This window comes from Dipteris shenzhenensis, chromosome 11 (genome assembly GCF_047967505.1).
Source record: "Dipteris shenzhenensis isolate YYH24624 ecotype China chromosome 11, Dip_SZ_1.0, whole genome shotgun sequence".
Classification (NCBI taxonomy): domain Eukaryota; kingdom Viridiplantae; phylum Streptophyta; class Polypodiopsida; order Gleicheniales; family Dipteridaceae; genus Dipteris; species Dipteris shenzhenensis.
In genome coordinates, this window is record NC_141606.1 from 15,647,144 (window position 1) to 15,719,232 (window position 72,089).

Sequence of the window (72,089 nt, forward strand, 5' to 3'; positions counted from 1 at the left end):
GATAGTTATATATCAAAGGGAAAGCAGGGATGACAAAATATGAAGAGGGGAGAGGAGAAGAGTGGAGATGAGGAGAGAGGGCACAGCTAGAGAGCACACCACAAATGACTAACTGTACACTAGAATTAGTTGAAAAAATAGAATATATATCATTTTCAGCCTTGTAAAGCCTCTTGGCTATTCCCGGCATCATTGCCACAAGCCTTGTAACACAGATCAGATTTTGTATACTGCAGTTCTATCTTCATCGACGGTACAGAGACTTCACTTGGCATCTTCAGTGTATTTGCAGTTGATTCATACAGAGTTTTTCAGGACACTTTTGAGTACATTGTTTGCACCATGTCGACTAGCAACCTCAATCTGGAGGCATCTGCTAAGTTAGACAACTCCAATTACGGTACATGGAAATACCGAATGGAGACCATTCTTGTGCTTCAGGACAAATGGGAGTATGTTGATGGATCCATACCTAGACCATTGGCCAATCCAGCCACCAGTAGCTCTACTCCATCTGTTGTCACAGCACCAGCAACGGGATCTACATCAGGATCTACATCTACACAAACAGTTTCCGCACCAGTAGCAGATCCTGCCATTGCCCGAGCTCAAGCAGAATGGGATAAGAAAGACAAGTATGCCTATCACCTGATCAAGCAGAATGTGCAAGATGTCATGCTAGGACAGCTCAACACAGTCAAGACATCAAAAGAAGCATGGGATATGTTCGCAGCTCTCTACGAGTCCAAGAACACATCCAGGATTCTCACCCTGAGAAACCAGATCAACCAGAGTTTCCGCAATAGCAATGAAACCGGTCATGCTTATGTACTCCGCATCAAAGACTACAACAATCAACTTGCAGCAGCAGGAGAGACTATGAATCCCGCAGAAATGGTTCAAGTAATCCTGAATGGACTAGGAGAAGGATATGAGAATCTAGTCCAGAGTATTGCCATCCAACGGCAAATTCCAACACTTGAAGAACTTCAGTCAGTTCTACTTGGTGAAGAACTCAGGACTCAGGCCATTCAAGCACGTAAAGGTCATTCTAATGATCAGGCATTCACAGCTTCAGACAGAAGCAGAGGCAAAGGCAGAAACAGAGGTAGATCATATCAGAAAAGTGGTCAAAATCAAAGTCAGAATCAGCATCAGCATCAGCAGCATCCTCAGCAACATCAAAATCAGCAAAGAGGAAATCATTCCAACAGAGGAAGATTCCAAGGACGAGGGAATGCATCCACCAATGTGTCAAACATTCAATGCAACTATTGTCACAAGTTTGGACACTATGAAAGAGATTGCCGCAAGAAGCAGTATGACCAAGGTGGTCAATCCAGCAGTAATCGAGGGAATTCCCGAGGAAGAGGAAATCATCGTGGTGGACATTCTAGTCACAGTCATTTTGCAAATGAACATGGCAATATGTTTCTTGCAAGTGAGGAATTGCATCAGACTGCTACAATGCACCTAGACACTGATTTCAATTCCAAAGAAGATTTCAGTTATCAAGTCGACCAAGTGGAACAGGATCCTTGGTACATCGACAGCGGTGCATCATCTCATATGACAAATCATCAGGAATGGTTCACAGAAATGAAGCCATTAGAAGGTCAAAAGAATGTCATCTATACAGCAGACAATACACCGAATCCGGTTCAAGGGACAGGTGTTATCCCTATGAACAATTTCACTAGTACAAAAGGATTAGTCAAAGATGTGCTCTATGTTCCGAAGCTCAGTAAGAACCTTTTGTCAGTAAGAACCTTTTGGCAACTTGGGGAATTCAAAGCGTCCCCTCTATGGCAATCTAGTCTACTCTGATCTAGATCTAAACCAACCGTCGATCGATGAAAGAGCAGCAAATAATTCCTTTTCCTTTGTTCTTTTTAAGTGCTGGGTCAGATGCGTCGATGTAGAGGCAAATGTGCGTGAAGGAAGTGGTTTTGTCGGCGAGGCTCAAATGTGAGTGTAACTTGCGCCGAAATGTGCGCGTGATGTAACGAGCGCGTAGAGCACGAAAAATCGAGCGACTTTCCTTTTTGGAGCACCCTCAAATTCTTCCTGGATCAAGAGATATGACTTGATCTAGGTGGAGGGGCAAAAGGAGTGCAAATGGTGCTCAATGATGATGTGTCACTGTGAGTCACATGCAGTGATGATGTGGCACTGTGCTTAGCAAGAGGTGTGCCAGTGAAGCTCTGTGCTGAGGTGGCAGTGCTAAGGTGTCACTGATGACGTGGCACTGATGACGTGGCACTGATGATGTGGACTGCTTACGTGGCGCTGATGACGTGGCTCCGATGGTGACGTGGCAGATAAGGTCTGCCACGTGTCAACCTGCAGATCACTTCTGGGGTGAGTGGTGACCCTGAGGATAAGGTTGGGTTGAGTGTGGGATACCACGTGTCGCCTCGTGGGCCGCCGGAATCTTGGAGATACCGACGGAATCTCGAAGATTCCGTCGTCGTTTTCGTTAGAGAGGCTGATTGGAGCTCTGTTGAAGAGCGCGGGCATGCGGAGGAGCCGGAGCGCGTCGCTGGCAATGGAGCTCGTCGTGGAGCTGGAGCTCGTTGGAGTCGGCTCGTTGTTGCTGCAGGTCTATGTAGCCGGTTCTCCTGCGGTTCAGCGCCTTGTTCGCAGAGCTAACCGATAAGATCGTGCCTGTGGCGGTGTGGTAGAAGCTTTAACTCTTTTTCGGCAAATGCTGAAGGATGGAGTGGAGCCTAACAACGTTACCTTTACTTGTGCGATGAAAGCATGCACGGGCCTTAAATCGCTTGACCAGGCCAAGGAGTTTCATACCGGCATTATTGATCGTGGGCTTGAGTCGGATGTATTTGTAAGCAGCAGCTGACCGATCAAAGAAAATCTTCTTCGGAGCACCTTCCTGCTGAGAGAGAGAGGACAGAGAGGCAGCCCCGCTTCGGAAAAGACCAAGACGGAGGGCTCACCTCTGTCTTCGTGTTGTTTTGACGGGCAAGGCTTGAAGCGAGAATGCGTGGAGGCAGAGTTCGTTTGGAGCCTTCAAGGCTTTGTTGGAGAAGGACGCCTTCTGATCTAAAACCTGTGAGGTAGCTCGTATGGAGAGGCTTTGCTGCAGGACATGCAGCCTGTGGCTGCTGGAGCGATGGCTCTTGCTACGTGCAGTCGCTTGGAGGAAGCGTTGAAGCTGGCTGCAACTCTTGGCTGTCGATGGCCAAGAGCTTTTCGTTGTAGTGCGCTTTAGTTGCTTCCTTGCTTGTTGCGAAGCATGCTAGAGAGGTCGCGGGCATTCGTTGGAGGCTCGTAGGAGGCTTTGAGTCGTGGCTATCCCATCGAGGCTGGAGCTACTGTAGCTAAAGGAGCCAAGTCATCTATGAAATGGAGTCAATGGCCTTGTGAAGAAGGAGGCGGGGTCTTTCGACCTCTCAAAGGTACAAACCCTCAAGCCAAAACTCTATGTATCTTTCTCTCTCTCAGACAAGAGAACTCTCTTTCTCAAGAATGAAATCACTCAAGAACTCAAAGAAAGAATAATGGACGGAAATTTCCTCTCAATGACGGAAATTTCTCTCAACGGAAGTGAAGGGAAAGATCTCACAATCACTCAAGAGAACTCTCAATCTCACAATCTCTCTCACACTCTCAAGAAACTCAATGTCTCAACGGAAGACAAGGGAGCTCTGATACCATGACAAAATATGAAGAGGGGAGAGGAGAAGAGTGGAGATGAGGAGAGAGGGCACAGCTAGAGAGCACACCACAAATGACTAACTGTACACTAGAATTAGTTGAAAAAATAGAATATATACAAACCCTTTTAGGGTTAGGGTTAGGGAAGCTAACCCTTTCCTTTATAGCACTCTATAAGGTTAGTGATATGCACATATGATCACGTGATGGTGCTATGCACACATGATCACATGATGTTGAGCGTGAACTCTCAACAAGGGATATGTGTCAGTTGGAGGGTGTGAGGAGGAGGAGGCTGTGCTTGAGGTACATGGGCAAAAGGTGGATGGAGGAACGGATTGAAGGCAGGGAAGCTGCAAAAGGTGGACGGAGGAACAGGTTGTTGAAGGCAGGGAAGGTGCAAGGTGCGTGAAGGATGATCAAGGGTCCCAAACAATGAACCGCCTTCAGAGCTACCTCCAAAAATATTCATATTGTGTTGGTGGTAAAATAAGAAGGAAACCAAAAAGAACATGAAGCACTATTTGGTGGAAGCAAAAGTAAGCATACCCAAAAAAAGGTATTGTGCATATACAACAGTTTTTAAGGATGCTTGGTAAGGAGGAAGTAGAAGGAGACAATGCCAATGAAGAATTGCTGTGATGGGGGACCGTTATGGTCAAATGAGAGTCATAATTTCACATGCCAACGAAGCAGTGGTCAACTATTGTCTCTTGTACAATAACTCATTAAGTGTAAATGCTCATACAATGGTAATATAAAAGTACAAGCACAGCTATTTCTATTCTTTGAAAATATTTTTGTATTGCTTCTATATTTAAAGGTTTCTTATTTGTTGATATCTTCAGTATCATTGTTTGTTGCAACAACAAAGTTTAAGCTCAAAGAAGCTATTCTTTGTGGAAAAGAAATTGGAGGAGAAACAAAAGGACAACAAAGAATAATAGAAGGAGGACCAAAAAAACCCTGACAATGGAAGATTATGGATACAATCGTTACTACTTTGTTATTTAGTTTAAATGAGGGATCGTTACTACTTTGTTATTTATTTTAAATGGAGTGATTGTTCTTTCATGGATGTTGATGATTATAACTTATTAGGTTTATTATTACATTTAGGTAAAACCAAGATATGATTTAAATCTCCTTTTTTTTCAATTATTAGTGCAAAATTATGGTGTAAGTAAAACAACTTTATGTGTGGAATGGACCATGCCAGAAAGTAAACTTTTGATTTGGGACTGATTGTTTTAGGAAGTAAACTTTTCATTTGGGAAGAATTTTTAAGCAAACAAAAAAATAGTCCAAAATTAATGAAATGTGTGTTTGCTACTATTGTTCCTTCACCTGTTGTTTGTTCCATGCTTACTACTTTAGTTGGAAGAATGATGATCAAAGCACCAATGCTCTACTACTTAATACTTACTACTATTGATCACCCTCACAAAGTTGTGCCAATAGCTATCTTCCTAGAAGCATCAACTTGCCCGCTGTTGTAGCTCTCGCAGCTCTCTAATTTGTACTTTTCCATGCTTTGCACAATAAGATTTTGTGTGGTTGTTACCATGGTTATGCGCCTTTTGCCCTTCTGAGAGGCTTACTAGAGTGAAAGGCACACAGTGCAAGGGTGAAAACTAGAAAGATTTGAGGGAAGTGGGCTGGAAGAAGAAGGAGAATATAGCCATAGCACATAGTTCTAGATTGGGATGAATCAATAATTCAAGGTTGCAACCCACAAGGACTACCAAAATGTTGGGGGCTAATGGCTACCCCCAACAATAGAGTGCTAATTTTGATCTATAAAAGAAAAAAAAGGGAGAGAGAGAAGACAAATGGGAGACTCTGACAAAAGAAAGAAGCTGAAAATGCATAAACCAATCCCCCAAAATTAGGTGTGGACTCTCTATCATGAACGTGATAAGGCAAAATATATGTGGGGAAAGTTGGTGATGTTTCCAACTTGCAACATACACTTTCTACCAATGTTCACTTCTATGAATGGGCTACTAGCCCTCCATAACTCCCAATATTCCCCTATCCAATGTGCTTGACTCCACACCTAACAATGGTTGCAACCATGGGGCTAAATCCATCATGCAAAAGAATATTGGATCTCTCTCTCTCTCTCTCTCTCTCCCCCCCCCCCCCAAACCAAATTCTTAAGATGTAAATTATAATTCATCAACATAATGCTTTGGGGAAGTAGCAGTGTGGTTGTTATTTCAACCTACATGACATGATTTAGTAATAGAAATAGCTAGTATGTTGGTTGTAACTTCAACCACTAGTCTTACACAGGAATATTACCTCCTTCTCTCTCTCTCTCTCTCTCTCTCTCTCTCTCTCTCTCTCTCTCTCTCTCTCTCTCTCTCTCTCTCTCCCCCCCTCCCCCCCCCCCCAAATTTCATAAGATGCAAATGAAAATAAACTAGTATATGATTTGGGAAGGGAAAAATACATCAAAAGTAAAACTATTGACTTGCATTATTGCAAACATCTGTACAATGTGCTCATCATATTGCTTGTGTCCCCTCCACATCCTACAGATGTCCTTATTCCTTGGAGAAACTCTCACATTATTGTGACATAACAATCTCACTATAGATATGGTTTTCTCATTTAGGCTATCTATTCTTTTCTTATAGATATGGTTTTCTCATTTAGGCTATCTATTCTTTTCTTACATTGAGTTGATTCCCACAAACTCCTTGTCCTTCAACTTAATGTCCATTCACTAGAATCATGTTGGTCATTCTAATGGATAATATATTTGATGTGATACACCCAAGCCATGAGTTTTTTTATTTTGTTGAAAAAGAATATAGCAAAATTTTCCATCTTTGTAGCAAGCTTATATAAGCTAGTGCAACCCTTTCACATTGTTGAGGCCATCTCTCAAGTTAAAGAGTATGGTCTCTTGGGCATAAACATTTTGGGGCATTGGAAGCATGGACACCCAATGTGCAGGTAAAGTGTACAAGGATACAAGCCTAGTAGCTCCTCAAATAACATGATGCTACTAGTTGGAATACTCCCATCAATGTCAAGACCCCAGCTCATGTTCTTCATTTTGATAGCATTGCTCGAATGGGTGCATCTTTTGCTTCTGAGAGTAGTTGTTTAAGGCAAGTTTTTTGGCATTCTCACTGTCTGTATTGATTACAAAATTTTTTCCATTTCCATTTGAATATTGTATTATCGTATTTATAGCCCTTATCCTCCTCCTTGTACCCAGCCCAAGTATATCAACTTTCCTACCTCATATCCTCTTTCTAGTCCTCTTGCAACGCATGTGACAATTCGCATCACACCGTGTTATTAATAAAACCAAGAAATAAAAAATAATCTATATTAGAACAACTAGCTTGTGAAGAGAAATAAGGACTCGTCACCTAAAGCTTTGCAATGGGAATTGAAACTTGGGCATGTCCTAAGAGTGCCTGAGGAGCATGGAGAGCATGGCAGGGAATGTTCCTAAAAGGGATAGGCGCATGGTTGAGAAGGAGAGAAGACAATATGATGAGGAAAAAAAAATCAAAAATAAGTGAAAATCGTAAAGGATCACAGATGGGAAGAAGTCAAGAGAATTAGAGCACGGAGAAGAATGTTCTACGTAGGTCACGTCATATAACGGTGGCCTTTCATAGAGATAATGCTACGTATAATGGTGGTCTGTAAGTATGCTGAGGAGCAGTGCTACAAGACCATGAAATGTTGTGACCTCTTGTGTCTCAACACTAGAAATGGATTGAATGAGTGGATCCCTTATACCTATAGCTTGAATGATTGGATAGTCATGAAAGGATTAACCCAAGGTCCACATAAGCTTCCCAAGACCAAGAGAGGTGATATCTTGCATGAGTGGAAGGGTTGCATCTTGAAGTTCAAGTTTGGCAAGAAGGATGGCTTGCAAAGGTGCAACACGTCTACATGGGAAAAGATACGGCTGTACAGGTTAAAGGCTACTTTGTCTTAACCTCGGTTATGTACAATACTCAAAAACATATATATATGGATGACATAGAAGATTAGGGTGTTTTGCACCCACCAAAACTTGTGTGGCTCTCTTCTGGCTCTCCCTCTCTCTCACCCTCTTCCGTTCCACTTTCGTTGAGAGCTCTGTCAACTTGTATCAGAGCCCGGGTGTTCTATCTGATGCTTGTGGGACGTCTAGCTGAGCTCGTATGTGAGCTTGGAGCCCAAAGTCTACTGTTGTAGGTCTATGGGAGGAAGGAGTAGCTCTATGGGTGGCTTTACCAGCCTCTTGGTGTGCAAAACCTTGATTAGAACCTTGTAGAAATCTTTGGGTGGTTTGGTAAAACCTCTAAGTGGTTTTCAAGAGCCTAGAGTGGGTTTTTGGAAGCAAAGGTCATTTTTGAAGCAGGGAGACGTTTTTCTCTATGTGGGTGATGATTTTTGCTCAGGATCATCTTGTAGGTACTGTGGGTGCTGCCATTCCCTATTCTTGGACTCTCTAGCTCATCTTGTGAGCTCAAAATCCAATTTCATTTTCTTCTTGAGCCTCTAGCATCCCCTACTACGAAATATCTCGTGAGTTTTATGGCCTTCCAAAGCTCTTCCAAGCTTATGCCCATGGACGGTGTTTATGCTTGAGGCATTTGGCTCTGATTGGCATTGGGTTTGCCATTGTCTTGTCATTGCAGGTTGATATTTTCCTTTGGGCTAAATTTGCTCATATGGATGCATAGTATATGCACATGAGTCAGTTGCTTTGAGCCTTTGAAGTTTGGTGATATTACCTTCCATTGTGGCAGACATATTTGGGTGCACCTAGTATTTGGTGTGATTCTTTCTTACAAGCACTAGCATTTGGGACTTTGCTTTATTTGCATCATGGCATCCTCTTCCATGTCTGAAATTAAATAAGTTTTTCAATGTTAAAAAGTTTGATGAGACAAACTTTCCTCTGCAGAAAGAACAGATAAGGGATGTGCTTATTCATAAAAAGCAGATTAAACCCTTGGAAGGAATTGCAGCTAAGCATGTAGTAATGTCTAAGGATGATTGGAATCAATTGGATGCATTAGCAAAGTCTACTGTTAGACTCCATCTTGCAGAGTCCGTTTATTTCACAACAGTAGTAAATGAGCAGACTATGGAAGGTTTGTGGAAGAAATTATATGCCACTTATGAGAAGGAAACTGTCTCTAATAAAGTTTATCTCATGAAGAGATTGTTTGAGCTGTAGATGAAGGAAGAGGTCTTCATTGTTTCTCACTTGAATGAATTTTATATTATTTTCAGCCATGTCCAAGCTCAGAAGCTGAATTTTGATGCGGAGATTAAGGCAATATTCATCTTGTGTTCATTGCCATCCTCATGGGATATCTTCCATGCAACTGCTATTAGTAACTCTGCACTTGGCAGAGTACGTGCAAATGCTATTAGTAACTCTGCACTTCACAGAGCACTGAAGTTTAATGATGTGGGTAGCTTGTTGGCCGAGGAGGTTAGACAGAAGTCTATGGAAGGCAACAAGTAGGATGTAGCCTTAAATGTCCAAAGCGATAGATCACAGTTCAAGGGGAAGTCTCAAGAAAGAGGAAAGTCTCCTAGGAAATCCAGGGCACAGAACATTGAGTGTTACCATTGTGACAAGAAGAGCCACATGAAAAAGGATCGCTACAAGCTGAAAAGAGAGCAAAAGGATAAGAAAAAGAATACAAATTGCGGTGCAAATAAGAAAGAATACTATCCAAGAAAGGAAATAGGAAAAGTCAAGATCAAGGAGATCAATGCAATCACTGATGATAGTGACAATGGCATTCTCTTCATGTCTAGTCTACCTGCAGAGTTGCTTACCACTTCAAATGATGCATATTCCTAGGATTGGATATTGGATTTTGAATCCTGGTGCTTCATTTTACGTTACTTCCCATAGGGGATGGTTCTCCACTTGTGATAGTGGAAAGATAGGTTGCGTGCATCTTGGAAATAACTATGCATGTGACACAGTGAGAGCATGTTGTCAATGTTTCTCCCAAGTGCAGGTTCCGAGGGTGTTAGTAACCTACAGTTTTGTTGTTGCTCGTTGTAGCATAGGTGTTCACAAGTGTAGCATAGGTCCTCGAGTCATATTCCGGTGAGAGGTGTAGGCTAAAGCGTGGAAAGCAGATCTCATGCGCACACGAATGAGAAAGAGAGCTTGATCACAACGATGGATGGAGGCTCGCACCTCCAAGGAAGTTCAAGGGTTCAAAAGAAGGCTGCAGGGTTCGAAAAGGGGACAAGGTTGAGAGAGCTATCTAGGAGTTCCAGGGCTCAAAGGAGGTTGCAGGGTTTAGGAGAAGTCTAAGGTTGAGAAGTGGAGAGCTAGTCTCCTTTGTGAATTCGAGGGGTAAGGGTTGAGGAACAGGGACAAGGGAGACGAGAGGAGGAGGAGGAGGAATAAGGAAGGAGAGAGGAGGAGGAGGAGGGGGAAGGGGGGAAGGGGGGAAAGAGAAGGAGGAAGGAGAAAGAAGGAAGGAGGAGGGAGTACAAGGTTAGGGAGTGCAAGGGTAAGGGCATGCTAGAACACGATAGTGTAAGAGAGCATGGACGCAATGGAGATTAATCACATGAACACAATAGTGAGCTTAAACACTGAACCCCAAAGAGTGGGAGCTTCATTCCATTGAGAGATGTTTATACATGTTGGTCTCTACACAATCCGTAGGTACCTCCGTGATGGGACCTCTTTTGTAGAATACCTTTTTCACAAAAACCCTCCACTTTTGAACGGGACCGTTTGGGTCTCTACACAAGTGTTTCCATATCTCCACATTTGTGCCTTAGCTTAACATGGAACTAAGAACCCTCAATACAATAACAACTACCTTATCATCGCCAAGTCTTCTAAAATGACATAAAATTTAGATTAAATAGTTGCAAATGCAACTATTTCTTTTTTGTAACATGAAATCACCTCCAACCCAAAATCAAACTTTGTCACCATGCCCAAGCTGCCTCAACAATTTTAAGAAACATTACTCTTCTTTGAATAAACTATTAACTTTGCTTCGTTTTAGATTTTCTTTTACTTTCAATTTCATTATGATATTGGAATAAAGAAAAACATACATACACACACACACACACGTGTGCATGTATGTGTGTTTTGTATATACAGACATACATATACTTGTATGTATACATACATGTATGTATTTTTTAATATATGAGACCCACGACACTCCAGATTGGATAAAGTCAATGGGTATCCATGGCACAGTGACAACTATGATGTGGAAGTTGATTGGCACTGAAGGTGTCATAACCACTATGATGTGAAAGTTGTGAATGGGTATCCACGTTGGAGTGAGAACAATGACATGAAAGCTGAGGTTGAATGAGGATTACAACATGGAAGCCCATGGGTAGGGAGGGTGACATGGTCACTATGATGTGAAAGCATATAGGATAGGGAAGACGGCGTGACTACCATGAAGTAGAGGCAAATGGGACAATGAAGTTCCGGACCTCTGTCACACCCCTGCCCCCACGCCGCTCTCAAATCCCAACATGCCCCGACAACACCTACCCCCCGAACCATGTGCTTGAACAAAACTAGTATGACTACCACACACTTTGCAATGGCAAATCTCAAGGAGATGAAACAACAATGTGCCAATGAGGGACCTTAACTCACACCCCTGCCCCCACGCCGCTCTCAAATCCCAACATGCCCCGACAACACCTACCCCCCGAACCATGTGCTTGAACAAAACTAGTATGACTACCACACACTTTGCAATGGCAAATCTCAAGGAGATGAAACAACAATGTGCCAATGAGAAGCAAAATTATAAGTTACTAATCAAGTATGCCACAAGATTTGCGAACCTCATAGAGCCACGAAAGACGTTAGTAAAGGAGCACAACCACCACTATTGAGCCTAAGATGCACTTCCAAAAAGACCTCACGATGTTCTATACGATAACGAAGACCACAACAGTGCATGAGGTGTGCAAACTAGCAAGCTTTAATTTTTATACTTTTCCAATGTCTTGGATTATTCATTTGCAAGAGGAAACCCTCTCAACATTTGCCTTGCAAGAATGTACTATTGTCAAAAACTTCATCTAGACTCAAATATATATCACTACTTTATGATTAGGATTATATAAAAAGGTGAAGAACTTGTCTTTCCATTGGATTTATAACTCTACCTTATGAAATTTGGATTATGCATGCAAGTATCACAACTATTAAAGGTATCCATGTTTATACAAAGGGAAAATCAAGCAACTTCAGCTCAAGCTACAACCTTAACACTTGCACTTCAAACCATATTAAACCTCTAGTGCATGCATCTTAACCGTATCCACTTACACTTTTTGAAATTTCTCTTAATGTGGTACAAGGGACGATCTCAAACAAATAGATAGAAGGTTCAACCTCCTCCCTACAAATGTGAATGTAGTAAGGAAAATCCAATTAATATCTCCCCAAAATCTCCTAGTCTATGGTGTATAAAGAATCTGGGCATTCTTCATCTTACTATCCCCAAGTCTTTGCGGAGTATTGCCAAAAGAAAGGTTATAACTCTTGAGACTATTTTTCTACAATCTATGTTGATAAATGGAAACCATGAAGGCTCATCATGTCCTATTTTAACTTGCTCTATGCATCAAATGAAATTGCATCCATCCCTTATCAACTCCTGTCCTAATACATTCAACAATTGTACAATGCTAGCTTGACCAAAATATAAAACAAAGCTCAGCCAACTCCCACAATCTCAGCAGTTTGATATTATTCAATACCCTAGATACTTTTGTGTGCAACTAGAAAAATATAGAACCTACATCTTAAATTTGGGCCTATGCCCCCAAACTTTCTTTACCAATTCTTGTTTGATGAGCACCCATAGTACAAGTTGTCTAAAGAATCTTCAAAAAAGCATTCTCCCTTTTTATTCTAAATTACTAGAGTACATATTTATATTACATCTCGTTACTAGTGCCCATTAGCTGCAAAATCTATCCTTTTGACCTCAATTTTGGACGCACGCAGTACAAGTTGGCCAAAGAATCTTAAACTCACTTGTTGGAGATCAATATATATTGCATCACTTTCTAGAACTTCTTTTATAATTTGAGACAACCCATGCTTGGTTGGCTATTCCTTGGAAGACCTTATAGGACCAGGGCAAAACAAACAAGGGACAGACACGCATATGATACGACACTCATTTTGCAAGCAACAGAGGATCTTGTGCTTCATGTCCATGGGAATCGGTATTAGGAAATACATCCTTGCACAAAGTGCCATTTGGCAGGTACTGTAACCAAGTAGCCTTTTCATGTACATGTGTCATCTTTCAAAACTCAACATCGTGTCTTTGAATAATGCTTCATGGTGATAGGTCAGCATGCGCAACACAGTAGTGGATAAATAACCTTTAGATCAAGAATCCATACTAATATACAGTTCACATACTGTCTGTCCTGCTCACTCAGGGACTCCGCAATTATGTTTATTATGAGCAGGGCACATCATGCTTTCAAGAAGGCCAAGATGATGCACAGGTTTCAACACCTTTGAAAACCTTAATCTTCGAACACTTCAAATGAAATATCCCTGTAAAACATCAAGCGATCTTAGAGGTATGCTGGTGCAAATACTTTTATTTAGTAACATGGAGATTTAGCACAGTTTGAGACCAGCTGACTCATGGCTACCGCAGTCATTTGAACAAAAGCTCCCATCTCAAGCCTAAAAATTGAAATGTCTTTGTAAGACTAGAATAAATCCCTTCGTACGAATTCAGATTTTTGTTGTTCTAAAGTCCAAATTTCTACAAAGAAATTAAAGAGAACTAAAGAGAAGAAGAAAGTGGTAATAAAAGAAATTTTGAAAAACAAAAGGTAGACATACTTAGCAAGCAAAGCAACGCTTATGTCGTCATCAGTGCCCAAGCATAAGCCGCTAGAAGAAAGGAAGAAGGTGACTAGGTGAAGACAGATCTCTCTCTCTCTCTCTCTCTCTCTCTCTCTCATGTATGAATGAAAGAAAGAATTTGCAGAATGAATGAATTATTTAAAACATAAAAAACTAAAGGAACCAAAGGAACCACTTACTACAAAAATCAAAGCAGGACAGCATTGTACCTGATGGTGAATCAGAAAGCTTCTTTCGTAAACCATGAAAGAAAGGGTCTCAGCTGAAGCCATTTCAGGCCTGGAAACCCCATGATCTCGAACAAGAAATACTTTTCTGCAACATCCTGTTCAAGTTGCCACAAAACACCTTGCTAGCGCTTCATTGCCGTCTTTGCCTTTTTATTCGTTCCAAGGCACCCATTGGCTCTTCACCCTCTCTCCCTCTCTCCCTTCCTCCACTCTCCTCTTGCTGTTTAAGCTTTGCCATTTCTCCATATACAGCGTCTGGCACCTCTTTTTGAGCAACTTCAACCTTCTCCTCCTCACCATCACTCTCTTCTTCCTCATCAAGCTCAATCTCATCAGGATTCTTCAATGCTTGTTTGGTAGCAATGCCTACTTCCTGACCAGGATTCCTCTGCATTTCCACTCCAGCACTCACAAAACCAACAGCTCTCAATCCATCTTTAGCAGTAGTAACTGATGATGCAGCTGGTGCAAGCTGCCGTTCTAGTGCAGCCATCTCATCTTCAGGCACACCAGCCCGCTTGAGATTGTCTACAGTCTCTTCCAAAGACATCTTGCCTGAATCCTTTTGCATAAGGTATTCTGGAAGAATGAAGTGCATCTGCTCCAAAAGAACAAACTTAATTCATATATATATGCCAAATGCCAAAATATAATTTCTTACATGAGATATTGTGCGTTTCAGCAATACCAAGACAAGCTTTACAGAGCTGTACTACTATTATAAGTAGTGACTAGTGAGACAGCAAGAAAACCTTTGTGTACAAAGAAAATACCTGGCTGTAGCTAGCAGATACACTACGTTTGATACGCAACATTTCCCTGAAGGTATCTTCATTTCCATGTTGCACCTCGAACTCATTCCACTTTTCCCAAAATTCTGTGTCTGAGCGAGGATCTGCCATTTGTGATGCATGTCTATAAATAGCACGAGCACGGTCTATTTCACCCAAGTTCCTTTCAAGCTCAGCATACTTCATACACATGGCCTTGACGTCTTTATCAGGAAGTCCAGATTCAATTGCTTGCTGTAAAAAATAGTCCAATTAAAAGTTTCAAAATGTGGGGACGAAACAAATTTAATCAAGGTACCCAACAGCATCTCTGAAAACCAATTTTAATTATGACAGAAGCAGGCCCATACAGTGAATCAGCATACAACACTTACAAAACTTTCAGACTTTGGCTGTAAAGTTAGGCATTTTTTAGCTCTACTAAAACCAGCTTGGAAGTTTACCACAAGTCAGAGATTAGCGTTTTTACTTTCAAATTCAGCTCTCCTATTTCAGCAAGAAAGAGAACCTCAGATGGCCTCAACCAAGTAGCTTCCCACCCTTAACTTTAGGGAAGATAAAGTTGATGAACCTAGCTACCCTTTGCAGGAAGGTTAAGGTCAAGAGTCTCTTGACATCTTTAAGACGATGGAAGGTGACCACTGACAAATGGAAGCTATGGGAAATCCCACCTAACAACCAGACCTACACCTGCAGATCCAGCACCTATTGATGCACAGGACGAGGGCTGCTCTCCTGCCACCTGCAGGCCCATAAATGTGGGCCTCTGCCCAAAGTCTCCAGCCCATTGTTCGTGGACATGGTCTCATGGCTGGACTGCTTGCAGCCCTGCAATCAGCCAACGATGCTAACAAAGGTGGCCCCATGTGCTGCCCTAAACCTAACCCATCAAGGATGGTCTCTTGCTGCCCACGTGCTACTATCTCCCATTCCCTCTACATGTGCCCATATGGCACCATGTTCACCCATATTTCTACAGATGTCAAGCCCCCATGCACTCCTAATTTGGGGGCTAACAAGTACATTGACCCTATTTATCTGACATTCTCCCCCTTAAGCACAGGCACATATCCAGGAACATCAAGTTAAAATTGGGGTCCATAATAATAGCCGTAGATTTAGAAGTTCTCAAAATATGCTAGACCCTTGGTGTAGTTTCAACTAATTGTTTTGCGTGAGCAGAGTGGTTCACGTTCAAACCCTAGAAAGTTACCATTCTTCTATTATCTTGCTCCCACACCAGGTGCTCTCCTCTTCCTACCTACAAAACCAAAAACCAAATTGGTGTTCCAAACCTCTGTCTGTCCCTGCCAATACTCACAACCTTCTCTAGACCCCCTTGCTGAAATTGGATCTGAACTCCATCTTGCTGCTCAAAATTGCTATCTGTTTGGCATTCTTGCCTAGCTGGAAATCAGCAATTTCAATTCATGGCCTTCCAGATTTGTGATTTTGGACGTGAACCTTTACCTACTCCAACACCCAATCACTGCAAAATATTTTTGTCTGCATCTAGCAGAGCCTCCAAACCCTAATCGCAATTCGCCCTCTTTCCTTCCTGCAATTTTAGCAAGGGTGGTGCTTTGGGTTGAACAATGATTAAAGCTATTGATATGGTTCTTACTTCCAAAATCTTTACTTTACCTGAATCATTGTTCCTTCCTGCAAATCACTTTTTAGCAAGGGTGGTGCTTTGGGTTGAGCAATGATTAAAGCTATTGATATGGTTCTTACTTCCAAAATGTTTACTTTACCTGAATCATTGTTCTGGAGTGAAGAGAAACGTGCCTGAAGAAATCTGGTTTATTCATTGACTTGTTCCAAAAATCTCAGTTTCAAAACCTTCATCTATACTAACATCATTGTATATTAGCCATCTTAGTAGTTCCTTTCTGGCACAAAAGAGAGCTTCTAGCTGTACCCGGCAGTAGAATACACAGAAGGGAGCTTGCAAAACTCTCTTCAATCTCACTAAAACAATTTTGCAATGATGAGACCTCAATGCAGGAAATTAAGAGCAGAAAACACAACCAAAATCTCTCATAAAATCTTCACAACATGTGCTCAAGCGTGACCTACAAACATTGTACAGTGTGCTGGGATACCTAGAACAAAGGATCACTGAAACAAAAGGCACAAACTGAAGGGTAGGCTGCACTCCTCTAGCTCCTGCATGCCTTTGAATTGAGGCTTCATTGGGATTTGTGAAGAGCCTCAATTGCAGGGCTGGATGCCCCTCCCCTCCCCGCCCTGCCACCCCCTCCCCTTCTTTCTAACAGACTGACTGGGAGCCGACCCAAGCAGGCCATCCTCCCTGTAAGTCCCAGTTTATTAGTCCCGGTTTAACCCTACCATCCAACAAGGAATAGCTGACGGTTGGAAAGGTCACCTCCCCATCTGGAAGCCCCCATATGAGGAGAGCCTGGGGGAGGGAGACCTAAGCCAGGATGTGCCCAAGAGAAAAGAGAGAGCAGATGGACAGCCTCCAACAGAGCCTACAGGTGGTGCATTAATGGCGGGGGGGGACCAGCAAGAGTGTCGGCCATAGAACTGGCTGGTTAGGGCTGGTTGGAGCCAGCCAACCAGGCCAGCTATTAGGGGCTGGACCCGACCTTGGAAGTGTGGGCCAAAGGCCCTGAGCCCCAAAGGGGCATTTATAGGCAGACCAGGTCAGGACCTGGTCGGCCTGTTTGGGTTGGCCATAGGCAGAATGACTGGTCGGTTTTTGCCAGCCCCTTGGGGCCTATAAAAGCAGAGGCTCTTGGCCTCATTCCATATCATCTGGAGCAGAGCCTCAGTAGACTGGAGCAGCAGATCAGCACCTATAGGGCCTACATCCGGGAGGTGTATAGGAGGCTGAAGAGCTGCACACAAGCTGAGTTGGGGCCAGGGCAGCAAGGTGTAGAGATCAAGTCACGGTGACTAAGTCTACAGAAGTTCAACAAGGAGCACACAGGCTGGAGTCTACAGATAACTGGCAGATAGGAGGACCTTGTGATGAGATCAGAGGACCATATGTTGAAGATAAGTGCACACTAAGTGTACTACTTCCTAGTCTACATTTGTCTTAGTCTAAGTCTAAATCTAAGTCTAGTCTTTATGTCTTGAGTGTGTGCCATGTGGCACTTCTACAATTATCCCATAAGCACTCTTGCTTTATGTCTTGTACTTTGGCCCATATATTCAATGGGTCACATCATTGTAATCAATCAGTCTAGCTTGTGTCTTGTCTACACTCTTCTCAAGGTATTTCTAGTCTTTCAGTCTTGTTATTTCATTTCCAGTTTCTATTTCTAGTTCTTGCTTCCATATTCCAACATGGTATCAGAGCTAGATTGATCCCTCTTCCCCCCCTCTTCTTTCTTCTCAAGTCTGTCCTCAGATACAAATCTGCCCCCCCGCTCAGATCTGCCTCTTCTCTCCCCCGTTGCAGATCTGCCCTCTTTCTGCCCCGCCATTCTGCTCCAGATCTCTGCGCCAGATCTGTGCAGCAGCCACAGATCTGAGCGCCAGATCTGCGCAAGATCTGTGTAAACCTGCTGTTGTATCTGCTATCCATACAGCGTCGCCCGCCGTCTGTACGCCGCCGTACGTCATCCGTACTCTGCGCCGTCGTCCGTACTCTGCACCGTACGTCCGTACGCCGCCGTACGTCATCCATACTCTGCGCCGTCATCCGTACTCTGCGCCGTACGTCCGTACTCTGCGTACGACTGTACGGAATCCGTACCTGCAGAGGCTGACGACTTCCCCAGCTCCATCTTCACGGAGATCTACATTCTTTTTACACTTCTACTTCTGCCCGGGATTAAGGTACTAAGCTTTGCCTCTTTCAGTTTGCTGAACAGTCTCCCCTTTTTTTGCTGGGTCCTCCTGCTTCGATGGGCTGTCATATGCTATGGCCCTGACAAAGTGGTGAGAGAACCGGCTTCTGGGATCTCTTCCTCTCATTTATTTTCTGCAATATTGTAAGGGAATAGACACTGCCCTTGCATCCTAGCAAAAGGTAAGACCTTCCCACATGGCATCTTCCTCTCATTCTCTCATATCTATCGACAAATTCAATGGGTCCAACTTTCATACTTGGCAGATCAAAATCAAGTGCCATCTTATGAAAGAAGGCCTTTGGGACATTGTTCACCGTGATGCTCCTGAAGGTCCATATGAGCAAGTTGTCGCTGCCAAGAACGACAAAGCCTATGCTATCATATTGCTCGGCCTTGGAGATGATTACATTCATCACATCTCCGACATACAGTCTGCTTCTCAAGCATGGATCACTTTGGACACTCTTTTTGGAGCCCGATCTAAAAACTCTAAGATTGCACTTATGATCTCATTCTTTGATCTACATATGCAAGAAGGAGCTACTATAGCCTCTCATGTCAATTATCTTCGCAGTCTTATGGTTCAGCTTGCGTCAGTCAAGTCTCCCATCTCCGAAGATATTGCTATTGCTGTGCTTCTCAAAAGCTTACCTGACTCCTATGCTACTCTTGTCACTACCTTCAAGTATCATAATAATCCTTCTCTTGAGGGTATCATCAATGCTCTCCAAGAGGAAGAAAGAACTCAACAACGAAAGGTAACTGACACTAAATTTTTAGCAAAGAAAGGAAGTTCTAAGGTAAGAAAGCCTTGCACCCATTGTGGCAAAACTAATCATGTGGAGAAGGACTGTTTCAAGGCTCATCCATGTACCATTTGTGGCCGTGATAATCACCGGGAAAGGGACTCCTACTCCAAAACCTCTACATCAGCTCCTGCATCTACCTCAGCCCATGTTGCTGCAACATCTCCATCAGCTGATCCTACTGTTCCTTCCTCACATGATGAGAAGTGGGCTTTCTGATTACTTCTATGTCTTGCCTACCACCTTGACCACCGATGATGTAGGTCAAGGGGTTCTAGTGTCTTGGTCTTTCTATTTGTCTACAGTCGGTCTTCTGTCTATCTAGTCTTGTCTGTCTGTCTATTTGTCTATCAATCTGACTGTGTTTTAGATCCATTTTGTCCTTACCCTTGTGGACCCATATGAGGATACCACTTGAGGAGGGGTGTCTCAGGATCATTTGTCTGTCATGTTTTCTATCTTATCTCTCAGTCTATCAATCTGTCTTCTAGTCTTGTCTTTCTATCTTACTCCTAGTGTCCACTTAAGGAGGGTGTTGAAGATAAGTGCACACTAAGTGTACTACTTCCTAGTCTACATTTGTCTAAGTCTAAGTCTAAATCTAAGTCTAGTCTTTATGTCTTGAGTGTGTGCCATGTGGCACTTCTACAACTATCCCATAAGCACTCTTGCTTTATGTCTTGTACTTTGACCCATATATTCAATGGGTCACATCATTGTAATCAATCAGTCTAGCTTGTGTCTTGTCTACACTCTTCTCAAGGTATTTCTAGTCTTTCAGTCTTGTTATTTCATTTCCAGTTTCTATTTCTAGTTCTTGCTTCCATATTCCAACACACCATTGGTGGGACTCTAGATCTATCTCTTTTGTATTGTGTCCATAGCTTTGGACAAAAATATATTATTTCTATCTGGCTGGTTCATTGTCTATTTGATGAGTCTGCACATCTATTTTATGCACATAAGTTAAGAAGTTTGTGATTCCACACCCCACACGCACACTATGTGAGCTCCAAGGCATTACTATCATTCTTCTGCTGTGTGTACCCTCTGTTGGGTCATTTCTAACATGGTATCAGAGCCCAAGTGAGAGGCTCACAAGTGTGGGAGCCTGAACGCAAGGATCTTGCTGAAGGACGACCCTGATTCAGAAGCTCTAGGGAATCGACTTCCATGACTGGAGGATTGTATCCTTGCGAGAAGGAGGGTGACTCAGGTTCAGTCCGATGCGTTCAGAGTTCTAGTCTACTAAAATTTGAGTTTGGTTGACGTTGTTGTGTGGTATAAACAGCAGAGATGTCGACCTCAACAACCTCTTCAGCCCTTGCTCTCCCTTCCTACTCCCCCAGTTTTCTCTCATTCACTATCCCTAACTTTTTGAGTCTGGGAAAGTGGACGGGACCAACTACCCGATCTGGAAAGTGAAGATCTGGAGTCATTTACTGGCTCGAAAGTTGTGGAAGCTAACCACGGGAGTGGAGGCGAAGCCGGAGGACATGGTGGACAGGCAAGGGAGATAGTCATGGCAATAGACAGAGAGCACCTTGAAGCTTGGGAAGACAGAGATGCCCATGCCCTGGCATTAATCATAGGGACTACGGCGGACTTTGTTCTTCCACATATCTAGATGGCCGAGACGTCAATAGAGGCGTGGGTCACTCTGAAGGATCTGTACGAGACGGACAACACCTCCTGGATTTTGCTTCTTCAGCATCAACTCTACAATCTTGATATGGAAGAAGGAGATATGGTACATAGCCACTTGACGAAGATCAAGGTGGTGAGAAAAAGCTGGCAGCAGTTCGTCAGAAGACAGACTCATGCCATTTGGCCTTGATGGTACTGAAGAGACTACCTCGAAGTTTCAAGAGCTTTGTTACGACTATGACAGCAGGACAAAGGACCAAACCTCTGATGTTTGAAGAGTTGGGTCAATTACTGCTACAAGAGGAAGCTCGAGAGAAGCTCTACAACGAGGACAAAGACGACAAGGCGATGCTAGCGAAGGATTACGCTGGCAAAGGAAAGGGCAAGCCTAACGGTGACAAGTCCAAGAAAGATGACTCTGACGACGAGGAGACTTTGAAGAGGAAGCAGAAGAAGAAGTGCTTCTACTGTGATACGCCAGGACATTTTGCAAAGGACTGCACAAAGAACAAGAAGGATCAGAAAAACAAAAAGGAGTCTGACTCAGATTCAAAGAGAGAGGCCAAAGCAAATGTGGTAATCAAAGAGTTGTTCCTGGTGACATCACCGAGTGTTACCGAGGTCAGATATGTTGACCAAGAAATCACAGTGAGGATGTCTGACATAGAGATGTGGGTCGACGAGGAGTCAGATGCCTTTGTGAAGGTGAGGACAGCATGGAGCGCTTGACACCTTCCAGGTGTGTGGCTGTCGACACTGACACGAGGTTGGATTCCATGGAGGGCCCTGGGATCTCATGGTCAGATGGATGCTATACTTTAGAAGGGGACAGCACAGGATTACATAGGCTCTTGGTAGGTGCCTCAATGAGGTACAGGGTTTGCTTTCAAGGCAAACACACAGTCAGTACAACAGTCTGGTATGTACTTGATATTTTACATTTGAGCCTTTATAGCATGCTGTGGAGAGACTCTGCTCTTCATTTTTCTCAAGAGATACGAGATTGGAAGGAATTGGCCTTCTTCGAAGGTAGAAGGGGAAGTATTGGTGCTTCTTCAAATCTCGGACGCAGATTGCTAGAAGGGGATGGACAAAGAGTACTAAAGCCAGAAGAGTAGCGAGAGTTCATGGTCCAGGTTATCTGGAAATATTCATTGGGTGTAGACCTTGCCAAAGGAAGAACGGGTTAAAACAGACCCTGCTCTGGTCGGCCTGTTTGGGTCGGCCATAGGCAGCCTGACTGGTCAGTTTTTGCCAGCCCCTTGGGGCCTATAAAAGCAGAGGCTCTTGGCCTCATTCCATATCATCTGGAGCAGAGCCTCAGCAGACTGGAGCAGCAGATCAGCACCTATAGGGCCTACATCCAAGAGGTGTATAGGAGGCTGAAGGGCTGCAAACAAGCTGAGTTAGGGCTACACACCTAGGCTGACATCCGGGGCAGCAAGGTGTAGCGATCAAGTCATGGTGACCAAGTCTACAGAAGCTCGACAAGGAGCACGCGGGCTCGAGTCTACAGATAACCGGCAGATAGGAGAAGGACCACACCATTGGTGGGACTCTCGATCTATCTCTTTTGTATTGTGTCCATAGCTTTGGACGGAAATATATTATTTCTATCTGGTTGGTTCATTGTCTATTGATGAGTCTGCACATCTATTTTATGCACATAAGTTAAGAAGTTTGTGATTCCACACCCCACACGCACACTGTGTGAGCTCCAAGGCATTACTTATCAGTCTTCCGCTGTGCGTACCCTCTGTTGGGTCATTTCTAACACCAGGGTCAGCCAGTCCTGTTTTAACCCTACCACCCAACAAGGAATAGCTGACTGGTGAACCTCATTCCAGGGTTAGCCAACCCCTAAACAGGTAATGACACGCCCAAAACTCTGGCATATAAATAGGACTTTGCCCCTGTCAAAACATGCTGTCATTTAAGCAGTAAACTAGGCCGCTGCACAGCCCTTTGATCAGGGTACGTGCTCCAGTTTCCTACCCTCAGATTTACCCTAGTCTCCTGCACCTTTGTTCTCCTCAGATAGGGGCTCGTAGGTGGGGCAGTGACAGGCAGCTCGTTTGCACTCCTTGTGAGCACAGAAAGGCAACTCAACAAAAGGCTATAGTGGCTGATCAGGTCCTAGCTTGGTGGTTGAAGCACACGCACCCGTCCTAGCTTGGTGGTTGAAGCGCACACGCAGGCGCGTGCACGCAGAGGGGGGTGTGTGTGCATGCGCACGCACACGCGTGCGCGCCTGGCTAGGCCCTACAGGCACCACTTTTTCCTTAAAAAGTTGCTGCAAACAGGTTAAAGAAAGCAGATAGGCCCCATACTAGCAGGACATCCTCACCAGCCATTTTGACTTGAAATGGAACTGGATTTCCCTGTTTCAAAGATAGGAAACCTACTAGATAATAAACAGAGGCATTCGGTGGTGAATCATTCTAACCCAATTTCAAATAGAATTCTTCACATATGTACCAGACCCCTTAAAGTTCATTAGACACTGAAGGTGAAGGCCTGTGGACAAACCTCATAAATGAATCTGGTCTTAGGAACACCAAGAAATTCCGCTGCTCGAGCAATGTAGATCTCATAAACAGCGAGTCTTTCATTAGCTGGGACTGCCTTTGTTGCACGGTCATAAACAGCCATGGCATGCCCAGCAAGGCCATACTCTTCCTCAAGTTTTGCATATTGCAGGTACAGAGGTTTCACATCTTCCGCAGGTGCCTGACCAAAATATAACAGAACATTAGCCTGCCATTTTTATAGAAGGTTGTTGAGCCACCAAAAGAACCATCATAAAACTAAGAAGATACCTTTTCTACAGCTTGTTCAAACAAATCCCGAGCACGTTCCAACTTCTTTCCCCCATATCGCTTGACAAATTTTGTCAGGTAAGTTGTCCAGATATCTCGAACATGTGGATACTTGAAAATTTGAACTCCCTTCTCGTAAACCTTGAAGGCATCTTCAAAATACTTATTGTCCTGAATGACAATTTCAAATCTCATTAAAATTCCAAAAACCCATTGGTTCATTAATCCTATTGTGACTCCAATACATGTAAACCCAGAATCACTATAAAAAACTCGCTAATTTTGCTATGAAAGTTTGGCATTGGATTTGAAAGCTCCCCTTAACTTCATAAGCCAGGACTATCTACTATTTTTAAACAGCTGATATGCACTGTCCTCTAGTGTTTGTTGTTAGCAATGAAGGACTTTACCCATTGATAAGGTGTTATAACAAAACATCGTGACTGCAATAGCATACCTCAAGCAGCAGAGCAAAATTTATTATCATTTGTGGTGTTGCAATCCTCAGCTCAATTATCCTTTCATAAATTGATCGTGTTGATTCTAAAGAACCCAAGCTTTCATCCAGGTCCACATAAAAAGACCAAACTTTTAAGGATCTGTAAAGCTTCATCTGAACGGGTTCATCTCCCTCTGCTTGCACTGCAAATTCAACAAACTTGTCAATCTCTCCCTTTTGTAAACATTTCAAAAAGATTACACAATTGGAATGTCATTTTAATGACAAACCTGTCAAACTCTCTCTTTTGCATCCAGTATCAAAACCAATTTCAAAATATTTTAAAACTTTACAAACCTTCCAAAACGTCTCAGGGTTTCACGAGTCAAAGAAATGTGGGGAAATGGCCTTCCTGTTGAAAGAATGGAAGTAAAAATCTAAAAATGTTTTTTAGCCTTTTTTTTATTTTCAATTTGTATTTATTTTAACTTTTTGTGGGTAGACAGGTGCTTGAGTAATTATTTCTACGCTCTGTATTAACTCTCATACCACATGCTAATATGAAAATTGAATAATTTCTCTTAAAGCTTAAGTTTCTCTTTGATGCATCCTTCAACTTGCTGCTTGAATAACAGAGATGAAAAAAACATGACCTAAAGATGCAAGATCCTCAGGATTTGTACATGGATAGACGTTTATGCCATTGAACAAAGAGCTCGCAATCAAGAATCTTCTATCCTCCTTGGAGATGTGGAAGCATTATGTAAATGAAACACCAAGTAAAAAACTAATGAACAAACCAGTTGGCCGACATGCACCAACCTACTATTATGTGGCACAAATAGATATACATGTTGACATGCTGCAGTGGCAGGTAGAGCCGCCTTTTTGGGCTAAATAGTAGGTTGAGCACAACAACTTGTATCAAGGTTGGTCAAGTCAGAAGATCAATCCTTGTTCACTAGTACCCACTCGAGATGTCATGTGCTTGTTGCGCCTAGGGTTAGAAGCAGGCTAGCTGGATGGACATATATAAAGGATTCTATATATATATATATCTTGCTTTATAGAGGGAGCTATGTTAGAAAAGACCCAACAGAGGGTGTACACACAGCGGAAGACTTATAGTAATGCCCAGGAGCTCACACAATGTGCAGTGTGGGTGTGGAATCACAAACTTCTTAACTTATGTGCATTCAATAGATGTGCAGACTCATCAATAGACAATGAACCGGGCAGATAGAGAAACCACCAAAATATATATTTCCGTCCAAAACTATGGACACAATACGAGAGAGATAGATCCAGAGTCCCACCAATGGTGTGGTCCTCTGATCTTACCACAAGGTCCTCCTATCAGCTGGCTATCTCTAGACTCAAGCCCGTGTGCTCCACCTCGAGCGTAAGTAGACTTTCCGTCCAAAGATCTCAGCACCTTGCTGCCCTAGTAGACAGTCTAGGCTAAGCCCCAAGTGAGCTCAGTCTGCAGCAACTCTGGCCCTGCTTTGCCTCCTGGATGTAGGCCCAAAGATCAGGCTCCTGCTGCTCCTCTGTTTGCTGACTTGCTGGATGCTGAAATGAGGCAAGAGCCTCTGCATTTATAGGCCCCAAGGCATGGCAAAAATACCGACCAGTCTGTCCCAATCTGGCCGACTGGACAGACCAGGTTGGCTGGCCCAACCGACCTGGTTGGCTCAGCCCAACCAGCCCTTTAAGGGCTCCAAAACCAGGGCCTTTTGCCCCACACTTCTAGGGCCTTTGGCCCTCCAATCAAGGCAGGGGCCCAGCCTATATAAGGCATGCCTACTGCCCACTGACAGCCCCAATTTGCTGCTCCACCAGGACTGCTGGTTCTGCCCTCTACCTCTTCCCAGCCACGTGTCCTGCGCGGTACTGCCCCGTACTGAAGGAGATGGAGTGAGTGAGAGCAAGAGAGATTTGGAGAATAGAAAGCTTGGAGACTGAAAACGTAGTTGCAATAGAATAGAGCAAAAGAGTACAACTCAAAGTGAGAAAAGATAAGGTTTTGTCCTAGTGACAAAACCTTAGTAGTCACTAACCATAGTTAGTGAACTAACTGCAGTTAGGGAAAAAACCTCTTAAAGAGGGAAAAGTGCCCCTAACTAGCTTATTATATTACATTGGTCACTGCTGAATTATATCTATAATTCTAACACCCCCCTGCAGTGCCAATGTCATGTACAAGGCTGATCAATCACCAAACGGATATAAGTTCAGGGCACTACGAAATGCCTCAAACTTTTCACGTGGTAGTGCTTTGGTGAAAATATCTGCAACATTGTCATGTGTGGACACAAAGATCATACTGATCTCTCCTGCATGCAACTTCTCTCTGACGTAGTGATAGTGAACCTCAATGTGCTTCGTGCGAGCATGAAACACTGGATTCTTTGCCACTGCAATGGCACTCTGACTATCAGTGAGAATTGGAGAAGGACCCTCCAAAGACAGATGAAGATCAGCAAATAAACGTCTTAGCCAGACACATTCAACTGTTGCTGTGAAAGCTGCCCTGTACTCAGCTTCACATGATGAGGTAGCCACTGTAGATTGTTTCTTGCTCAGCCATGAAATGCAAGACTTACCCAAAAAGAAACAATTGCCACTAGTGGACTGCCTAGTGTCATAATCACCAGCCCAATCTGAATCACTGTAGGCATGCATCTGCAAGTCACCCCCCCTGGGAAATAGTAAGCCAAAAGACTTGGTGCCCTGCAAATAACGGAAGATGCGCTTAACTGCCTGCCAATGCATAGTTTTTGGGCTGTGCATGTACCTGCTCACCTGAGATACTGCAAACTGAATATCAGGTCTAGTGTTGCAGAGATATATGAGGCATCCAACAGCTTGACTGTAAAGTGTGGCATCAACTGATTCTCCTGCAGCATGCATTGTGAGTTTCAGCCCCGGTTCCATAGGAGTAGATATGGGCTTACACTCTTGCATGTTAAATCTGTCCAAGAGTTTCTGAACATACTTGGACTGAGACATAACAGTGCCACGTCTCTCATGAGAGAACTAGATCCCCAAATAAAAGTGAAGCAGCCCCAAATCTGACATGTCAAAGTTGGTCTGCAAATCAGCTTTGAAATCTGCAATTTTTTCTTCATTGGACCCTGTGAGCAGTAAGTCATCGACATAAAGAAGGATGACTAATATTTCCCCCCCATCCATCTTGATGTAGAGGGTGCTCTCAGTAGGACTATTGTGCAGCCCCTTGCTGGTCAAAAAGGCATGTATCTTAGCATACCATGCACGAGGGGCCTGTTTCAGCCCATATAAAGCTTTATTGAGTTTGCATACTTGAAGTGCATTTGCTGTAATTTCAAAGCCCGGAGGTGGTTTGACATACACCTCTTCCAGCAAGTCCCCATTTAAGAAGGCTGTTTTTATGTCCAACTGATGAACATTCCACTCAAAATGGGCAGCCATTGCAATTACTGATCGGATGGTGGTCATCCGGGATGTAGGAGCAAATGTCTCCTCATAATCTATGCCCTTTTTCTGAGCATAGCCCTTAGCAACCAGCCTGGCCTTATATCTGTCAATGGAGCCATCTGGCTTCCGTTTGACTTTAAATACCCATCGTGTGCCAATAGCATGTTTACCCTGTGGCAAGTCCACAACATCCCAAGTCTGATTTTTTGCAATGGACTGCAACTCATCGTGCATGGCATTCATCCAATGCACATTACCTTTTGCTTCTTCAAATGTGGTAGGCTCCTCCTCATCAAGGAGAGTACCTGCATATGCTGATTCCACTGAATTAGCACCTTCCATGTGCCTTGCTGCACTGCGAGTCCTGCCAGGTAACGGAGCATCAAGTTTACTCTCCCTGAGAGTCTGTAACAGCCAGTTTGGGACTGTTTTTGCTGCATGTATGTCTGCAATTTCTTGCTGCACCACTTGTTCCACTGCCTGTGGAGGAGGCAAGACATCCTGTGGCGGAACTGAAGCATTTGAAGGTTGCTGTAAATTCTGATTTGGATCAGAAAAATCAGCAGGGGAACCCAAAGCAATGGGTAGCAACCCTTGAAAGACATCCTCTGAAGATGAAGGCATTTGAAATTCAGCCTGAGGGTGAGCTGAATTTTCAGAAAATATCACATCTCTACTTACAATGATTTTGCGTGTAGCAGGATTGTAGAGACGATACCCCTTGCTTTCTGCACTGTATCCAACAAATATGCATTTGATGGCTTTATCTGACAATTTGTGCCTAAATTCAACTGGCACATGTGCATAGGCAAGGCATCCAAAGACTCGGAAGTGATCCACCGAAGGCTTCCTGTCATTCCAGACCTCAAAAGGAGTTTTTGTTTTTAAAGCCTTAGTGGGAGCCCTGTTCAAAATGTAATTGGCACACATCAAACCCTCTATCCAGAATTTATGAGGCATGTGTTTGCTTTTCAGCATACATCTATCCATCTCCATGAGGGTTCTATTTTTCCTCTCAGCTTTGCCATTTTGCTGAGGGGTCAGCCTGACTGTGAGCTGATGCACAATACCCTTTTGCTTGAGAAAAGCATCAAATTCTGCAAATAGGTATTCCCCACCTCTATCCGTGCGTAATGTCTGTATCTTGAGTCCGGTTTCATTTTCAACCATGGCTGAAAAGTGTTTAAACACTGTGAACACTTCAGATTTCTTTTTCAACCCATAAACCCAAGTAAAATTGGAGTAGTCATCAATAAATGTGACAAAGTAGAGATGACCACCCAATGACGGAGTCCTCATGGGACCACAGACATCACTGTGTATAAGCTGCAATTTGCGAACAGCTTTAACTCAACCATCCTTCTTGAAGGGAAATCTATGCATTTTACCTAAAATGCACCCTTCACAGGCATGTGGAGGAGGTATCTCAAGAGGTGGTAATGCATCAACCATTGAAAATTTCTGAAGTGTCATTAAGCTATTGTAATGCATGTGGCCATATCTGGCATGCCATAATTCTGCATTTTGCATGGCAGCTGTAGGGGTAGAAACTGCCAGAGCATGGGCTGCTCTTTTCTCAAAAATATCAAGCTGAAAAAGCCCACGCAGCAGAGTACCAGATAACATTAAGGCATAGTTAGCTTCCCTGTCTCGGACAGCACATTTGTCATCCTCAAAGATGACCTGAAATCCCCCTCTGTTAAGAGTGGACACTGAAAGGAGATTTTTGGTTATGCCAGGCACATATAAGACATCAGAAAGTCTGAAAATTGAGCCATCAATTGCAGTGAGCTCAACTTCTCCTGTGCCACGTACTGAATATGAGGAGTTGTTGGCACAAGTGACTTTCTTACCAACAGGAGGTGGATGCAAGGAAGTAAAAAGACACTTCCTAGAAGTGATGTGTTTGGATGCACCGCTATCAAAATACCATATGTTCAGTGTTTCCTTAACACTGAAAGCAGATGCATCTGTAGAAGAGTCAAAGCTGCAAGTCAAAAAAGCATATGTATCATCACTGCAAGAGGCTGTACTATCCCGAGCATCTGGAACAGCCAACCTAGAATCTGAAATGCAAGATAAAAAGGCATAGTCTTGACCAACAAAGTTGGCTGTAGCATCCCCACTATCAGATGCACAAGGGGCTGAATCTGAAACAGCCATTCCTGAGCTGTTTTTCTTTTCTTTTGCAATCCTTTTCCTGCATTCTGCTATGTGATGACCTGGCTTTTTGCAGTAGTGACAAAAACCCTTCTTTTTGGACTTACTTGCATCACTTTTAGCCTTTTGTGAAGGCTGTCCTGACCCACTGGAAGGCTGATTTGCTGCTGTCTTTGCCTGTCCCTTTGTTTTTGATTTAAATTTTGAGAGCATGGCTTGTTCACCTGCACGTGAAGCCAAATTTTTCCTGGTCTGCTCTTCCTGAAGCAGAAGTCCTATCAACTCATGAAAAGTGAGAGGATTTGCACCCCCCCTCAATGATAAATTCAGCGAAGTGTGAAAGCTGAGATAAGACTCAGGAAGAGAATTCAGAGTGGTTGTAATCATCTCTGAATCAGGAATAATTTCATCTATGTAATTGCTCTCTGAGATCCTGTAGCTTTGTGAGGTGGACTGACATGGAGTCACCCTCCTCCATATGTGTATTGCTCAACTCTCTTTTTAAGAAAGATACCCTGGCATCATTCCGTGCTGCATACATGCTTTCCAAAATATCCCACGCTGCCCTGGAGGTCTTACACGACCGGATATGCGGAATGATTGATCTTTTCACTGAAAGAGAGATGCATGACAAGGCTAAGGCATCCCGTGAATCCCATCTCTTCTGCTCTGGAGTATTGACTGTAGCTGCACCAACAACTTGTCCTGCAGCTGCACCCTGTGCACGACCTCTTCCACCTCCTTGCTAAGGAGGGGTAGCAGGTGCAATATCTGCTGGTCGGATTTCATCCCCATTGACATAATCCCATAAATTGCGAGAAATCAGAATATTACGTACCATGAAACTCCAGAGGGAGTAGTTGGTACCATCCAACTTGTCTTCCTGTGAAAGACCACCGAACTGGAACTCATTCTGATTTTGATGGGCCATATCTGAGAAAGAGATTGAAGCAGATACAAAGCTGAATTCCCTTACTGGGAATAAAATGCACAACTCCCAAAAACACAGCCAAGCACGGGCTGTATATGCAACTTAGATTTCTGTACTTGAGCTGTCAGAAATCTGTCCAAGCATCAAACACTCTCCAAAATCTGCCAAAAGTGTTCCAAACACTCCAAGAAAGGCAGTATGTACTGAATACTCCAAAAAATGCTCTCTCAACACAAAAGCCCCAATTTGTGGCTAGAAATTGCAGCCAGAAAGGGGCAAAATTACTAAAAGCCCCAAATCTGCAATTTTTAAACAAAAACCCCAAATTTCAGACTAGATCTGCAATTTTGCTCCAGATGTAGTTCCAAACTTGCACAATGATTGCAATGTCTGCAATATGCAAAATGCCCCAAATGTACTCGCAGAATACTGAGCCAAACAATGGCTGTCTGCAAAATTTGCCTGCCAAAGATCACCTGCTAGTTCTCTTGTACAAAACCAAGGAGGTACCTGCTGTACTGAAGCAGATTCAGTACGGAACAAAACCAAGGAGGTACCTGCTGTACTGAAGCAGATTCAGTACGGAATTACTGTACTGAAAACAGTACGGAAATGCCGTACAGTTTGTACGGCACTATACGACTGGTACGTCGACTGGTACGCAGACTATACAGGAAAGACAACCTGTACGAAAAACAGGTACGAATACTGTACGGCGACGATGTACGGGAGCTGTACGGCGACGATGTACGGCACTGTACGGGAGCTGTACGGCGACGATGTACGGAGCTATGCGGACGATGTACGGCCAACGATGTACGGTGAGCAGGTATGTACGGCGCAACTGTACGGCAGAATCCCGTACAGTTGTACGGGCTGAAGCTGGACGAGGAGGTTGGAGCTGAATGGAGCAAGGAGCACGGAGCTCTTGAACCTTGCTCTGATACCAAATGAAGGAGATGGAGTGAGTGAGAGCAAGAGAGATTTGGAGAATAGAAAGCTTGGAGACTGACAACGTAGTTGCAATAGAATAGAGCAAAAGAGTACAACTCAAAGTGAGAAAAGATAAGGTTTTGTCCTAGTGACAAAACCTTAGTAGTCACTAACCATAGGTAGTGAACTAACTGCGGTTAGGGGGGAAAACCTCTTAAAGAGGGAAAAGTGCCCCTAACTAGCTTATTATATTACATTGGTCACTGCTGAATTATATCTATAATTCTAACACGTACATCCTGCTGTCCTGACCCGCCTGTACCGCCCCATCATCAGGGTCTGTTGCAGGCCCTTCACCTGCCCACTACCCATTGCCATATGGCTTGCCATGCTGACGCCATCTCCAAGTCGCAATCCTGTGAGGTGCTTCCCATGTGGCAGCCCCCTCTCTTTCTTCTCTCTTGGGCACATCCTGCCCTAGGTCTCCCTCCCCCACGCACTCCTCATTTGGGGGCTTACAGATGGGAGGTGACCTTTCCAACACCCCCTCTCACCGACACATCTCGGCCCAATGCCAACACGTCGATGACGATGCTCCAGTAACTCCCTGGTCGTAGTTCTCTGGAACCTTTCGGTGTCAAAATCTTTTCCTGGCTTTTCATCCAGTGGCTCCTGCTCCACCAGGTCCAATTCCGCTTCCGCACACCATCCTGGTACACAGGTCCATCTTTGGTAGCACCTCCTAGCACCACCCCCTTCAGTCACGTTCCCGCCTCTGAACTCGAGCAATCCAGCCGTCACGATCTTCCACTCGTCCCCCTCATAATAAGTGAACAACTTGGAGTCTTCCAGGCACCATGCTCTGAGGGTCTATTTCAACCCGTCCTTCCTTTGGCAAGGTCTGCAACCAATAAATATTTCCGGATAACCTGGACCATGAACTCTCACTGAGTTCTCAAGCAGGTACTCTTCTAGCTTCAGTACTCTTTGTCCATCACCTTCTAGCAATCTGCATCTGAGATTTGAAGAAGCACCAATACTTCCCCTTCTGCCTTCGAAGAAGGCTAATTCCTTCCAATCTCGTATCTCCCGAGACAAATGAAGAGCAGAGTCTCTCCACAGCATGTTATAAAGGCTCAAATGCAAAATATCAAATACATACCAGACTGTTGTACTGCCTGAATGTTTGCCTTAAAAGCAAACTCCCAAGCGCCTGTGTAATCTTGTATTGTCCCCCTCTGAACTCCAGCATCCATCTGACCATGAGACCCCAGGGCCTTCCATGGAATCCACCCTTGTGTTAGTGTCGACAGCCACACACCTAGAAGGTACCAAGCGCTCCATGCTGTCCTTCACCTTCACAAAGACATCTGACTCCTCGTCGACGCACATCTCTATGTCAGACATCCTCACTGTGATTTCTGGATCAACATATCTGACCTCGGTAACACTCGGTGATGTCACCAGGAACAACTCTTTGATTACCACATGCTTTGGCCTCTCCCTCTGAATCTGAGTCAGACTCCTTTTTGTTTTTCTGATCCGCCTTTTTCTTTTTGCAGTCCTTTGCAAAATGTCCTGGAGTATCACAGTAGAAGCACTTCTTCTTATGCTTCCTCTTCGAAGTCCCCTCATCGTCAGAGTCGTCTTTCTTGGACTTGCCACCGTTAGGCTTGCCCTTTCCTTTGCCAGTGGAATCCTTCGCCAGCATCGCCTTGTCGTCTTTGTCCTCGTTGTAGAGCTTCTCCCGAGCTTCCTCCTATAGCAGTAACGGACCCAACTCCTCAAACGTCAGACGTTTGGTCCTCTGACCTGCTGTCACAGCCGTAACAAAGCTCTTGAAACTCCGAGGCAGTCTCCTCAGTACCATCAAGGCCAAATGGCATGAGTCTGTCTTCTGACCAACTGCTGCCAACTGATCTCTCACAACCTTGACCTTCGTCAAATGACTATGTCCCGTATCTCCTTCTTCCATATCAAGATTGTAGAGTTGATGCTGAAGAAGCAAAATCCGAGAGGTGTTGTCCGTCTCATACAGTTCTTTGAGGGTGGCCCACGCCTCTACTGATATCTCGGCCAGCTGGATATGCAGAAGAACGGAGTCCGCCGTAGTCCCTATGATTATTGCCAGGGCATGGGCATCTCTGTCTTCCCGAGCTTCAAGCTCCTCTCTATCTACTACCATGACTATCTCCCCTTTCCTGTCCACCGTGTCCTCCAGCTTCGACTCCACTCCTGTGGTCAGCTTCCACAACTTCCAAGCCACTAAATGACTCCGGATCTTCACTTTCCAAAACGGGTAATTAGTCCCGTCCAGTTTCCCAGACTCTCCAAAGTTAGGGAGAGTGAAAGAGAGAAAACTGGGGGAGGAGGAAGGGAAAGCAGGGGCTGAAGAGGCTGTAGAGGTCAACATCTCTGCTGTTTATACCACACAGCAAAGTCAACCAAACTTAATTTCAGTAGACCAGAATTTTGAACGCACTGAACTAAACCTGAGTCACCCTCCTTCTCGCAAGGGCACAATCCTCCAGTCGTGGAAGTCGATTCCCAAGAGCTTCTGAATCAGGGTCGTCCTTCAGCAAGGTCCCCTGCCTTCAGGCTCCCACACCTGTGAGCCTCCTACTTGGGCTCTGATACCATGTTAGAAAAGACCCAACAGAGGGTACACACAACGGAAGACTTATAGTAATGCCCAGGAGCTCACACGGTGTGCGGTGTGGGTGTGGAATCACAAACTTCTTAACTTATGTGCATTCAATAGATGTGCAGACTCATCAATATACAATGAACCGGCCAAATAGAGAAACCACCAAAATATATATTTCCGTCCAAAACTATGGACACAATACGAGAGAGAGAGATCCAAAGTCCCACCAATGGTGTGGTCCTCTGATCTTACCACAAGGTCCTTATCCTATCAGCTGGCTATCTCTAGACTCGAGCCCGTGTGCTCCACCTCGAGCGTAAGTAGACTTTCCGTCCAAAGATCTCAGCACCTTGCTGCCCTAGTAGACAGCCTAGGCTCAGCCCCAAGTGAGCTCAGTCTGCAGCAACTCTGGCCCTGCTTTGCCTCCTGGATGTAGGCCCAAATATCAGGCTTCTGCTGCTCCTGCTGCTCCTCTGTTTGCTGACTTGCTGGATGCTGAAATGAGGCAAGAGCCTCTGCATTTTTAGGCCCCAAGGCATGGCAAAAATACCGACCAGTCTGTCCCAATCTGGCCAACTGGACAGACCAGGTTGGCTGGCCCAACCGACCAGGTTGGCTGGCCCAACCGACCTGGTTGGCTCAGCCCAACCAGCCCTTTAAGGGCTCCAAAACCGGGGCCTTTTGCCCCACACTTCTAGGGCCTTTGGCCCTCCAATCAAGGCAGGGGCCCAGCCTATATAAGGCATGCCTACTGCCCACTGACAGCCCCAATTTGCTGCTCCACCAGGCCTGCTGGTTCTGCCCTCTGCCAGGCTCTTCCCAGCCACGTGTCCTGCGCCGTACTGCCCCGTACATCCTGCTGTCCTGACCCGCCTGTACCGCCCCATCATCAGGGTCTGTTGCAGGCCCTTCACCTGCCCACTACCCTCGCCATATGGCTTGCCATGCTGACGCCATCTGCAGGTCACAATCCTGTGAGGTGCTGCCCATGTGGCAGCCCCCTCTCTTTCTTCTCTCTTGGGCACATCCTGCCCTAGGTCTCCCTCCCCCACGCACTCCTCATTTGGGGGTTTACAGATGGGGAGGTGACCTTTCCAACAAGCTATTGATAGCGTGATGCTATTTTTAGCTAGGTGTCCTTCTATATATGCGAGGCCCTAGCTATATGGATCACTTCAGTTGAGCACTCCTCAACTGAGGGTCTAGCTTGGATCAGTGGCCGAGACTCTAGCCAACTATATGGCGGAGCATAGACTGGCGCATCAAACGTCATCTGGACAGGCTATGGTGGTATGGGACGCTTGGGTTAGATGTGAGTCTATGGATGAGTCGAGCTTGCTGCAACCCATGTGCTCGGGAGTGGTCGGGTGGATCGAGATTGCCTGCACCTATTTTTGGTCATGTTTCTTGAGATCAGAGGTCAGTGATAGAGTTAAATCTAGCGGAGTAGTATCATATGGTATCAGAGCAGCTCTATCACAAGGCAAGGTGTCGCAAAGGTACGCTGGAATCTAGATATCCAGGTATGCTCTCATGTTTACCTTTGCAAATCGGAATGTCTTGATTTGCTGGGATTTATGGGCAAGAGAACATAGGGCTATGATTTCAGGTCTGCAAAGCAAGGATTTGAGAAGACGATGGTGATTGGAGATGCCGCGTGGGGTTAGCAATGTAGGGCTGACGCATAGAGATAGAGGGACAGGAAGTGGCGTAGACAGCAGCCTGTGCTTTTGGCTAGCAGAAAGCGCTTTCTAGCATTGGAGGCTAGAACTATGCTTTCCCAATTAGGCCAAAAGCAGTAGTTTTTGTAAAGCCACGAGATTTGGCTGAAGAAAGAAAGTTTTTTTTTTTAATCTACATCTTCCAAAAGCAGTAACTATTATTACAGCCAACACTTTCCAATGCTACTGGGTGCTTTTCAACAGCCAATAGCTTGGGTTAAACCCCTAGCCCTCTCTACTTACCAGCCACACGCAGTACCCTTGCTTGACGTAGCCAGCCTTCATGTCAGAGCCTTGCTTGACGCAGTCCCACTTCAATCGCAGTGCTATCCCAGCCAGTTCTCTCAGGATCGGAGCTTATCCAGCCCTTACCTTTGACATTAAGTTGCCCTTCCAACCACAGGATTCCAGCATCTACTGGTTCCAACCAGCCTGTTTCGACTGTTCTTGTGATTGCGTACTCCCAGTTCAAATTTGAGCTGCCGCCTTCCTCTATCCTTGGACAACATTTTTTTTAATTGCTCTCGTGGTAGTTTGACTTGGTTGTTGACAGCTTGTCCTGAGTTCTCTTGGTTGAGAAGATTCTACGATGGAAAGCCACCGCAGCAGTAAGACCCCTTCCTTAGACTATTGTCTTGTGAAGCTTGAGGATGAAGTAATGTACGAAGTCAGTGAAAACCCCCATCGCCAAAGCTCAAGCATCGTATACGCGCCACGCTAACAAATCTAGACAAGATGTCCAGTATAAAGAGGGTCAAAGGGTGTAGTTAAGAATTATCAAGCAAAGATTGAAGCAAGTGGGCAAGCGATGCCCTAAGCTGTTTTTCAGAAGCTCCAAACCATTCCCTATTATCCAAAAGATCAATGATGTCTCCATGAACGCCTTCCAGACAGTTGGACTATGCACAATGTGTCCCATGTAGCTTGGTTGAAGCCGTATTTTGGACCTCCTCTTACCGAGATTCCCAACAAGCAACAACTAGAAGTTCTTGATGAAGCCGAAGTTTTGCAGCCACAGCAAATCCTTCTTCACAAATGGAAGCATGGATCAGTTCGCAGGATCCGAGAGTTTTATACAACGAGGTACCCATGAAGCAATGTGGTGAAGACTTTTTCCAAGAGTTCCCACAAATTTTGGTGGACTACTAGGTAGCAATGAACCTACCACCAAGTTAAGGAGGGAATGTCACATGCACCCCTTCACTTGGGTGCGAGGTGACACATTGGCTACATCAACAAGTGCGTTATAGTTCCCTAATAGAAGATTTTCTCGTATGCTGTGAACTGACAGAGGCTTGGGACTTTGGCTGTCTTCTAGGGCAGCAAGGAGCTGAGGTCAAAGGACGGAGAGTCGACATAGGTCAAAGGACGGAGAGTTGACATACGCTCGAGGTGGAGCACGCATGCTCAAGTGAAACCGGCCTCTAATCACTCAGAGGGAAGTGGAACTAAACCTTTAATCACTTCAGCACTTATTTACAACTCACAAAGCATATATCACAACCATTAACCATTGCATGTTCACCATTTGGCATTTACCCAATTGTTCACAAACAAAACCACTGAAAAAGGGATGGAGGCTAGATTGCCCCTGCTCAACAAACATAGACAAGTGCACCCGATCGGCCCCAAACACCATGGCGCCCCTTTCGGTATTTCTTTATATTTCACAGTGAAATGATTACAAGTTGCATCTGGGAGACCTTCCGTGCAACTGAGCACGCAACCCCAATTCAATGAGCCTTCGCAAGGCTTTCAAGCATAGAATACCATCACATAAGTACACTTAACCCATAGGCTCAATCCACAGGCATTCTCTTTTCCGAGTGCAATTCCATTGGTTGTCCAGAGGCAATCACACTGCACCCCAGCTGCACTCTCTTTGAGTGGTTTCCAGATGGCATTCACAAAGCTTTTCAAAGCTCCAAAATAAAATCAGCAAAGTACCCAACCAAAGAATGACTCATGTAGCACTACCTGGGCACCTGTGGACCAAGAAAGAGGCGGCACACGAGGCCAAGGAGTGCAAAGGCATGAAGAAAGAGCATTACAAAAGCCAACCAGCAAGAATTCCACTGAAAAATGCGAAAAGGAGCACCTCTGTCGCAAAGAAGAGGGAGTTCTTGGGCTCAAAAGAAGCGTGCTTCAGAGAGGAATGCACTAAGAAGGTTTTGAAGAAGTTTCATCGCCGGAAAGTCCTCCAAAACTGAGAAAAATCAGTCAACCAGCGCATGGGACCACTCGAAATTCAATAGAAAGCTGTAGCTTTGCAAGAGGAGAGGCTCAGGAGACTGTAGAAGCAAAAAAGGTCCAGAAAAAGCCACTTTTGCAAATTCGACCAGCAAAAGAAGTGCTCAACTCTGCCCGTTCTACCAAACGCACAGAGGGAAAAGCATATCACTGCGAAGGGGAGGCAGAGGCCATCGGGCCAAACAGAAGTCGAGGAATCCAAACGGGTGAGGAGTTATGAAGAAAAACGAAAAATCTGAAGGAGGCTGAAAAACCAGTCCAAAATCTCAACAAAGGAGAGGATGACAGAGAAAACTACACATGTGAAGTTTAGAAGGCCCAGGAAGGTCCAGGAATGGCAAAGGAGCATGTAGAAGGCACTAGAGCCACCTGGAACTCTAGGGGGGCCACTGAAGGTACATGGCCCTCCAAGGGGCCATTAAAAATGCCACGTCATCATTTCCCAACAACCACTCTTTTAATTCCCTGGAATACCTTTGGGCCTAGGGATTGATTACGCTCATGTGCTAGGCACCATGCCGCGTTTAATTACACATTATTAAGCCCAAGCCCATGCTTGGACTTTTAAAACCAAAGTTGTCACAGTCTTGTAGTACATTAAAGTACTTAGAATCACACCCCCGTGACATCAAGTCTAGAGATGTCTGGCAGATAGTAGAAGTACGTGATGGTAAGATCAAAGGACCACACTCTGGTGGGACTTTGGATCTCTCTCTCTTTTGTATTGTGTCCATAGCTTTGGACGGGAATATATGTTCTTTTGGTAGCTTCTAGATTTGGCTGGTTCATTGTCTATTGATGAGTCTGCACATCTATTTGATGCACATAAGTTTAAGAAGTTTGTGATTCCACTCCCCACTCACACTGTGTGAACTCCTAGGCTATTCTATCAGTCTTCCATTGTGCGTACCCTCTGTTGGTCGATTTCTAACATGGTATCACTGCCCAAGTAGGAGGCTCGCAACTGTGGGAGCCTAAAGGGTAGGGACCTTGCTGACGAACGACCCTGATTCAAAAGCTCTTAGGAATCGACTTCCACGACTGGAGGAAAGTCATAGTTCCCCCTTCCCGGAACGTTCCCATTCCGACAACTGAACTTCCGAAACATTCCCGTTCCCTAGTAACTATGAGGAAAGTACACTTGCGAGAAGGAGGGTGACTCGGGTTCAATCAAGTACGTACGAAGTTCTAGTCTACAAAAGGTTGAGTTCAATGGGAGGATACTCATACTAGTAGATGGAGAGGAGCTCGAAGCTTGGGAAGATAGAGATGCCCACGCCTTGGCATTGATCATAGGGACTACGGCGAACTCTGTGCTTCCTCACATCCAAAACCGACACATTAATAGAGGCATGGGTCATTCTGCAAGATCTGTACGAGACAGATAACCCATCACGGATCTTGCTTCTTCAACATCAGCTCTACAACTTGGATATGGATGAAGGAGATTCTGTACATGACCACTTGATAGAGATCAAGGTGGTGAGGAATCAACTAGCATCGGTTGATCAGAAGGTGGACTCGTGCCATTCGGCCTTGATGGTACTACAGAGGCTACCACAGAGTTTCAAAAGCTTCGTTACGCCTGTGACAACAGGACAGAGGACCAAACTTCTAACTTTTGAGGAGTTGGGTCCATTATTGCTCTAGGAGGAAGCTAGGGAGAAGCTCTACAACAACAACAACGATGACAAGGCGTTGTTGGCAAGGGATAACGCTGGCAAAAGAAAGGGCAAACCTAACCAAGAAGGATGACTCTAGAGATGATGAGGACAGTTCCAAGAAGAGGAAGTAGAAGAAGTGCTTTTTATTGCGGACCTTGCCAAAGGAAGGACGGGTTGAAACAGACCCTCAGAGCATGGTGCCTGAAAGACTCCAGGTTGTTCACTCATTATGAGGGGGACAACAGGAAGATCGTGGCATTTGGGTTGCTCGAGTTCGAAGTCGGGAACGTGACTAAAGGTGGTGGTGCTACCATGGATGGACCTGTGTGCCAGGATGGCTTGCTTGTGCACGACCAGACCTGGAGGAGCAAGAGCTACTAGTTGAAAAGCCAGGAACTGGAATCGACACTGGATTGTGCCAGAGGGTTCCATCATGGGAGCTGGTGGGGCACCGTCATCGACGTGTTGGCATTGGGCCGAGATGCGTCAGTGAGAGGGGGTTTTGGAAAGGTCACCTCCTCATCTGTAGTCCCCCAAATGAGGAGAGCGTGGGGGAGGGAGACCTAGGGCAGCATATGCCCAGAAAAATGACCCTTCTTGAGCATGATTTGGATGATTTTATGGGTTGGAATATTGAGTGTATGCTGTGTAATGTCTTGTGTAACCAGTGTATGGGATCCTAAACCATTTGTAGAGTCCTGCATAGGTGGGCTTTGCTCAATCTTTGAGGGTTTACGATTCCATACAAAACCCACAATCTATGCAATCTATTTCAGATTTTTCCAAAGTTGTGTGTGTTCTCTCTGCTCTCACAGACTTCACATATATAATGCTTCCTATTCTAAACAATTGTTTTAGAGCACAATTATGAAATTCTGTTAAGACTTGAGTCAACTGTTCGCCTACTGCCTATCTTTAAAATAAACCCTTTCATTTTACTTGAAGGCCAAGAAGTGGATTTGGTGACAATCACGAACAAATTTAAGACATCACACGAATACATTAAAGAACCAGAAGTGCACAGGTGTAACGCTTTGGCAATATAGGCACCTACCTCTGCGTTTTACTGCAACTGAAGGCTCAGTAGTGGCTCTTTGCAACAGCGCAAGTGCTCCCTTGAAGTTCTTATGCCGAATCTCTGTCTCAGCCCATTCACACCAAACTGTTGCCAAATCATCAACCGTCTTGTAATTCACTTGCACGGCCTTCTCAAAAATTACTCGTGCGTTTGCAAGGTCGTTGTGGTCGTCATACAAGCGAGCAAAAGCTATCCACAAAGTATGCGGCTTTCCAACAGCTTTAAAGGGGTCCACGGTCCTCACAGCCTCTGTGTATGTCAAAATCTGGCGAGCGGGATTTTCAGCAAAAAGTTTTGCTCTCTTATGCCATTCGTGCACATTGTGAGGATTCTGTCTTAGAAGAACACTGCTTACAAGCTCTGGCCTCCTCTCCATTAGATGTTCTAGTCTAGCCAACCGCAAGTTGATATCATTTGTGTCATTCAACCAGAATCTAGGAAGTTCTCGCAAATCTACGTCAACTGGATAAACAGGAAGCCCTTCACAATCAGCCTCCGTTTCTGTACCTGCGCTGGGCTCTGTAACGCTGCCTTTCCTGCTATCTGTCTCCGTTATTTCACCCTCATCATCTGCGGTGTCTATAGTTTCCATCTTTGCCGATAGCATACTCTCCTCAAACTGAGTGTAGGCATCAAAAATCATGCTGAAATCCCTAACAGTGATGACGCTTGTCATACCCTCTTCATACACATCTCTGGACTTTTCAAACAAGCCTCTACGAATGTAATAATCTGCCAATGATGTCCAGAGGCGTCCAACTTCATCAGTAAATTTGCGAATTCCTCCTCGTATGATGGCATCGACCTTGAGACCAGAAACTTCATTAGCATGTTTGGTAAGCAAGTTGCAAAGCTCAAGCCAAAGCTGGTGCCGTGTCTTCCCTTTGATCGACTGGAAACCCTCGTCATTAAGGACCTCTGCGAGTCTCTCTGCTGATTCCTGCCAGCGCTCTGCCGATAGCAGGAAATCAATGAAGTCTTCGATGTGAGTTGGGTCGAACTTCAAATATCTCCTGTAAACCCTCAGAGACGTTTCTATAGGAACGCCCCGCTGACTGACGAATTTGAGGTAAGGTTCCCATATTCGATCGTGCTGTGTTACAGGCAGCGAACAAATGGCTCGATCGAAGGTCCGCCGGGTCCGAGTCATGAGCTTTTGATCCGTTAGAATCTGAAGGTACATAATCCAGATGCGAGGCATCTTGTGCATGGTAACAAGAGCCCTCTCGAAAGTGTTATTGAGGGCTTCATATTGAGAGTGATTGATCGGAAGATCTCTAACTCCTTCCATCCTCTCCCGCAGATACGCGTACCACAATTTGTAACTTCCGGGTAAAGCCTTCAAGGCCCGCTCATACAGAATCGTTCGTTTCCTGAATGGGGCTTCCCGACGAGCTAGAATGTAGCGCCACCATAGCTTCAAAGTGAACGGGTTCCTCAAGATTTCCTCCTCGTAGAGGAGGTCCTCTTCAGCAGGGTAGAGATCCTGAGGAATCGAGGGCATCGAGGAAGGCTAGTGAACGATATCAAAAAATGTGCTGTAGAGGGGCCTTTCGCGACGGTCTGGTGCAGGATGCAAAGCAAAACGTGAAGATTTCGCTGCTATGGAGCACTACGGCGAGAAAGGAAAGAACTTCAAGAAGCGATGGCTCTGGTAGAGCGAAAGGTCCAGCAAAGGCGAGCAGGAAGAGATAGGGGCGGAAGCAGGAATCGGAGAGACGAAGCAAAAATCCGAAAGGCTATGGAAGGAGTGCTGCTGCGGTGCTTGGGAAAGCTGCTGAGCATGAGAGAAGTGGCATCGCCATAGCTTGGGAGATATGGAGCCCTAAAGACGAACTTTGATGATTACGACGCTGGTGATGAAAGAAGAAGCAAGTTATTACAATGGCAGTCTTTTGAGTACCCAGCAGCTTTTAGACTAAGTTGTTAAAACTTGTGGGTGTGTATCCTCCACTCCTAAGTTCAAACCCCACGAGTAGCTCAGGATTCTATCTTGGTGGGAGCGCTCTTGGCACTTTCAATTTCAGTACATCCCACACCCAAAAAAAAAACAAGGTGAATGATAATAAATCATTCATAAGGCATGCCCAAGATCCGAATAGCGAAAGAGGATGAAGATGATGCATTGAAAGCGATGAGGGAGTGAGAGAGAGACTGAGAGAGAGAGAGAGAGAGAGAGAGAGAGAGAGAGGAGGGGCGTGGGGAGGGGGCTAAAAATGTGGATCAATAAAAAATCTAGATTTTTTGAAAAGAAAAATTGGCCATTTTAGCTTCTTGTTGAATCGCCTTCACTTAGACCTACCTATGCAGGCCAACAAGTTCTGAGGCTACGTGTGAGGGAGGAGGGTTCTGTGTGTGTGTGTGTTGTAACTAGTTACTGACTTGGTTGCAAACCTGAGCTCCCATGTGGACAATTTTGAGAGAGAAGGCTTTCTCACACGGGAGCTCAGGTTTGCAACCAAGTCAGCAACTAGTTTTTTTGCTAGTCCCTAGGGACTCACGAACATAGACTCAACCAGCAACCAAGTTTTCTCTCCAACACCACCACGCATGAACCCTAATTCAAACTCTTGGTTTGCAAATCACTGTCTCATGAAACTTGGTTTCACAAGGAAGTCCAAATTTGGACATATACAGTCTAACTTCTACATAATCCTCTCTCTCTCTCTCTCTCTCTCTCTCTCTCTCTCTCTCTCTTCTCTCTCACACACACATAGCTTTTCCACACTGCACATCTCAGGCAGGCCTTATGAATGATTTATGAGCATTTATCTTGTTTTTCTTTTAGGAACACACCCACACCACACTCACACCTGTAGTCCCATTGAGGGGCACCCCGCCTTAGACTGGTGGGCAATGGGTCCACAGCTGTGGTACTCACACACACCACAGACACGCACCCAACCACAAGCTAGGACTCCATGCCCCAACCTCCAAGACTTGAACCCATGACCTACGAGTTGGCAGCCCAACATTCAAACCACTAGGCCAAAGCCTTAGAGGCTAAGCCTAGGAACCTTTAAAGCTGAATGGAGACATGTATGCCATAGATTGCAATGCATTGAGAATGTTTGCTCTCAGATCTTATCGGAATCACACGTGTCAAACCTCTTCGGAGTTACCGACACATGATCCGACAAATGATACTCTCAATTTGCAAGAAAATTCCTATATGTTGACACTTCATATTCGCTACCTAACGTTGTTGCATGCCTATGTACTCCGTTTGCATGGGTCAGGCAGAAAACAACCTTGCGTTTCATTCATGTTCAAGTTTCTGGTGGGTAGTCTTCATGAAGTCGAGCTCATGTGCCCAAGGTGAGAGTAGGATTACCACAATAGGCCACCCTCAATCCATTAGGGTAGGTAACTTTTTAGCACTAATCCATGGCAGAAATAGCCTTCATGAATTCGAAATTCAAATTCAAAGCTATCGCAATAATGAGTTTGGATGGAGGTAAGCGAGTTGACTGGGAGTTTCTGGACTGGGGTGTTTTGAGAGTTCTTGGCAGTTTTGCCGAAATGCCCGCTGACAAAAGAGGGTGCATGGCGCATAGCCCAGTTCCCCTAGTGAGACTGAGAACTACTGATGAAGGCACGGATGCAGAGATGGTGGAGAATCGTGACATTTATGTCAATGCAATTAAGAACCTGGTGTCAGATCTTGACCCGCTAGACCTTGCATGTTTAGTGAATGATTTGTGAAAGATCAACCTCAAAAAGCATGAAGCCTTTCAAGCGGTGCACGACGCAACGTGCAATCGACATTCAACCAAAAGATCTCTACAAAGAATACAACCAAATTACATGCTTTTTATGGAGAGGATCTCGACAAATTCCCAAGGTGGTTTAGAAGCACCTATCAGGCCAAGTGTGAGTTGGTTGATTACAAATTCATTAGTAAAGGCTTCTTTCAGGCTTCACAATCAAGTGTTCTCAGTGGAGTGACATTGGCTCATATCTAGCGTTGGGGGTTACAAAAGAAACTTGGTTTATGCTTTTCCCCGGAGTGTTGCTTTCTCTCCGGGGAGGAAGTCCTCTAGCAGAGTGTTGGGTCCTGGTTATAGTACCCAAACCTCAACGAGCTGCTGCATTGAGAAATTGGGAAAATCTTTGCTCTAATGGGTAGAGTGCTCTATATCCCCCGACCCAGGTGAAGAAATCATCACCTAAGGTATGCATCCTATGGGATAGGAGGAAGGAACCCCCTGATGTGAGATGGTCATGCAGAACATTGGACTCTCTTCACCGAAGTTCGATTCGGAACTTTCCCCGACGTGTGCTACTACCACAGAACAAGCAAACATTTCACAAGAGATTGTCCGGCAAAACAGCTGGAAAAAAAAATTCCCCCAACAAAGCTGCGACGACAAAGGATGGCATGGACAAGCCCACTAGTCTTATCTCTGCACCTAGAAAAGTGGAGCCCAAAAGAAAGAGCAGGTCGCTCAAGCGCAATCAAGAGTTGTGCATGCAGAGAAGAAATCAACCAAATGAAACAATACACGATGAGCAACAAAAAGCACCACAGGCCAACAAGAAATTTGGTGATGGATGGGGGAATGAAGCAAACCTTGGCATTTGTGGGCATATTTGTCGTCTTAGCCTCTTACACCTATGGAGAGCCCTTCCATGGGGCAGCCAAGCTTGGCCATCCAACAATGGGCACAAGGTAAGCTAGCTATTCTAGGTTGCTCTAGCAACACCAAGCTTCCTTGCGGAACACTAGCCTGTTACACACCAAATGCCAAATGGGTAGTCTACCCATGACAACCCACCTATTGTTGGCCATGACAAGCAATGGAAGCTCAAAATGGAAGCAAGAAGGAGAAAAACGAGATTTTGTAAAAGACTGCTACAAAACTGAGAGTGGAGTCTCAAGGGGGAGCCAACATAAGAAAACCCTAGGGCTAACTACTGACTAAGTGTCCTAACTAACCTAAGTGGTACATGTACTAACTGTACCAATAGTCCTAACTGACTATAACTAGGCCTACAAGGCACATACCAAGGAATAAGTGGCATCTATGGATAGCCCATAGGATGGCCTGCAAACTTTCCTCCATGGTATGGGACGAAGTATCCTAGACATGGCTCGGGATACCTAAATATCTAATGTCATGGTTGCACATGTTCGTCTTGTAGGGATATAGCAACCTATGGCTGTACAGAGTACAATAGATCAAGTTACAAAAGGTACTAATTTTAAAGCTTGCATAAAAGCGTCAAACTTAGGTCGAGGTAGAGCCTTTGTAAAAAGATCTACCAAGTTGTCTCCAGTGGGAACATAAGACAACACCTGCTGATAATCGCTCTCTAACATAGTGATAGTAGTGAACCTCAATATGCTTTGTGCGAGCATGGAAAATAGGATTCCGTGCAACAGCCAAAGCACTCTGACTATCAGTGAAGATGAGGGTAGGAGCAGTCTGACATGCACAAAGATCTACAAGTAGCTTCTAAAGCCAAACACACTCCACTGTAGCTCTAAAAGCTGCTCTGTACTCAGCTTCACATCTAGAAGTAGCAACTGTACTTTGCTTCTTGCTGAACCAAGAAACACATGAAGTACCAAGCATAAAACAGTTGCCATTGTGTGAACACGAGTGTCCGAACAACCAGCCTAATCACTATCAATGAATCCATGCATGACAAGTGAAGTATCAGCCCCATAAAGAAGGCCTAAATGTTGAGTGCTTTTGAGATATCTGAAAACACGCTTCACGACATGCCAATGGTGAATAGACGGTGGGCTATGCATATATCTACTCAACTGTGAGACAACATCCTGTAGATCAGGTCTCGTATGGCATAGGTAAATCAAACAACCAACTGCCTGTTTTGTTGATAGAGAGTGATGTCACATGTACCGCTACCATCCTCAGAAGAGAAGTGAAAACTAGGCTGTAATGGTGTGGATACTGGGTTGCAATCCTCAAACTGAAAATGTTGCAACAGCTGTATGTCATCCACATAAAGGACTAAAAATTTGTCCCACGCTTGCGGATGTAAAGGGTAGCCTCTATAGGGTTGTTCTAAAAGCCAAGTGTGAGCAAATGCGTATGAGTCCTCGAATACCAAGCCCGAGGTGCCTACTTAAATCCATAGAGGGCCTTTTTCAAGTGGCATACCTTGCTTTTAGAACCTTCAGCCTCAAAGCCAAGAGGTTGGGAAACATAGACCTCTTCCTACAGATTCCCATGAAGGAAAGCTATCTTGATATCAAGCTGATGTATCTCCCAATGAAAGTGGGCAGCAAAGGCAATAATAATCCGAATAGTAGTGATCTTGGAAGTGGGAGCAAAAGTCCCCTCAAAGTCAATGCCATGCTGCTGAGCATAGCCCTTAGCAACAAGACAAGCTTTGTAACGGTCCACTAAACCATCATCTTTCCATTTGATTTTGTAAACCCACTTAGTTTCAATGGCATTCTTTCCAAGAGGCAAATCACACAACTCCCAAGTGTTATTCTGATGGATAGAATCCAATTCAGCTTGCATGGCCTTCATCCAACAATCATTCTGAAAGGCATCTTGATCACATAAGGGTTCCTCATTGCATGATGTAGCAACCAAAGCATAGGCAACAAAACTAGCATCCTCATTCCGAATAGGTGCTCTCGTACAGGCTAGTAGAGGAGCATCTTGTTCGCTATCTTTTAATGTGTCAACGAGCTGACGGGGTACCTTTTTGGGCTCTGATGGGGTACCTTTTTGGGCTCTTGAATTTCAGCTCTTTCCTGGTCAAGAGCCTTGTGCAAATGATCCTGATCAATGAGAGGCATATCAGGCTGAATTTTCAGCTACACATGTGGCTGCAAATGACCAATAGATGGAGGAGGTACTACCTCAAATGGAGCATCATCCCGAGCATCAAATGGAAACAAAGGCATCAAGCTATCAAATATGTGAGGGGCATCAACAACAACGGGTTGTTTTTGATAGTCCAGCAAAGGCATAGTGGAAGATTCATCAAACACAACATCTCGACTGACAAAACACTTGCCGTGCAGGGCTGATATAACTTATAGCCCTTGCTTTCTGAACTATACCCAATAAAAATGCACTTGATAGCTTTAACATTCAACTTAGTGTGTTTTTGTAAAGGCACATTGTAGCCCAAAAAGACAGTAGTGAAAGGCTCTGAATGTGAGCAAATGAGGGCTAGAAATGAGAATTACAGCAAAAGAAAGTGCTCCCACTAGGAGGAGAGCACTTAGAAATGGAGAGAAAGAGATCCAATGGAGGAGAACTCATAGCCTGAGGCAAAGGGATGCCAAATGAGAAAGAATGGGCTCAAAGAGTAGACTCCAGATTACTTCAACATGCTCCAAAGATCTTCAACAGCCGGCATGCAGCTTGAGGCAACAAGAAAACTGCTCCAAAGGGCTTCAACAGTCGGCACACAGCTCGAGGCAACTCCAAAATGCTGACACGCACCACGAAACAACTCCAAAATACTAAAAAGCTTCAAATTTATTGGCACGCACCCTGAGGTAGAATTTTACAGCAAAGAAATAGCATTAAATGATCCATACAGTCCCAAAATGACCCGTACAGGTCACACATGTGAGTGTAGCAGTTTCATACAAGCTCAAAATGCATTGTATAGCATTGCGCCTGCCCTAAATGTGTCCATATAGGTGTACAAATTTTGTAGAGAAAACCCTCATTTTGACGTGAGAAGACCACACTTTGGAGAGCAACCATTGCGAAGGGAGCTGCATGTCGAAGCATCTTCTAGCCTGCTGCACAATAAATTTGACCACACGTGTGAGATTTTTGTTGCAATATAGAATCCATACAACTGCATGGCCTCCTTGGAGAGGCCTCAAACACTCTCGGGTGTGTAGAAACCAGCAAGACCAGTAGGAATGAGGGCTCAGGAGGCTGCCAAATAGCTTGGGAAAACTATCAATGGTGGCTGTAGGAATGGATTCTTGACCTGCTCTAATACTACCGTTGGCTATGACAAGCTGCTTGGAGAGGCCTCAAACACTCGGGTGTGTAGAAACCAGCAAGACCAGCAAGAATGAGGGCTCAGAAGGCTGCCAAATAGCTTGGGAAAGCTGTCAATGGTGGCTGTGGGAATGGATTCCCGACCTGCTCTAATACCACTGTTGGCTATGACAAGCAATTGAAGCTCAAAAATGGAAGCAAGAAGGAGAAAAATGAGATGCTGTAATAGATTGCTAGCAAAACTGAGAGTGGAGGCTCAAGGGGGATCCAACATAAGAAAACCTTAGGGCTAAGTGCCCTAACTGGACTAAGTGTCCTAATTGACCTAGGTGTACATGCACTAACTGTACCAATAGTCCTGACTATAACTAGGCCTACAGGGCACATACCAAGGAATAAGTGGCATCTATGGATAGCCCATAGGATGGCCTACACCTATCCCATTTGTTTAGGTGCCCAAACAATGGGCACTTGTTGTGTTATTACCCATACTTTCCCTTACCACATGCCATCACACTTAATGGTATCCATGTATGATCTTGTCATTGTGCTTGTATGTGTGCATGTGTGTGTGTGTGTGTGTGTGTGTGTGTGTGTGTGTGTGAGAGAGAGAGAGAGAGAGATCCCCAAATTTATATAGTGTGTGTGTGTGTTTGTGCTTTGGATTGGGAGAATTCACTCTCAATTTTCCAATAGATAATGGTAAAAAAATTTAGGGATTGCCTTATAAACTTTATGTCCATTTTTGGCCTCGCCTTGTGAGAAGGCCTTAGTGACGATTCTTCCTTGAGAAGAGAAAAATGTTTTCACGTTTTTTTACTTGATGCTTTGTCATGTAAATTAACCATTCACACCCATGTGTTGTTCCTTGACACGTAGCATACAATTCTCGCTCGAATATAGGAGCCTGAAGCTCAAATTGTGTTCTACTTTGATATCATGGGGCATCAGCACTACCATGCTCTTCACCACCAACAATCGAGAATGGCCTCTCTTCACCTGCAAAGAAGTCTAGAGACTCATCACCCACATGCACAAGAACATCCTCCACAATCCTATCCTTAGAGTAGCCTTCATGGAATTCTCTCTCCAAGATTTGCATCATCAATAAAAGTAACATAATAGTGAGAACCACCAAGAGATGATACATCAACAAGAGTCCATACATCTATATGCACAAGCTCCAACTTTTCTCTCTTCTTTTCTTTCCCAACTCTAAGAAATCTTACACTCTTCTCTATTTTCCATAAACACAGTTCTCAAAAAAATCCAAATCAACTTGCTTTAAGCCTGGCAATAGCTTTCTTGAGTGAAGAATCTGCATCCCCTCCTTACTCATCCGTCCAAGCCTATGATGCCAAAGAGCTGTATCTGCTCCTATAGAAGTTAAAGCAATAAAGGAATAAGCATTATCGCTACCTAATTACAATATACCTACCTTGGGTCCTTTTGCTATTACCATTAACCCTTTTGTGACCTTCCACAAATTTCCAGCAAATGTGGTTGTGCAGCCCTCATCATCAAATTGTCTTGCTGAAATTCAGTTTCTTCTAAAATCAAGAACGTGCCTTACCTCTTTCATCAACAATTCTACAATTTTATCTCAACACCTTGCCCTTTCCAACAACTTTCAACGCTTCATTATCACCCAAATGAACAACTCCAAATTCACCTTAAACATAGTCTTGAAAATATTTCCTATGAGGTGTAGCATGAATGAAGCCCTTGAGTCCACTACCCATGCATTAGTGATAGTATCTAATGAAAGAATTAAGGCATCTTGCAACACACTACCTGCTACATTTTCTTCTTGCACATTCTCTTGTTGTCCATCTCCTTCCTTTTTCTTACATGACTAATAGTCTTTCTTCAGGTGTCCATTCTTCCCACAATGCTAGCACTCCAAGTTTCCTTTTGGATTTGGATTTTCTTCTTCTTGACTTGTCGCGATGACTTGGGCTCTTTCCTCTCTTTCTTTATCTTCCCCTATTCATAAGAGTCAAAGCATTTCCTGATGTTTCACTTGTGCTTTTCCCTCACATTTCCTCACTAAGGAAAACACTAACAACATCATCAAACTTTAAAGTGTTTGACCAAGGTACAGAGTTACTCACAGCCATGACCTGGCTATCCCAACTTTCTGGCAATGAGCACAATGAGAGCTCAAACTTCATCATCAAAGTTTACTCTTACAGACCTTTGTTGGCTTGTATTCGTGTTGAACTAATTCAGATAATTAGCTATAGACCAAGCTTCTGATATCTTCAGATTGAATAGATGCTTCATAAGAAATTCCTTGTTAGAAGCTGATGGTTTTTCATACAATGTATCCAGTGTGCTCATCAAGTCCTTTGTTGTCTTCTATTTAAGAATATTGAAAGCCATTGATGCTCCCAAACAGAATCGTATTGTTCCTAGTTCCTTTCATTTAAGAACCTCCCAGTCTTCAACTGACATACTCGCAGGCTTCTTTGTGATCCCACCTAATGGCAGGAAAAGGTCCTTCTGGTACAAATAATCCTCAATTTGCATCTTCAAAAGTTGGTACTTCTTGCCATTGAGCTTCTCGATTTTTAACTTGCCTTCTTCCACCATTTCTCCCACTCAAACCAAGAACCTCTTTCCTAACAAGTCCACGGACCTTGCTCAAATTAATGCTCTAATACTAGTTGCTAGGAGCAATGCTATAACAGAGCAACAATGCAAGAAATAGAACATATAAAATACACAATATAGAAAGTGCACAGAATGGAGGAGACAAAGAGACACCAACATACGTGGTTCACCCATTGTGTGCTATGTCCTGCATTTCTCATTGAAATTCAACAAACTTTGTTTTCAAGTTGTAGTACACATTTCAATCTTGAAGATGAGATTTAAAAAAAAAAGAAATAATATCTAAAATGAGACTGTTAAACCATTACAAGTTCTATGCTGCAGGTGAAGCATGTATCTTGAAGGTATAGGATATAACAATTAATTCAAAACATCAAAATTTTATTATGCACATACATGCAACCAAGTAACCATTTAAAAGTACACTACTTGATCTTCTCCTCAACCCAAGGACACACTTAATTGAGAACATTAGGTATGGTTAAGGGTCCTCCAAAGCTGTGCTAAATTTTCACACCCATTCAAGGGCACGCTCCATTAACTTTTTCTTGATTTGTTGAAAACAAACAAATGGATTGAAAATTTGGGATTCAAACTAGTGGTACTATTGCATGGTGGTCTTAAAACGTTGATAGTTGGTGATATTGGTATCTAGATTCATCCTAGAATGGAATAATTAAAAAATGTGCAATTTGTGCATGTGCAAAGTTCTTTTGACAAATCCAACACTATTTACAATGTTCTATTGGTTCTTTTTTCCATGCACTTTCTTGCTATATGGCTCATAAGCATGTCAAAGGTCATTGCATTTCATAATATACAGCATCAAACCTGATAGTGAGCCCTTTGGCCTATTTGCATTTTGAAGCAATCTGGGCCAAATTGCACTTGCTTAAGGACAAAAGGTATATCCAATTTCGCTGATGTGCATTGCTAGAGGGGGGAAATCATGACAGCTGGAATTTTGTTATCCCCGTGCACTTTTGAAAATTTTCACCTCTCTGCCCACCAATCTTCGAATATTAAAGTGCATCCTCATCCTACCACCCTACAAAGTACATTCTCCTCCTACCACCCTACAACCTACCCTGTGCAGAGTCAGCTCGATGTGACCTTTGTTCTTTTGGTTTGGCATTGTCTTCTTTACTTGCATAGTCATCTTCTATACTTTGCTTGCCTCACAAGCTAGCTGGTCTATGTTCTGTTGGTGGTGGCTCATTGATCATCTCCATGTGTCAATGGCAAGATGCAGCTTGTCATGGCTTGCAAGAGAACCAGGTAGAGGCTACAAGATAGGAAAGTTGAAAGGCTTGGTTGAGGCATAAGGAATAGATTGCAGGGTGAGGAAAGAAATGGCACATTATCAAAATGGAAATGAAAGGCACATTTGCAATGTTTGTAGAGGGAGAAACAATGAGAAGAAAGAAGATTCCTTGCACAGCAACAACAAAAAGTGGTTGTAGATGCACGCATTCGATCATAGCCATAAAGAGGCCAGCTGTGTGCATGCCATCTAAGGTGGCAACATGGAGATGTGGGAGCAATTGATGGAGATTATGAAGACATTCCACAAGATCAGGCATTTCAAGTCCTGGTGGCGAGTGCAACACAATGACCTTGTATGAGAAACCCAACAGTATTGGCATCACGTTGTATCAAGGGGGGTAGTAATGTTGGTTGCATTTCTTGAAGTTCTTGATCATGGTGAAAAGATTGGTTGAGTAGTGGAGTGGATGACCAGGGGAACAGATGAGTAGATAAGAGTTGGAGGAGGGATCATGGAGCAAGGTAGTCAATCAGGGGTGGATGAGCTCTGGAGGAGGGAGCATGGAGCAAAGTAGCAAAGCAGGGGCCAGAGCATGGGCAAATGAGAGCAAAGTAGCCAAATCATGTTCGGGGGCCACAACTAAATGTAACAGTGGCACTCTAATATTAATGAGCCACCTTAAATTAATCAAAATTTGAGCCATCGCGATGATTGGATGCCCGTTGGTGCCACCCAAATAATCATGATCCATCTTAATAAGCCACCTTAAATTAATCAAAATTCGAGCGAGCATGGTGACTGGAGGCCCCGGTGGTGCCATCCAAATAATCATGAGCCATCTTAATAAGCCACCTTAAATTAATCAAAATCCAAGATAGCGTAGTAGTGACTGGAGGCCCTATGGTGCCGTCCACATAATTATGAGCCATCTTCAATTAATCAAAATTCAAGCCACCAATTGATTGCATGCCTAGCTGCTGCCTGGCAGTGTTGTATTTTGTAGACATTCTTTGCCATGCAAGCTTCGCCAAAAGGCCTTTAAAAATAGTAAAATTTGTCCTTCTCATTAAAGGTGAGGGCACCATGGTGAATGGGACTAGATTGCTTGTTTTTTCCCTAAAAATAATAATCGGCATGCAATCCCACCAATTATAGGATCATCAGCTGCTATTTTATCTTTAATGACTGCACTAGAAAAAATTGAGAATTGTTTTGCCCCAAAAATAATCATGTGCAAGCCCATGCAATCACATGCCACCATGATGAGCCTGGTAATTAACTACACTAAACAGAATTTGGACATCCAAAATAATCATGGAGCTGCCATGCTGGTTATTGGTAATGAAATCCCATGCATGTCGAACTAGATTTCTTGTTTTGCCCCAAAAATAATTGATGGCATGCAAGCCCATCCAATTATAGAATTATACTATTTAATCTCATGCCACAACGATGATTGTAAAAATTCGAGCTACCAATGATTCACCTGCCACCTGTCTAAATAATCATCAAGTAGCCACCACGGTGTGGCTCTTAAGTAACTACACTCTACCTAATTTGGAGAAAATGGAAATGGTTTAGCTACCACCTCAAATAACCATTATCGCATGAGCCAGACCACCATGGTGGCCTTCGTTCTACTTAAGCCTCCACTATTCCATCTCATTCACCATTTTCGGCTCTTTTCACTATTTCATCTAATTACTCTTTTCACCATTTTTGACTCCCTTCACCATTACCTCTCGACCTTTTTGTGTTGCACTATTCTTGCAACTTCCATCCCCTCTCACAATGGATCCTCTCCCAAATGTGTCATCCTACTCCTCCATCTCTGCACAATCTAAGAGCGTCTCACACAATCTTTCCTCCCACAGCCTTGAAATCGTGACATGCGAGAGCTCCTCATGCACAATCATTCATCCCTTAATCTTGAAATCATGACATACAAGAACTCCTCACACAGTTTAGAAAGATTGATTTGGATTCTCTGTCCAACTTCACCAAGTTGCTAGATGAAGTGAATTTGAAGGATGGATACAAATTGTTTGTCAAAATTAGATGATTAACATTAGTGAAAGCATGGTTGAAAAGGCGCTAGGGATTATCTCTTTCTCAAAGGTGATCTCCAAGAGCGTGATGACTAACTTGAAGAATTGCAAGGATGGCAAATCCAAATTGTCATCTTAGTCAGTCAGAGTTGCTATGCATCTTGCTATGCATCGCGGATGGGGACTTCCCTCAAATTAGTTTTTGAGCAATATGATAGGAAGATGAATTTTCTACATATGAAAGCCATCGATGCAGCAAGGACAGTGCAATGTGAGAGAATGCTTAAGGAGGATGCAAAAACCAAGGTGGAGGAGTCAAAGATGAAGGCCTTGCAGGCACAAGAGCAAGATGAGGCCATTGAAAAAATGGCCGAGATGGAAAAACATAGAAGAGAAGAAATAGAGAAGTGCATCAAGCTGCTGCATCAGTAGCTTGATGAGGTTGGAATGGATGGGGATAGAGCTGAGTAAGAGCTAGCAGGGATGAAAAAAGTTCTTGAAGATCAGAGAGCCAACAAGGAGGCTCTTTACCAATAGCTCTACAAAATGTAGAATGCATTGAGCATCAATAAAGATGAAATGATAGAGATACTGAAAAGTGAGAATGCAAAACCCAGAGCATGGAGCTACAAAAGAGCTCTAGGTCAAGGAGGATGCAGATTGGGCAAAGAGCAGCCATGATGGAGGAGACAATGTCAGATTACACTAGGGCTCTACAAGAGCTTGCCATGGCTCTTGAAAATTTTGACAAGTAGTCCTCCATCCTATCAAAAACCCAACAAAGAGTGGATCTCTTGTAACATGCTTGTAGAGAAGCTACTACACAATTTTACCAAGTTGAATAGTAGCAGCAAGAGCTAATAGAATTAGATAGAGCTATTGCAGTGAATGAGCACCAAGTAGAGGTACTATAGGAGAATTTCCACACCCTCAAGATGAGGCAAGAAGGAATCAAGAAATAGCTTGCTAATGCACAGGGTCAGATTGTGGTATTGATAGCCACAATAGTCAAAGCAGATGACTATCCCCTTGAGATACGGTAGGGTAAGAAGTGTATGGTTTATCATCTGCACATCATAGATGAATGCATGATCCAATGGCCCAAGTGTAGCCACACCCTGCATGTGTTTGCTTTGGCATGTTTGTGGATGCAAAGTCACATTGTAGAGAACCTGGTTGTGGTTTGCCTACCCCTGCCAATGTCATGGAAAGATCAATTGTGCCTACCTATTGCATCTATCCACAGCAAGAGACGAGATACTACAAAAAAAATTGCTAGGTGGGTCTACCAAGAAAAAAGAAAGGGCCTTGACCAGCACCTGAAAGAAGGGATCTAGAAGCAAAGAAGTCCAAGCTCGATAAGCCTCGAGAAGAAGGACCAATCTCCTGAGAATCTCAAAGTGACCTGATGAAGGGAGCTCTAAGTAGAAAGTAAAATGTGGAACTAGCCCCATGAAGGAAAAGAGCAAGAAGGGTCCATCCTCCAAGCAACTAGATGTACAAAAAAGACCTCCAAGTAGCAATATATAGCTAACAAATCTAAATGTATGAGATGTATCTATTCAACTATTAATGAAACCACTCTGTAATTACTGGTAGAGTTATCAAATGTTTGCAGCCATTTGAATACAAGTTTCCTTTATACGAACTAAGATATTTAGGATCTTCCTTTTAAAAAAGAAGCTATTTTAGGATTGCAACCATCATGGTGGTAGTACAACATTAAGTGGTCTCACAATTTAGGATCGCAACCATCAAGGTGGTAACATGATAAGTGATCACCAGCACGGTGGCTCATTGCATACAATATATGGGCCCTTGAGGGGTCCCCTTTAGGGGCAAGGGCCATATTGACATGCCATTGGATATTTAGGGCATGTTGATATGGCCCTTGACCCTAAAGGTGACCCTGGCAAGGATCATTCATACAACCTGTTTTAGGATTGTGGTGGTTTCCTTCAAAATTATTACAAGATGAATGTGGTCACCAACTCGGTGGTTTTACAAAAGATAGGTGTCATACATTATATATATATATATATATATATATATATATACCTTGGTAAGACAAGAATACATCCAAATTATTTGGGATTACTGAAAAAGTTTCGTTGGGTTAGTGGTTCTAAACAAGCTTGGTGGGGATTTACTATTTTGGATTTACATTTAACAAACACAGTGGTTGTCAGACAAGTGCGGTTGGGAATTTACTATTTGGGATTCACATAAGACAAGTGTAATGGTTGTAAAACAAGTGTGGTGGGTTTGGGATTTATTTATTTTTCTAAGATAAGTGGAATACATGTTCCTTAGAGTGCATTTCTTGTATTGTCTTAGTCATCCACTACTCTAAGACACCCCATGATGTGCTCATGCATGTCTAAATCGATTTTGAAGATACTCTTTCCCTTCTTTCATTTAGGCACAGGTTGCAACTAGAACTTAATAGCTCTTACTTTATGAGAGTACACAAATGTTTACGGACTCTTATGTAAGAGTTTATAATTGTGACCTCTCTTGGATGTCTTTTCTAACCAGACAGCTCCAACTACTACATCCCACTTCTCATAGCTTGTTCCCCAATGCTCCTTACATGCTTCCTCAACCTTATGCATGGGCTTGGTGCACTGTAGCACCCCCAGAGTCAACGACAATTACAAAGTTATCCCCCTCTTCTAGTCAGTGAGGTTATCAAAAGACTCCCCAAATTGTGGTGAGTCATCATTTGTCTCTCCATTGTTTGTCACTCCGTCTTCACGTAGAGGGAAAACTTGAACTATCTCCCACCTCTTCATGGTTGTAATGTCCTCACAATTGTCATGATCCCCTATGATGCATGCACTGTAGAAGCAAGAAAATTTTCTTGTTTTGAGCACGTGGTTATTTGAAAAGTGCCATATGCTGTGCAAACTATGCACCTCACAATTGTGTCTACTTCTTCTTTGTAGTTCATTCACTTTCACACACACACTTACTATCCCTTTCCCACTTTACATTCAATTTACTTTTTATCCCTTCCCCCTATTTATTTCCATGTTATCCCCCCCCCTTCCTTTTTCCCTTCCTTCCCCCCACCCCTCTCTAATTTTTCCCTAGTTTTCTCCTTTATTTCCCCCTAATTTTGCTTAGATTTCCCTCAAATTTTTCCTATATATTTTTTCTAATTTTCCTAACCCCCCCTCTCCAATTTTCTCCTAGATTTCTCCTTTCTTTCCCCTTAATTTTGCTAAAATTTCCCTTAAATTTTTCCTACAAATTTTTTCTAATTTTCCTAACCCCCCCTCCCCCCCCTTTTTTCCCTTAATTTTCACCTAGTTCTTCTCCTAATTTCCCCCTATTTTTGCCCCCCTAAATTTCTTCCTTTTATCTCTCTCTAATTTTTATTTTATTTTTTAAATCTCTCTCAACCCCCCGTTCTCTCTCTCTCTCTCTCTCTCCCCCCCCCTTTTTCCCTAACTACACTCACTAACTAACCTGATCCCCCTAGCTACTCCCTAACCATCTTAACTACCCCCTAACCACCTTAACTACCCCCCCCTTTCCTTTTACCCCATTGTTGTTCATTGCCTCTCACTTCAACTCTCATGTCTGACCTCATCGGTCCCTCCCTTCAACTCCCATGCCTGACTTCTATGTCCCTCTTTGTTGCCCCCGTTTTCTCCCTAATTGGCCTTAATTTCCCCCTTTATTTTCCCTTAAGTTTCCTTAAAATTTTCCTATTTTCCCTTAATGGCTTTTAATTTTCCTTAAATTTTTTCCTTAACTACACTCCCTAACCTAACTATCCATGACCCCCTGACTGTCTTCGATTGTCTAACTACACTAGATAATTCCCTCCTTCTACCTTTCGGTCCATCCACTACCCCCTTTTGCTATGCCTTTAGACTCTTGCTTTGACTAGCCACCTCCTCAGAGTCTGCACCCATGAGCTACCCTAGTCCCTCTACACTACTGCCCTCTGCCCTCGACTAACTGCCCCCCGCCCCACAGTGCTATCCGCCTCGATCTTTTTGTAGCCCCCGCCATGCAATCTAGCTTGCTCCTACCCCTGTCGCCTCTACGCCTTTCCACCTCCTTGGTTCCTTCACCCATGGCCTATGTACTAATGTATGCCCTCTTGCAGTGTTGTTGCCCACAATGCTCCCTGCCATGCCTCATCATCACGGTTGTGGCTATGGTCTACTCTGCACCCCTTACCCGTGCAAATTTTCCTAGCCACCTAAGCCCCCTCCTCGACTGCCGTGCTTCTCTGCGAATACTTTGTGGTTTTCTGTAGCTTCTAAAGTTCACTCCTCAGGCTGGTATCTCTTTGACTCACGGATCCTTATCATGGACTCTGAGGTTTTCTACTCTCTCTTTTAATGTTCATGTCACCAATGTATCTCTTGTTAACTTTTTTCAATTTCTAAATGACTAATTCCTCTCTATAACATGTTCCCCTGATTTATATTCTTTTCTTTATCTCCCTACCTTTGTATGCTTATATTTTACCATAGATTTTTCCTAAGTTAAACATCTACCTTTAAATTTGATTTTCTTAGGTTTAATTTCTTACTCTAAATGTTTATACCCTTTTCCTAAAGTTGTTCTATCTCTTCTTTTCCCATTTATTATTTTTTTATAAAATACATGAAGTCTTTTTTCAAAATATTACCCTTAAAGCACCCTTTCTTTCTTAGTTCATTAACCCCCTTTCTAAATCCTCTTAATTTAATTTTCGTTTACTTTTTGCTTTGGTCTAAGTCTTAAATTTCAATTAGATTCTTATAGTCTTTATTAAAGCCTTTGAGTCTTTCCTTTTTAAAGTGTCAAATACACCAAATTTTCCTCTTAAATTTTAATGCCTTTTCCTTTTAAATACTCCTAATTTCTTCTCTTTAATTTTTCATGCTATAAGTGTTATGACAAGCCCTTCCCTCCTTTAATTTTTCCTTCTCTTACTTTTATCCCTAATTCTACTTCTTTTTCTCTCTTATTTTTACTACATACCAACTTTTTTCTTAAAACTATCTAACTAATTGATTCTTAACTCCCTATGTTTTTTCTTTTGTCCCCATTCTTTACCTTGAAAATAAGGTTTTTCTTTATTAGACCTAATTGTACATAACCTTTCCCCTTTCTTTACCCTCATTCCAAATGCATTACCATTTTCCTTCCTACACAACCACTATTGCACCTTCCTTCAACACACCGTTATTATTTTTACTCATGAAGTGTAATATCTTAATTCTTGCTTTATAAGTTTGTAGTGCATGCAATTTTTTAATTGTGATCCCAATAAAAAGGGAGGGGTGTTTATGACACCTATCTTCCCAACTAAGTAAAATATGATTCTTATCATTTCTCTTGTTGGATGGTGGCAGGTATGTAGACTCCCCTCTTCAATAAAAGTGATGCTTGCTACGACTTATCAAAGAGCAACCTTTTGAACAATTGTGCATTCTACAATTTTTTTAAAAATGCCCACCTCTCATTGACCTTTTGACAAAACATTAGCGTTCAATATTTTTCATTAATGACAATTGCTATCTCTTTTGAGCTACATTGTTTTCATTTCACTATGGAAAGGGATCTTGTCAAGTCTAAAACACACACACACACACACACACATTTATATACATGAATTGAGGATTTATATTATATGGATATAGATTACAAAAAATTGTCTTCTCTTTTTGGACGGATACTAGTAGGAAATGAAATAGATGGCTAAGCGATAAATAAAATCATTAAGCACAAATATTATTTTTTCCATTGATGGCTACAAACTTTGCCATTTAGATATCTTTTTCTTAACCCTTTGAAGGAACCACTCCCACTTTGCCTTCATGTTGCAAAACGAAAGCCCATGGTATGCCTTGTAAGTTGAACACTACTCCCTCTTTTATAACTTTGCATCCCTTGTTCATTAAAAAATGCAAAGGCCTCCTTCTTGTCCCATTTACTATGATTTATTCTTGATACGAAAGTTGAACAAAGGATGTCAAGGAATTTACTTCTATTTTCTACTTACACAAGGTCACATAAATTTGAGGTATTCAGATTGTGTCATCAACAAACATGCTAGCTCACAAGATATTTTCCATCCTTAAGCTAGTTACCTTTAATCAAGATCATTAATTTTGCTTGAATGAGCTATCCAACGGCATTAATAGCTATTGAAAATAGCAAAGGAGAAAGAGGGCAGCCTTCCTGGATTGACCTGTTAAAGCAAAAAAGGAGAGAGAAGTCTAGGCATCTCGAATTCTATCTTAGCCACAAATTACTTGAGCTTTTTGAAACCTACCCCCAAAACCCATGTCTTGTAATGCCCAATGATAAATCCCCATTCCATTTGATCATATCCTTGTCAAAATCCACATTTAGAAAACAAAATTCTTGCCCCTACTCCTTAAGAAAATCTAATGTTACAAGTTTGGCTCATCTGATTGGCAATATGTTCGACTCTGGGTAGAGTGTCATTCGACATCCAGTCAAGACCACACTTGACATGCCTTTAAGGCCGTACTACCATCAGTTCACATAGGTAGTTATGGTTTACCCCCACCCTAGGTAGGTAGATGTCATCTAGTTTGAATAGCTACATAGATTGAATGCCAACGCTATCTCACAAGACTTAGATGACCATCGGCGGGGAGGATTACTTAAAGGGAGGATCCCATTGCAAAGTTTTCTAGTTATTAGAGTATTTATATTTTGAATATGATCATCTTTGTAGCTCAGTTTTCCTAGTTGTTGAGAGTGAACTCTATAGTGTAAGAAGCTTTGCATCTTTTTCAGTATACAACCACTGTCATTTCTAATTTTTGTTCTTTTTGTTATTTTCTAATAAACAATTTATCTATTTCAAGTTCCAAAAAGTTGTCTATCTATGTACTCAACTTGACTCATGTTTGTTTCTCACACACACACACACACACACACACACACACACACACACACACACACACACACACACACACACTCATGCACGCATGCACGCACACATGCATGCACACACACACACTTACTATCCCTTCCTCCATTGGTTTGGCCACTTGCTCATTAGATCTCCCCCCGACCCCTCCCCCCTTTTCCAAACCCCTCTTTCAATTTCTCTCTCGAGTATTTCCCTCTTTTCACCCACTCTCCATTCATTTCCCTCACATTTCCCTTCTTAAATGTTCCCTTTTCCCTTTATTTCCCCTTTATTGTCTTACTCTATTTATTACTTTTTAATTTCCCCTTTTCCTACTTTTCCTACGTTTCCCCTTTTTCCTAGTTGTCTTTATTTTCTTAATTTCTCAAATTTCCCTAATTATTTCCTATTTTTCCTGATTATTCCTAGTTTCTTCCTAATTTTTTTGCCTATTCTTTATTTTGTTCTAAGTTGCTAGTTTCCTCTTTAATTTTCTCCCATGAACTTCCATGAGCTTTCCACTCCCTACTACTCCTCCCATGAACTTCCATGAGCTTGCCACTCATGACGACTCCTATTTCCTTTTACTAATACTTCCTTATTTTTTCATTTTTCATTTTTTATTGTTTTACCTTTTCCTAACTTCACTCTCACTAAATAAACCCCCCTTCTCTCTCTAACCAACTCACATGCAAACCATTCCCTAACTACCCCAAACTAATTCCTATCCCACCAACTTACCCCCTTTGAAATTTAATTCCCCTCTTAACCTTTTAATTAAACCCCCTCGGCCCTACTGCACTCAATTTTTTCCATGCTAAGTTACCCCCCTTGATAGTTCGTCATTGGCTAGTCATTGCTCCTCTTCCCCTTGACCTCAATGGCTACCCCCCTTCTTGACTATTGGCCCTATTTAAGACCTACTGCATGCCTCTTCTCACACCCATCTTCTCTCATATGTACTTACCCTCCCCGTACCTCCCTGTTTGTGCTATCTTTGTCTGAGACTGTGTCTACACCACCCAGCCTCGAGGCATCCTCGTTGTTTGTGCCTTCCTTTGCACTTCTCTCACGAATCATGACTCGCCACTTCTAGCTTTTCCATCACTTCAAGGTTACTTCCATGCTCCCTTACTGTCTCCGCGATTCGCGCTAGCCCTCTATCACGACATTTGCTCCTCTCTGTGAGCAATGCTCAATCACTGCTTTTTCTTTTTTAATTCTTTAGTTCATAAACCCCAACCCCCCCTCCTCTCCCTTAAATTTAATTCTCCAAATATTATTCTTTATTGCATTAGCCCATTTTAATTCTTCTTTAATTTTCTTCTTCTTTTCTTACCTTTATTTTTGATTATTTTCTAACCCCCCTTGTTAATTTTCCTATCTCGTAACCCCCCATTATTTTCCATTAATTTGTTAAAACCCCAAACCCCCCCTTTTAAAGTTAATTTTCTAAATTTTATTCTTTACTCCCTTAGCCCATTTCATCATCTTTACTTTCTTCTTTTTCTTAGCTTACCTTTACTTAGATTAAATTTTTTCTAACCCATTCCTTAACCCCCTTTTTCCCATTATTTCTATTAATTTGAGTTAAAATTCCCCCCCTCCCCTTTTTCTTACAAAGGTTCATTAGTTTCTCTCCTTAACCTCTAGACTGATCGTGCTACCCAAACAATTCTTATATTTACATTTAGCTTGATAAGTATATGACCAAGCGTTGATTTTTATTGTGACTCTAATAACAAGGGAGGGGTGTCAATGACACCTGTCTTCCCAACTAAAGTTAAAATTGGTTCTCACTATTTTGCTTGTTGGATGGTGGCAGGTAGGCAGACTCCCCTCTTCAATAAAAGTAATGCTTGCCAAGACTTATCCAACTTCTATACAGTTTCTACAAAGTCATTTCTACAAAAGGGCCCACTACTAGTTTCCTTTATAAACATGGATTCACCGACTTGTACAAACTTTTCTGTTAATGCAATTAGTCCTATTTCATTGTCTAGCTTCGCTCTTTTATATTTTCACTATGCAAAGGGGTGTTGTAAAATCTTACACACACACACACACACACACACACACACACACACACACACACACAGAGTCCCAACTATGAATTATTCTTTTATGTACCCACTATGAAATCACTCATTCACTCCTTACTCCACTTGTGACTTAAACTTCACTTGTGGCTTACATTTTTTTAATTATCTAAGAATCCATATGGTTGTCCATATTCTAGGTAAAGCAATAACAAGCCAGGAAAAACACGCATTACCTATCTACCCAAACATAATTATGATGTTCTAACACCCTAGTTTGTTTGGATGGTGGCAAGTAAGTTGACCCCAACCTTGGAACTTGGACTGCCTGAAGATTTGATGTCTTTTTTCAATATTCTGTTTCAAACTCAATATAATTAAGAATTCTTAATTTTGATCGAAATTTTTGCAAACTCTAGTTGTTGCATTTTTCAACTTAGATTTCTCAAACATTTTTTCCTTATATGTTTTCTATCATGTGCATATTGGTCATGCATATAGCACACCACATCTCGTTCAAGGCACACTCCATTGTTGAATGATTCAGATTCTTGCAATGAACATACCATAGGTCCATCTTTTCGTGCCGTGGTGGTGAGTGACTTTCAGAAGTTACAGAACCACCTTTTCCTCCTTTTGAGGTCTTCTTAGGATTTTTCTCCTCTTCTGCTTCCAACTTTTGTCAAATGAACTTGCTTCCGAACTGTCTTCATCTGACTCATTGCCATTGCTTCTTCTTTGAAGACTTCATTTTAGATTTACTTTCTCCCCTAGATGACTTATGATGTTTAGCCGTCCCACCCTGTAGTGCCTCTATCGCACACACCACTTAATTGATCAAGTCATTCAGAGGTATGGTTGCTTTGACCACCATTGCCACAGCCGTTTGCACATCCTTGGCTAGTCCATTGATAAAAAACTCATTCAACACATCTACTGTTGGTTGCTAGGTGGTTGGAACACATTACAAAAGTTGCTAGAATCGAGATGTATAAATGTCCACATCATGATCTCCTAGATTCAAGATCTGTAATCCCTCCAGAGTCTGCGACATTGTCTTTTTCTTGTGAAACTGCCTCAAAAATGTAACCTTGATAGCAACATAAGTCAGGAAGTGTTTTGAAGGGTACTCTGCCAACCATCATGTCACCTTTGCCTCTAGAGTGGAATCAAAACATTACTTCCCTTTGCAATGGATCCACCAAACAGGGAACATTGAGTGCATAGATTTTATCAAACTGTCAAACATGTGCGTTCAGATCATCGTGAACTTTCCCCCAAAACTTGGTGTACTTCACATTTGCCATTGCATTGGAATTGGATTGATCAGAGCAGCTAGAATAATTGGTACTAGTGGAGCCTGTCCTCCTCCTATCATCGATGAAGATGGTGGGGTGGTGAACAAACCTCATACTACCAACAAGACGTGTCCCATAGTTGGTGAAGATGGTCGCTCAGCATGCGTCGACCATGCAAAAAAGGACAAACAATAACATCCATACTCAATTGTTGCCTTGCAAAGAGTGGAGTTCCCTTGCCTGGTCCTACGGGGTGCTCTATGGTTTGAACTGGGCCTCACCATGTCCCAAAACACCTCGTGCAACATCTTGCGAATTTTGCCAAACATCTCTCTCCCCCAAAGGGTCTCCGTCAGTGGAGATGGATTGCCTAGGCTAACGGGACAGACTCGTTGTCAGAACTAGTGGATTCAAAGGTCCTTGGGACCTTGTTCTCATTCATGCTATTGGTTAATTCCGTGATTCGGCCAAACATATGGTTGCTCTTTGCATGAAGATTCAAAACCTGCCAATCTAGTTCATTCGCAAAATGTCCATCACCAAATTGAGTGTGTTGTGGCAAAGCATTCACAATGAACAGTTCTTTGAGCACTCTGCTAAACTATTGTTGCTTGTGGTCAATACGAGATTGCAGATCAGCAACCAAAGGCACAGGTCGTGGTGAGTCAGATGTTGTCCCAAATCTGACAATGTGGACATGATTGGTGCACCATAGGGCTCTACGCGCACCTTGTATATGTACACTTGTGATTGATTGTGGTTGCCAATGTGGAACGCCCTAAGTAAAAGGCACTACGGGATACACTGTGTACATATGCACACACAAAACGCACACAAAGACATAAGAATGTCGAAAGAGACAACTCTACATAATTCGAATACATGAATAATGCATAAGATGATCAAGAGACACTTGGTCTCATGGATATACAACGTGCAGTTGCAACCACTGTCGTTGACTGAAACGTTCGGGGTACTTTACCTCTAAGAATCCATACTAAGTTCATGATAACCTCGTGCACTATTAATGCCTTAACACATTCTGTTGTCATTTGAGAAAGCAACCCAAAAGTGTAAGAAAGTGCTAACAAGGGCAAAAAGTGACACCAGATCCCAACACCACAAAAGTGCTAAGTTGACACATGCTAAAAGTGCTAAAAGAAGCACCACAAAGGCGAAACAACTACCAATAAGTTCCTCGTTGGATGTAATATCTTTTGTTCAACTTTAGTTCTAGATGTAATCTCTTTTCTTTCAACTTTACTATAATACTATTATCGTAAAAAACTATTGTTACTGTTACTTCAATAGTAAAAGTGGTTCTAAATAAGCACAAATTACCTTGTTTTATGGTTTACTGCAACCAGAGCGATTGTTGCACAAGAAATTGTTGCAAAAATTATTGTTACTTTGGTAGTGAAAATGGTTCTAATAAAGAAGCACAAATGGGATACTTTTGCCCCACTTTTACCCTTGTTTAGAATTTAATGCAACTAGTGTGGTCATTGCACAAGCAATTATCGCACAAGGAAATCAATTTTCCTTGGTTTAGGATTAATTCTAAATAGCACTAAAATAGCTCCAAGAACCAACATTTTGGTTTCAAGGAAAAATATTTAGAAAAATAAAATTAAAATGTAGCCAGAGTGATCAAGCAAATGTAAAAGTATTGTTACTTCTACTTTGGTAATGAAAATGGTTCTAAAGAAGCACAAATTGCATACTTTTGCCCTCGTTTAGGTTTGACTGCACAAGTGTGGTTGTTGCACAAGCAATTGTTGCATAAGGAGTAAAATTGGACTAAAATAGCTCCAAAATATGACTACATTTTCCTTGGTTTAGAACTAAAATAGCTCCAAGGACTAGCTTGGTGGTTGCAAGGAAATACATCTAGAAAAATACAATTAAGTATAAAAAAATGCACTTGTCGATATGGCCCTTGAGGGGTCTCCTTGAGGGGCAAGGGCCATATTGAAATGCCATATTTGTCCAATGGCATGCATATTGCATGTCAATATGGACCTTTCCCCTAAAGGGGACCCCTCAAGGGCCATATCGACTTGAAAGGGTACCCTTCAAGGGCAAGGAAATACATTTTCCTTGGTTTAAGATTAACTAAAACTAGCACTAAAATAACTCCAAGAACTAGCACAGTGGTCGCTCCAAGCCAATGTCACCACCTTGTTCGCATGGTGGTCAAGGTAACTGCACAAGGAAATACTTAATCCTAACTCAAATAAATCCAGAACCAACACGGTGGTTGCTCCAAGCCAACATCTCCACTTGTCAGTATGGTGGTCTAGATGGTTGCACAAGGAAATACTTGGTCCTAACTAAAATAGGGGGCCACTATATAAAAAACCCATATAGCATGTGCAATCAAGGGTTATCTAAAAACAACCCTACCTATGGATTTTTTAACCTGTGTACACCCCTTCTGTAAATTTTGAGATGATTAAAGTATCCCTTATATATCAAAAATTTCACTTTTTGAATTAAATGTATATTTTCTGTAACTCCATTAAAAAATAGAACCCCTTCTATTGATCGCACGCTCTATCTTACATATTTCTCAGTGACCCACTCGCCCCATGGGAAATAACTCCATAACTTCAAGGACTAATGCGGTGGTGGCTCGAAGCCAATGTTTGTCTACATGAGGCTCTTAGCAATTGCTGAGTTGTTATAAATGTCTTTGGATGTAACCTCTTTGTTTAACTTTTGCTCTAAGCAATGGCTGAGTTGTTATACTTGCTAGATGTGATCTCCTTTAAGTTTCAACTTTAATATAAATAATACTATTATCATAGTCATTGTTAGTGGCAGTCGTTGTTGATAGCAGTCATTGTTGGTTGCAATTATTGAACAAGCAATTGGTGCACAAGGAAATACATTTTCCTTGGTTTTAGGATTAACTACAAGCAACACGAAAATATCTCCAAGAATGAGTGTAGTGGTTTCAAGGAAATACATTTCCTTGGTTTAGGATTAACTACAACCTATACTAAAATAGAACCAGCATGGTGGTGCCAGAAGGAAACACTATTTTCCTTGGTTTTAGGATTAACTACAAGCAACACTAAAAAAGTTCAAAGAACTAACATGATGGTTACAAGAAAAATAAAATTTCCTTGGTTTAAGATTAACTACAACCCGCACTAAAGTAGAACCCGCGTGGTGGTTGCACAATGAAATATATTTTCCTTCATTCAAGATTAACTTTTAACCACTTTGTTTAAACTATTAATGAGATATCTCAACAATAGAAGTAGAATGGAAGAAGGTGAGAGAGAGAGGGAGAGCCAGAAGAGAGAGTCACACAGGTTTTGGTGGGTGTAGAACACCCTAATCTTCTATGTCATCCATATATATATGTGTTTGAGTATTGTACATAACCGGGGTTAAGGTACAGTGGACTTTAACCCCCACAACCTCCCACTTAAAGGCCAATGTGCCTTTAAGGGAGAACAACCACCAATGAGCATGTTATCCAATGCCCATCAATACACGACAATACTCAAACTGCTGACTAGGTACACTCTTCGTCAGCATGTCTGCAGGTTTATCATCTGTATGAACCTTGACAAGCTGTATGCACTTGTCCTCAAGTACCTCCCTGATAAAATGGTACCTGACCTCAATGTGTTTGGTCTTTGCATGAAAAACCGTATTCCGTGCTAGTAGTTGAATAGCACTCATGGAATCACTATGCAATGTTAGGACACCTATATGAATCCCCAAATCTCTCACTAGCCGATTAAGCCATATAGCATCCTTGGCAATCCTCTATGGTTGCAGCATACTCAGCCTCTGTGGTAAACCAAGCAACACACTTCTATGCATGAGACATCCACGACATTGCACCATCTGCAAAGGTGAACACATAGCCAGAAGTGGATCTCCTGCTATCCACAAGCCTTGCATAGTCTGAATCTATGTACCCAAATACACACATCTCTCCTCTACCAAAGTAGATACACACCTCCTTGGTACCCTTCATGTACCTCATGATGCACTTAACTACCTCCTAATGCCTCTTTCTTGGATTAGCCATATACTGGCTAACAACTCCCACTGCAAACGCAATGTCCGATCTAGTAGCTATCATAGCATACATAAGACTCCTAACCGCTGATGCATAAGAAACCTTGGCCATCATGGCCCTCTCCTCATCTGATTTGGGACTATCTGCTTGACTCAATTTCACATATGGAGGCAATGGAGTACTTACTGCCTTCCCCCCCTCCATATTGAAATGCTGCAATAGTTTTGTAACATACTCCTTCCATGAAAGCCAAAGGAGTTTCCTACTCCAGTCACACATGATGCACATACCAAGAATATGACCTGCAGGTCCCAAATCCTTCATGTCAAAGGCCTCATGCAACTTGGCCTTCAATGCATTAAGCTCATAAATGTCCTTGCTAGCCAATAACATATCATCCACATAAAGTGCCAGGAGTATCAGGCTATTATCCTTAGCCCTTGTAGTGTAGAGGCAGTGATCAATCTCACTTCTTCTAAAACCCTGGGACCAAATGAAATTATCAAACTTGTAATACCATTCTGTAGGCGCTTGCTTAAGGCCATAGAGACTCTTTTTCAGCTTGCAAACCAAATGCTCTTTTCCCTTTTCTTCAAAGCCTTCTGGCTATACCATGTAAATTTCCTCATGCAAATCCCCATGCAAGAAAGTTGTCCACTGTTGCCACAAGTCCAAGTACACATCTAAGTGTGGTCATCTTCACAACTGGAGAGAATATATCATCAAAGTCCACACCCTTCTCTTGCTTGAACCCTTTAGCAACCAAACGGGCCTTATGCTTAGGCGCATCATCACCTGTGACCTTCACCTTGTAGACCCATTTACATGGCAATGCTTTCTTTCCATGTGGCAAAGAAACCAAGTCCCAAGTCTTATTCTTTATGAGTGAACTCATTTTTGATTGCATAGCATATTCCCACTTGCGTTGATCCTCGTACATCATAGCCTCTCTATAGCAAGAAGGCTCCCCACAATCAGTGAGCATCACAAAGTCTACCTTGGAACAAATCTCTTAGGCGGTCTAGACACTCTAGATGTTCTTCTCAAGGGCATTTTAGCTTTTTGTCCCGCCTGCATATCAGCCACATTTGGCTCATCATTGCCACCAATAGATGATCCATCATCTTCCCTTGATTGTGTACTTGTGGGAGTACCTGGTGGCACCATATCTTGCACATTCAGTGCATGGACAACTTGCTGTCTATCAACATATGTGGGTGGATTCACATCTTGGAAAGTGATTCTCCTCATTTCCACATCCCGCATGGGTGTCTTATGCATTTCTTCTCATTGAAGACCACATCATGTCTTCATATGATTTTCTTTGCTTCTAGATCCTAGAGATGATAGCCCATCTCTCCACTTTCATCATAACCTAGAAAGATGCCTTTCCTAGATTGATGATCTAGCTTCTTTCGAAGCTCTTTTGGCACATGTGCATATGCCTCACATCCAAATATATGTAAATGAGAGTAAGAGGGCTTCTTCCCACTCCATGCCTCTTCAGGAATACCACCATCCAAACTCTTTCTAGGTGATCTATTGATCACATGCACTCTAGTCTTCATTGCCTCAGCCCAAAACCATCAGAAAGACTTGCATTGGAAAGCATCATTGCAATCTTTCCTGAATGCTACGGTTCATCTGTTCTACAATTGGATTCTTCTCTAGAGTATGAGGGGACATGAGCTCCCTCCCGATCCCACATGTATCATAGAAATGCTGAAAGTCATGAGAGATATACTCTCCATGATTATCAGTCTGTAGGCATTTAAGCATTCTACCTGACTGATTTTTAGCCAAAGCCAACCACTTTTGAAATACCTGGAACACATCGCTTTTCTGAGCTATAGCCTAAGCGCTTTCCTAGTTGCATCATCAATGAATGTCACATAGTAGTCAGCCCCACCTAATGACCGTGTAGGCATGGGACCACATAGGTCTGAATGCACCAGATCAAGATTTTCAACCTCTTTCTTTCCCCGTCTTTTATGGGCTAATTTAGTCTACTTCCCATAGAGACAGTGCTCACAAAATTCAAAATCTGAAAAACTCAAATGTGGTACATAACCCAAAGTGCATAAGAGTTTCATTCGATTTCGGCTCATGTGCCCCAACCTGCAATGCCACAAAGAAGTCCTTGGCTAGTTGATTATTGTAACAACATGATCAGACACCCTTGATACATGTAAGGGGTACAAAGTCCCACACTTGGCATGCTTGGTCAAAACCATAGAGCCCTTCTGAATTTTCCAACTCTGAAAGTCAAAAGTGGTATGAAAACTAGCATCATCTAGCTAACCTGCTGAAATAAGACTCTTGGTTGACTTAGGCACATGTCTCACATTTTTTAAAACGAATGTAGACCCATTTGCAAAAGAAAACTTTATGTCACCTGCTCGCATTAATGTCACATGCATAGTTATTTCCAAGATGCACATAGCTTGTATTTCCACTGTCATAAGTGGAGAACCATTCCCTATGGGGAGTAACATGGAATGAAGCACCAGAATCCAAAATCCAATCCTCAGAATATGCATCATCTGAAGTGGTAAGCAAGTTTGCAGGTACTATCATCAGTGACTGCATTAATCTCCTCGATCTTCATTTTTCCTTTGTCCTCCCTTGGACTCTCTTCCTTCTTATTTGCACCCCAATTTGCATTAATTTTCTTATCCTTTTGCTCTCTTTTCAACTTGTAGCAATCCTTTTTCATGTGGCCCTTCTTACCACAGTGGTAACACTCAATGTTATGTGCCCTAGATTTCCTATGAGACTTTCCTCTTTCTTGGGACTTCCCCTGAACTGTGATCTGCCCCTTTGCACATTTAAGGCTGCATCCTACTTGTTGCCATCCATAGACTTCCGTCTAATCTCCTTGGCCAACAAGCTATCCACAACATTATCAAACTTTAGTACTCCACTAGGTGTAGAGT

At 43.1% G+C, this 72,089-nt stretch overlaps 1 protein-coding gene across 1 annotated transcript; it reads right to left on the reverse strand.

Annotated features, from left to right (window-relative positions):
- Positions 1-12,598: 12,598 nt before the first annotated feature.
- LOC147896670 (uncharacterized) lies at positions 12,599-42,842 on the reverse strand. Its single transcript, XM_087381317.1, has 7 exons — positions 40,961-42,842; positions 24,160-24,344; positions 23,703-23,873; positions 23,413-23,613; positions 14,586-14,837; positions 13,792-14,410; positions 12,599-13,261 (listed from the first exon to the last, which is right to left on the reverse strand). Exons 1-6 carry the CDS (start codon positions 42,486-42,488, stop codon positions 13,943-13,945), a joined length of 2,805 nt encoding a protein of 934 aa, XP_087237443.1. The 5' UTR covers positions 42,489-42,842; the 3' UTR covers positions 12,599-13,261; positions 13,792-13,942.
- Positions 42,843-72,089: the final 29,247 nt, after the last annotated feature.

Excerpts from the sequence above, each read along its gene's own strand:
- LOC147896670 (XM_087381317.1), bottom strand. The coding sequence starts at position 42,488 with ATGCCCTCGATTCCTCAGGATCTCTACCCTGCTGAAGAGGACCTCCTC. Across the intron at positions 24,345-40,960 it reads AGTTGCAGTAAAACGCAGAG|TGCAAGCAGAGGGAGATGAA; the intron begins GTAGGTGCCTAT and ends TTGAATTTGCAG. Across the intron at positions 23,874-24,159 it reads ATTTTGCTCTGCTGCTTGAG|GACAATAAGTATTTTGAAGA; the intron begins GTATGCTATTGC and ends ATTGTCATTCAG.